This window comes from Dendropsophus ebraccatus, chromosome 9, assembly GCF_027789765.1.
Source record: "Dendropsophus ebraccatus isolate aDenEbr1 chromosome 9, aDenEbr1.pat, whole genome shotgun sequence".
Lineage (NCBI taxonomy): Eukaryota > Metazoa > Chordata > Amphibia > Anura > Hylidae > Dendropsophus > Dendropsophus ebraccatus.
The window spans coordinates 25,644,792-25,716,880 of record NC_091462.1 but is presented as its reverse complement, the minus strand read 5'-3'; the positions used below and the strand labels follow the sequence as shown (position 1 = coordinate 25,716,880).

Sequence of the window (72,089 nt, the reverse complement as noted above, 5' to 3'; positions counted from 1 at the left end):
GGCAGGGAAGGCAGTTGCTATCGGGCCCTGCGCTGCCCTGCGCTGCCCCGCCTGGCCTCTCGTAGCTACGCCCCTGACAGTAAAGCACCCTGTCAGAGATGCAGAAGGGAGCGTCTGCAATCCCCTCTCAAGCACCTCCGCACCTCCCCTGACACAGACTCAGAGAGTCCTGCACCAGTGTCCCTCTCTCCAAAAGTGGGAACAATCCCAGGTCAATTCCACTAAGCCCCGCCCCCCGTCGTGGAAAGCCCCACCCCCAGCGCCCACCGCGGGTGGGATATTAGCTCATGGCAGAGTGCACAGAGCCTGAGGAGGAGAGACACAGCAGGAAGGATGGTAACTATTACTGCCAGCTGGAGGTCACCAGCTTCCCTGGCATCCTGTATAATGGGGTCACTCAGCTTTCCCAGCATCCTGTATAATGGAGGTCACTCAGCTTTCCCAGCATCTAGTATAGTAGTCAGTATAATAGAGGTCACCCAGCTTTCCCAGCATCTAGTATAGTAGTCAGTATAATGGAGGTCACCCAGCAACTTGTATAATGGGGTCATCCAGCTTCCCTAGCATCTTGTATAGTAGTCAGTAAAATGGACTCAGAGCGGCCCCTAAACCCTTCCCCAACACACACACTGTCTTAAAGCAGCCCACACCCGCAGGTGTCTCAGAGCTGCTCCAACCAGCAGGGACTCCGAGCGGCCTGCTACCCCTCAGCCCTCCACCCCAGGGCACAGCGTCTCAGAGCTGCCGAAGGCGGGGGGACAGCTCCATATTGCTGGGACAGTTAATATGTTGGGGGGCCCCATACACTTTTTTGCTATGGGGCCCCATGAATCCTAGTTACGCCCCTGATCTGAGCGGATCACTAGTCGCAGCCCAGATATAGTCACAGATATTATGGTGTCTCTATTGAGGCTGAAGCTGCTGGCCATACACATACAAGGAGAAAAGTTTACTTATAGCACTTTGAACTTGGTGTTGTTGTGGCTATTATCTGCACTGGAATGACTTGTCCTTGGCTCAGGACTGCAGACTCACAGAGCCTTTTGTTTCTTATCACCTAGCCAGTCAGCCAATATATCATTCAGCTGTTATTACCACATCGCTCCTTTCTATCTGAATATTCCCAGAATTCTGTGATCTCATGGTGACCCCCTAAAAATTACAAATGTTTATGTGCTCTCAATGGTGATCACCATCTTAGCCAGCATAACTTCCTATATGATGAAGCTGCATGGACTTTCCCATACTAGCTCTTCACAAAACCATTTGCAATCCGCTGCGGATCCCTGCCCAGTACACTCAACGGGCAGACTAACTCACAGTGGGATGGATATCCTGCTGCAAGTATGTCAGCAGCCCACACCGTTAACCCCCCGCTCCCGCTTGCTTCAGGGCTCCCAGCACGTCCCGCTCGGCCAATCAGTGCGCTGCCCCAACGGCCGTGATTATTACAAAAATATACCTTACCTCTCCGTCTATGGGATCCCGGGTGGAGTGTACACACATAGTATACACTCCGGCCGGAATCCCTAGCGGCGCCACAAACAACTGACATGTCAGTTTTCTGCGGCTGCTATTCAGTGAATAGTGGCCGCAGAAAACCCTGTCAGTGCACACTACTGAGCGAGCGGCTCCACTCGCTCCATAGTGTGCTGTGGAGAGTTATGATGCGGCTGTACCAGCTGGGATGATCTTTTCAGAGAACGGCTTTTCCGTGACCCGGCCGGTTCACGTAAAGGCCAGTCTCTTACACTGTGGGAACATAGCCTTAGGCTGTGTTCACACACAGTATTTTTGCTAGGAGTGAATTGAAAACACAGCAAGGCTATGTTCACACACTGTTGAAATTTAGTGGGTGGCCGTCATTTTATGACAAATAATGGCCGTTATTTCATAACAACGGCCGATGTTTAAAATAACACCAATTATTTGCCATTAAATGACGGCCATTCACTATGAACATAGCCTATCTGTGTTTTCAATTCATTCCTGGTTTTGGTTGCAATATGAGGACCAAAATACTGAGCAAAAATACTGTGTGTGAACATACCCTTTTACAGATACTGATTATAAAATATGTGTCATACAGTTATAATAGATCTGATGAAAGCTAAGTCTCCCTGACTGTACACTTATCGTCCCTTAAAGGGGCATACCACTCAAACATAACTTTTGATATGTTGCTGCCCTTTGTGAGACTAATAATTCCTTCCATAATTGTTGTTATCTATTCAGTCTTCTTCCCCCCGTTCTGAGTTGCTGCTTTCTGCTGAAGACACAAAAATCTGTGTGCGAGCTTTTCTCTCTGTCTCCCCCTCCTCCTCACCCCTTCTGAGACACCTGATGTAAACAAGTCCCTGACTGGCTTTATCTGCAACTTTGTGCCTTCTTTGTAATGCTGGGAGGGTTAATCTGAGGTTAAGTTGCTAATGAACTCACTATGATTAATCCTCCCAGCATTAGAAAGAAGCTACAATGTTGCAGATAAAGTCTGCGGCTGATCAGTCCCTAATACAGTAATGATATTCATGGACATAGCTGAGCTGGGATAAAACAGATGACAATGCAGAGATAGTGGTGGTGAGTGTTTATTAAGAATTTTAGGATTTAAGGGGAAAGGGTACTTAAAAACCTTTTGTATAGTGCTGCCCTTATACAAACCATACCTTATATAACGGCAGTACTATATATAAAAAAAAATGTTAAGTGCCCCCTTTGGGTTCGCTTAGGTGAACATGATAAAAATGTTTAATGTCGTAGATTTTGATGGGGGAAAAAAAATCTGATTTTAAATTTAATTAAATTGATTTTAAGAGACAGGAAGTAATTCTTGCAAAATACACTTAACAATGCAAACAATTCCAGGAAGGTTAGAGAAGTGATTCACCATGTTTCTGATAATTCAGTAATGTTAAGAAAATCAAATGTTCTGGTCTGGGACCCCTCCCCTACATTTCTGCTGGAAAACATTTGTTTCTACAAAATCAGGGGCTTCTTATTAATCATTCAAAGTGCGGCCATTACTTAGTGGACTGGAATGTTCTAAACCTCGTTGTTCATTTTCTTTTTTGCATTAATCATTTAAAATATTATATTTTTTTTAATTATCTGATGAGATATTAAAGGGGTAGCTGTAACTAGGGTTATGCTTCCTTATATGTGCACTAGAGATGAGCAAAATGACAGTAATAACAAAGCAAAAACGTCTTGTTATCTCTGCAATCGGCTCATCAGTCGGCTGCCTTCTAACTCACTGCCACTCTGTGCTGCTCCTCCATAGGTGCTTGGAAAAGATGGATCCAGTCCTGGGTAACCCTCTTTAAAGAGACAGAATGATGTATAACTAACATTGTTCTGTGCAGCTGATTCGGTAATAGCCCCTGAATACGACTCTGAGCATGGAAAACTAGCCCTCTTCATTATGTGCATGTTCTCAGTAGTCCTGGATATTCATGAGCAGCAGCACACTCAGCCCAACGGCTGCTGATTTAAAGTTGTCTATCTATACTAGACTATATAAGCAGACAGCTGTTAATCAACATCTGGAGGACAGAGAGAGTGGTGCAGCCCAAAGCCCATTCTCCTGCATATTAGGAGAACGGCTGAATAGAATGATGTCAGTAATACACCGATCTGTTCAGCGTTTCTTTCACTAGTTTATGCTGCCCTCCTTTAAAGGGGTGCTGGGGTTATTTTTATTGTATGGCCGGGGAAGGGACGGAAATAGAGGCTGACGGACCCTTACCTCCCCGGTTCCAGCGCCGCCTCGTTCTCCCGTCCCCTCCCGTTCTCGCCGTTCCCTAATCTAAAGGCCCTATTCCACCAACAGATCTGACGACAGATTATCTGCCAAAGATTTGAAGCCAAACCCAGGAACAGACTACAAACAGGGAACAGGTCATAAAGGAAAGACTGGATTTCTCCTCTTTTCAAATCCACTCCTGGGTTTGGCTTCAAATCTTTGGAAGATAATCTGTCGTCAGATCTGTTGGTGGAATAGGGCAGCTCAGCCATTTAGCGGCCGAGGCAGGACCCTGCTACGAACGCTGAATTGCTGAGCTGCCTTGAGACGTCACGTCTCAAGCCGCAGCTAAGACCAGGAAGCAGCAGGGGGACGGCGCGATACGGGACCCAACGCTGGAACCGGGGAGGTAAGGGTAAGGGCAGCCTCTATTTCCACCCCTTCTCCGGCCATACAATAAAAATAACCCCCGCCCGGAGTATCTCTTTAAGGCAGCATTAAACCTTAAAAAGAGAAACACCTGTACTTCCTGTACATGTAGTTTTACTACTTAGTTTCGTTTACTGAAAACCATGCTTGTTAAGGAATGATTATCATGGTGCAGGGCGGGTCCTTCATATCAAAACAGATAACAAGAAAATACCACGGATCAGTATCTGCTTTTAGCTAGTGGAGAAAATATAAGTGATGTCTTCCCTTTAAGGGTTTTTCCAAGTTGTAAAAGAACTTGGCTTAAAGGCGGAAATATGATAAAATAGGAAAAGAAGCATTACTCGCTTGACAAATCCCCTGGCGCCCCAGTTTTTCCCTCTGCTTTCTGTATACTTGATGTGTCCACATACCCTCATGACCACTGCAGACAGTCACTGGCCTCAGAGGTCACATTTCCTCCGTTGTAGCCAAGTCTTTTTAAACTAAAAAAAGGGGGAAAAAATTGCCACAACTTTTAATAATAACAATCAACCCAAAAATACATTGATTTCAAATGTCTAAAACCAGTAGATTTAGTAATTGTGTTTTACGCTTTTTGACTGTTTTATGCCTATCTATTGGTTGTTAATTCTAGTCGCAGACAAGGACCCTTTAACCGTAGTGCTGTGTAGCATTACTTACAGAAGAACGTGAAGAACGTGTCACATGAAACGCTCATCTCCGCACAGTTCCATGTATGAATAAAACATTGTTATTACCTGTTGGTGAGTGCCATAATTCCTTCTTCTTTGCCATTGATGGAACTTCTGTCATGTCGTGCTGAAACCGCAGCTGCAGGACAATAAGTTGGGCTCCTGTCTGAGGTTGCTTAGATCCTGCATGTTTAGAAGAGGTTTGTGCTGACTGTCTGTTTGAACTGTATTGACTATACATTTGTAAAAAAAAAAAAAAACTATACTCACCTGCTGCAGGCTGCAGTGCTGCCCTCCTCCTTCTTCATGTATCTTCCTGCTCTGACATCATTTCTAAGCAGCAGTGTTGGGGGGGAGAGAGCGGCCTCTTGTGGCCAGAGATATAATACTGTCTCCAGTTAAAAGTGTGATTGGCGGCTCTCGGCCTGGTCAAACACAGCGCCTGATTTACAGCACATACATTTAAAGGGCTGGCAAGCAGCGCATCCGGAATTCCAGACACTTTCTGAATAATCTAGAGCTGTCCAAAATTCTGGATGCACCTAAAGGGTTCTATGGGGTATCCATGACGGAACTCTGGACAAATATAGGACATCTCGTATATTTTCCGGACCAGTTGTCTGGCACGGACATCATTCAGGAAAAATCCTGATAGGTGTCCATGCCCAATAGAACCCTGTGGGTCAGGAAATCTATCCGGATTTCTTCATAAATTTTCCGGATGTGTGCATGGGGCCTATGGGTTTGAGCAAGTTATATTTATAACAATTCTTGGAACGGTGCAGCAAAAGTGATGGTGCAGCAGAAATGTTCATAGTATAAGTAACACACAGTAAAAAATGGGGAACATCACAGATACTGTAGGATAAGAAACAAAATATTTCCATACACTATGATTTCCAATATCACTTGTGTTCTTAGAATATTATGGATCAAAGTTATCAGCAGCCTGTGGTCAGAGGAAGCTGATGTCCATGAGTATCCAGGCCCTGCCCTGCCAGTCTCTCTTGTGGCCAGAGGCAGCGTTGCACCTCCAGCCACAAGACCCCCCCCCCCACCATGCATGTACTTACCTGGCCCGGGTCAGTTCCCCAATGTTGTATGATGCATGAGGGACGTCGCTTCTGCGCCGGGAAGCTGGTAGAATGAAGGAATGCTGGGGGACTGTGCTGGGCCAAGTGAGTATGGGAGGTGGGGGAACTGGGGGCGTACAGGATTCATAGGGCCCCTTACAGCTTTTTGCTATGGGGCCCTATAAATCTTGCAGTGTCCCAGAATATGCAGACTACTACTCCTATTATGCTCATTTCTATTGCTATGTCAATGCCTGTTCTGGTAGTTGTTTGCACTGCAACTGCTGCTAGTATTCCCCTGGTATTCTCTGGTTATGTGTATTCTCATGCATATTCTTATATATTCCTGTGTATTATTACATTGTACAGTGGTATGCAAGGCTGCTGATCACGTGACCGTGTAACCATGGTTCCTCCAATGGCCGACTAGCTCTGGCCAGGGGCAACCATGTGACCTCCCACTTTCTCCTAACAAGTTAGTCTTCCCCCTGCTTCCAAGCAAGGAGGATGTGTGTCGTCCCTCTCCTACCTCAGAGGAGTTGGACATGTCGCAGCTCCCACTTCACCACTAGAAGTGTGGATCAGGTGCTCTGCTGTATTCCAGTCTTCGGCTGTATCTGCCTGCTCAAGTGTTCGGAGTTCCTTCTCTCTCATCTGGGTGTCATTCCGTTGTTTCTCATCCTCATTTCAAGTATTCACAGCAAGTATTATTCTCAAGCTAATCCACCCAGCAACGCTATTTCTCTCATACTCCTACTCCCATCATCCGGCACGTATTCTCACAGCCTATGCAGCACCACTCCTGCTTTATTTGTCAAAGCCTGCTATATACCCGGTTGCATCCGGACAGAACTGTTGCTACTGGTTACCTCAGACTTGAGCTGTTTGGGGCAGCTTCCTCCGCCGGTGGTGGTGGCTGGGTTTTGGTGTGGCATTTTTGGGTCTGGTCCTGTGGCATGGGGGTTGCAGGGCCGTTCCATGGCCTCCCTTCCCTGACTGTGCACGCCTGCGGGGGTGGTGGTCGCTGACTGGCACAGTGTGGACTTAGTGTAGGGACCCATGTGTATCAGATACCTGCACGAGGTACATGGGGCAGTATGGCTTGATCAATTCACATACAGAATTCTGATGTTTTTTATGCAGCCGAGAGGTACTAGTATCAGCCATAGGTGTGAGGTGCAGCACTCTTTTTCTTCCCTGAACCTCATCTATAATAAAACCGCTGTTACTGAACCCCGGCATTGGTGTCCACTAACTGGTGCCCTGACTAAGTGCAGCGAAGAATCGCATGCCCATCATCACCCGCAGATTCCACAGACCGGCCCTACAGCTGTGCTGCCCTCAGGCCTATACCGTGACAAGTATAACCCCTGCAGCTGCCCCGGTTATTGCCCGCTCATAACAACAGCACTGCGGAAGTGGCCCCCAGGGGCCAGGGCATCGCAATCTTACCTATGTCCCTGCCAACACAGAGAAAGAATGTCCTGCTTCCTTCAACTTATAGATAAAGTCTGTGAGTTCTGCTTCCCATTGTCCTCATGGAGAAGGCCTGTGAGCCCTTCTTCCTCCATCTACATTAGACAGCTTGTGAGTCCTTCTACCTCCATCTACATTAGAAAGCCTGTGAGTCCTAGGGCCCCCACCAATCTTAAAGGGGTTGTCCCATCTGATCTACCCCTTATCAGATCGGCCCTGCTGTGTCTCCATCTGATATTACACGTGTCTACAGAGACAATCCAAGCCCTGGAGACATGTAGGATGTAAGGGAGACATGGCAAAAGTAAAAACATACTTACCAGTTCTTACCATACCTCATATCTCTTGCATTTCCCATCACCTAACAAAAGTTTAGCTAATGGGAATATATCTTTATTGGAGAAGTCCCGTGAAAATTTTTATTAAAGTATTGTATTGCCCCCCAAAAGTTATACAAATTAACAATATAAACTTATTACAGGAAATGCTTATAAAGTGCTTTTTTCCCTGCACTTACTGCTGCATCAAGGCTTCACTTCCTGGATAACATGGTGATGTCACTTCCTGGATAACATGGTGATGTCACTTCCTGGATAACATGGTGATGTCACTTCCTGGATAACATGGTGATGTCACGACCCGACTCCCAGAGCTGTGCGGGCTGTGGCTGCTGGAGAAGATGATGGCAGGGGGACACTGAGGGACACAGGACACTGGAGGGACACTGAGCATCCCCCTGCCATCATCCTCTCCAGCAGCCACAGCCCGCACAGCTCTGGGAGTCGGGTCGTGACATCACCATGTTATCCAGGAAGTGACATCACCATGTTATCCAGGAAGTGACATCACCATGTTATCCAGGAAGTGACATCACCATGTTATGCAGGAAGTGACATCACCATGTTATCCAGGAAGTGACATCACCATGTTATCCAGGAAGTGACATCACCATGTTATCCAGGAAGTGAATCCTTGATGCAGTAGTAAGTCCAGGGAAAAAAGCACTTTATCAGCATTTCCCGTAATAAGTGTATATTGGGGATTTGTATAACTTTTAGGGGGCAATGCAATACTTTAATCCAGCCCTAACCTTCATATATGTTCACTTATTTTCATGTAGCCCCTAAATCAGGGGTAGGGAACCTTGGCTCTCCAGCTTAAGCTTTGGCTGTCCAGGCATGATGGGAGTTGTAGTTTTGTAACAGCTGGAGAGCCAAGGTTTCCTAACGCTGGTATAAGTGGAAGGATAACCCACCACAATATGAGCTATAGAGGCCAGACACACACGCTCAGGTATCACTGTACTAGACACATCGGAGAGGTCTCTGGATGCTGACAGAGTAGAGGAGACGTATCAGTCATCGAGCGTCTGGATATCTATGTGCTCGGTTTATATGACAAATATACAATTCTCTTTTTACTGGAAATCCTACAGAGAGCTGTGGTTTGTTGAGCTCCTCTATATTTGGATAAGCTTTGCTTAGTAATGTCCTTTTATAACTAACTTCTCATCTGGATGAGGCAGAAAACCGATTTTAATTGGAACCATCTTGCCGGAATCCTTCCCGTTCGTCTATTTATATTAAGGCAAATGATGAAATTCAGTTTTTTTTCTGCTTGGTCGTGTTGTACTGTCCGGGGTCTTTGTCTTCATAGATATTTTCCAGCTTGTTGTCATCCATCACCATAGAAATGGGGGGGGGGATAATAAAGTGTTGGTTGTTGGTTGCAGAATGTATAAATATCATATGAATACATTTTTAATCAATTTTATTTGGAGCAATTCCTTAGCCTGAATTTTATTATTGCTTCCTCTACAAATGGGAATAAATGTGATAATAAATCCGGCAGACGCTGTAATTACGATACAGATGGCTTATATCCTGTGAATGGATCGCTCAATATCCTGAGGTAGAGATAATTTTCCCTCTGTCTCCCGCTCTTCCCCCCTCTCTTCTGAGATGGCTGATGTAAACAAGTCCCTATCTGCAACTTTGTAGCAACTTTGTAACAATGCACTAGTTATTATCTATTCAGTTTCCTTCTCCCAGTTCTGACCTGCTGCTTTCTGTCGATGACACAAAAACTGTGTGTGAGCTTTTCTCTGTGTCTCTCCCTCCTCTTTCTCCCTTCTGATGATGCAAACAAGTCCCTAGCTGCAACCTTGTAATAACTTTGTAATGCTTGTCAATTACAGTGAGTTCATCAGCAACATGACCTCAGATTAAGGCTGCATTGACACGCCCATAAATTTTGCGGACGGGAATGGCTTTCCTAGATTGTTTCCCCGCTAGGCATGATGTAACAACATCATGCCAGCAGCAGGTAAAACGTTTAAATCACAGTGCTGCAGAGATTCAAACAGTTTCCCTGCTGTCGGCAAGATGTTGATACATGACGCCAGGTGGAGAAACAATCCAGGAAAGCCATTCCCCGTCCATAGGTCAGAATTTACTGATGTGTGAATGCAGCATAACCCACTAAGCATTACAAAGTTGCAGATAAAACCAGCCAGGAACTTGTTTACATCAGCCATCTCGGAAGGGAGGGGGGAGGAGGGAGAGAACAGCTCACACACAGATTTTTGTGTCTTCAGCTGAAAGCAGCAACTCAGAAGTGGGGGAAGGAGACTGAATAGATAATCACAAGTATGAAAGGAACTGTTAGTCTTGCCATGGGCAGCAACATATGAAAACATATATTTGAGTCAAATACCTCTTACAGTTTCTTACTCTGGGGTTACAATCTGGAACAGGATCTATTGGTCACTATATGGGGAAATTTAAAACTAAAACACTTTATGGAGGCATGTTTCATATTGGAAGATATGTTATCTATAGACACTGTGTATGTTCCATTTTATGATACGTGGCCAATATATATAACAATATGACAATATGCAGATTAGCAGCTATGGTGTATTGGAGACGTTCCCTAGCCCTTCAGTGCATTGTTACACCTATCTGGCTGCTGTGGAGAAAACACCCCCCTATCAGTATTCACAAATGTCTTCAGCAGTAACATCACTGTATAGAACTCCAAGTTCTAAGGGAACACCCCCAGTGCTCATTATTACTAATGAAAGTGGAAGCAATCGGCACCTGTTTCTTCATGTGCATTGGCCCACTCTATAGACTGGAGGCCAACCCAATGTAATGATATTCCCCTTCCCTCAGTGACGCACCTCAATTAGAATCCCATCTGGCTGTGTCACCCAGGGGAGGGGGTATCATTACAATGGGGGCACCGGGCCCACCTCCAGTACATAGATTGGGCACATAAAGAAACCATCGCCAATCATGGGAACCGAGCAGGATTTTGAAGAATAAACCATGCTACTGGGATCCCCTCTACAGTGCCGACCAGGCAGTTGGGGGAAAAAATTCATTACCTAACTGGTACATTCATGGTAAAGTGTACCTGTCATTATAAAAAAAAAAAAAGTCAAAAGTTTTGATCGGTCCGGGTCTCAGTGTTCAGACCCCTACTGATCGTGAGAACAAGTGAAGAGAGGACACTACCTGCTCTGTGTCAGTGAAAGAGTCGGACTACATTAGGAGGCAAATTCATCATGTCACACAGAGCCGGGAGATCACCGTGCCTAGTGCGTTTTTTTCCTGGCTCATCCTCATTATTGGTCTGGTCTGAGCACTTATATTGGAAACAGCACAACTGATCGAAAAATGATGCGATCAGGGTCACCAGCGCTATCACAGCCTACCACCAGGTTAAGCCCCTATTAGGCTGGGTCCACACTACGTTTTTGCAATCCCTTTTTTTCATCCGTTTTTTTGCAAAAAAAACGGATGGAAAAATCGGATGCATGTGTGTGCATCCATTATGATTTTTTTTAACGGACACAAAAATGAGGTCGACTATGTTTTTGTGTACATTGTGATCCGTTTTAATCTACTTATTATAATGGAATTCAATGGAAAAATGGATCAAAACGGATGCACACACACATTTTTGCAAAAAAAAACGGGTGAAAAAAACGTAGCGTGAACCCAGCCTTACACCGGGCAACTGAGAGGAGTCAGCGCTCGTTTGCTCTTTGTTCCCCACTCGCTGCCGCCGCTATTACGCGCATAGGCAGCGAGCTGCGGGGGGGCTGCCTTGGTGATCGCTAGATTGTCCGGGCAGCCATTAGCAGATAGCGGAGGTCTGCTGCCGCCGCTCCTATTCCGCAGAGCAATGGCAACAGATCGCTATAAAATCAGACGTTTGTCTTATAACATGTTAAAAGACAAATGACTGCAACGATCAGCCGTTCAAGTCGGCTGATCATTGCCTTCTATTATGGTGCGTTTACACGAAACGATAATTGGCCCGATCGTACGATTAACGATGTCGGAGTAACAAATTTTTTTTTCATAGCGATTTGCGTTTATACGGTATCGTACGGAAATTCGTTTTGCGATCGCTTAAGCCTATCTCACACATTGGTTAAATCGGCGAACGACTGTTCACACGGAACGATCTGCGAATTTTTTGCGAACGACGAACGACGATTTGATAACATGTCGAAAGATCAAAATGAACGATTTCTCGTTCGTCGTTTGATCGTTCGCTGCGTTTACACGTACGATTATCGTTCGAATTCGATCGTTATCGCGCAAATTCGCACGATAATCGTTACGTGTAAATGCACCATAATAGCAAGAAGATTATCGGCCGTTACCGTTTCGTGTAATAGGGCCTTTAGTACTGTGATAGCTTCCCTTTAAGGACATTTATTAACTGAAACCTTTTATCTTCCTATTCACATTTCCCAGTTTACTGCCCTTATAGTATGAATCCTGCCCCCTGCTGTGTTATATTGTTGTGTCTATCTCCAGCTTTCTCCAGGGGATTTCTAGATAGAAAAAAAAAGAAACTTTTCTGAACTCCCCCAAGAGATTAGAGGGCAGCAAGCTAGGTTGAAATATCCACATAGCAACTGATGACGCGTTTCTGCAGCCAATCAGAAAATTCCCTGCGCAGCCTGGTTGTCAGAGCCGGGTAAGGGGAGTGGGCGGGGCCTCAGACTCTACTTCCAAAGTGCAGGAGGAGGCGGAGGGGGAGGGTGTTGTCTGTTGTTGTGAGTGGTGCGCACGGTCGGGTGGGTTTATTATGGGAGCCGGGTGGGTGCAGCAGCTGCTGTGCCTGGTGCTGACAGTGTGCACGGCGGTGCCAGCCTCTGCCTCGTCCCTGACTCAAGGTAAGAACATTAGAACATCTGCCATGTCTCTGTAACTTCTATGCTGCTTCCACTTTCTCTTTCCAGTTTTCCCTTCTTCTCCTGGAAGTTGCTGCTCTTTGTGTGTTTGTGCTCCAGGATACAAATGTAGCAGAGTGGAGTTTGTCTTCTGGCAGTGTATCTTATTTTTTAAACCAGTGCATTCCCTATGAGTTACACAACACCCTCAGCTCTGCTACATCTGCCCCCTATCATGCTTATTCTAGTCAAGAATCCGGAAGGAATGTCACATATTTTTTTTTTTTTTTTTAAACCAAGGTCAGAGGTTATGCATGTGAAGGGTTAACATGGTTCAGTGCCGGAATCCTCGATATCTTATTATTTATGTCACATAGAATGTAAAAAGCTGCAATGTTTATATTTATGTGTCTATTTTGTTGTGTTGCGCCATCCTGCGATTTTTACCCCTCTATCTATTGTGAAATCTGCCAGGTCGGACAGCTGAGTCATGCCTCAGATCAAAATAACGTTCCCCACCCCCTGTTCTGTTTATACGTAACTAAGTTGCCGGTTTATCAGAATTGCCGGACCATTGGAATGACATAGCAATATACAATACGTACAATGTATATGTCATTCCAGTTGTTCAGCTGAGAGGTTCCAGTCGGTTGCAATGACATGTATACATGCTATACAAATGCCTATATACTAACAACAGCGGCCGGACAAAAAAGTCCTCATGTTAAAGCATTGTATAGGTCCCAGGCTAGAGTCTATAGTTACACCACCCCAACCAGCGTCACTGTCTGTGATGTACGATATGGTAATTGCCCCCTAGTTTCCAGACCACTGGATTCTGGATTAATGGAATTTACTTGGTCTTTTGGGGCCAATGTAAAGCTTATGTTCTGCATTGTTCTCTAAAGTTGATAGCATGGAAGAAACTTTTGCGCCTTTTTTTCACCTCTGTCTCTGTTACACTTTTTCCCTATGGTATCCGATGCATCTTACCTGCACTTTTCTTGCACTCTTGGGTTTTTATGCTACCAAATGAGTCAAACTTAAAAAGTGTGCAACAATGAACACATCTAAGAAGCCGCAGCTCTAAAACCACATCCCTTTAGAAGGGCATTCTCAGCACAACCAACATAACTAAGTAGCATAGTCAAGCAAAATATTTTTGCAAATCCATTCATTCCCACTGTTGACAGCTCTTTGTCTAGGTTACTGACCACCACTCTGCTCTAAAAGCAGTGGTCTGGCTGGTATATACATAGCTATAATGTACATATTTATATGTGATATACAGTATATATATGCACTGTATCTCTATACAGCTAAGATAATATATATATATATATATATATATATATATATATATATATATATATATATATTAACGCTGCTTTAAGAGCAGAGTGGTGGTCAGTAATTTAGACAAAGAGCTTTTTAACAATGGGAGGGAAAGAGCAGCTTAAAAATATTTAAAGGGGTAGTTCACAAAAAGTTTTCTTTCAAATCAACTGACAGAAAGTGCCAGAGATTTGTAATTTACTTCTATAAAAAAATCTCAAATCTTCCAGTACTTATCAGTTGCTGTATGTTTTGCAGGAAGTGGTGTATTCTTTCCAGTCTGACACAGTGCTCTCTGCTGCCACCTCTGTCCAGAGCAGGAGAGGTTTTCTATGGGGATTTGCTACTTCTCTGGACAGTTCCTGACATGGACAGAGGTGGCAGCAGAGAGCACTGTGTCAGACTGGAAGGAATACACCACTTCCTGCAGGACATACAGCAGCTGATCAGTACAGGAAGACTTGAGATTTTTTTTCATAGAAGTAAATTACAAATCTCTGGAACCAGTTGATTTGACAGATTTTTTTTTTTTTTTTTGTGAACCACGCTTTTAATTTGATTAACCCTACAAGTATAACTATATTGGTTGAGATGAGAATACACCTTTAGGCTATGTTCACATGCTGTAAGAGATCGGCCGTTTCGTGACCCGTACGGTCTCAGTACCGGCCGGATGATCTTTCGCGCCGCAGAGTTCTGATGCCGGTGCATCCGTGTGCGCCCCCATCAGAATTCCCCACTGCACATTATGGAGCGTGGTCGGAGCCACTCGCTCCACAGTGTGCACTGACAGGGTTTTATGTGGCCGCTATTCACTGAATAGCGGCCACAGAAAGCTGACATGTCAGTTGTTTGCGGCGCCGCTAGGGATCCCGGCCGGGGCTTATACCATGTGTATACGCTCCGTCCGGGATCCCTTAGACGGCAAGGTAACGTATATTTTGGTAATAATCACGGCCATTGTTTTACGAAAATATATGTTGTATGAACATAGCCTTAAGGCTAAAACAAGTAAAATACCTGGCATGGTAAAAGGTTGCAAAAAAAGAAATGCAGCATATATATGTAAAACGTGAAGGCCAGAAAAAAGAATAAAATGCTCTAAAATCTTTAGTGGTGTAGGCGGCAGTAGTTGTGCCAAATGGAGTTTCTGATTTATTTGAATGATAGGCAGCAACATAATAAAAAAATTAAAAAAAAGAACCTATAGGGCTATAAATATAAGAATTTTGATACTCCTCCCTTTAGTCCTCACTGCACCCAGCACTGCTGCTCTCATCCTCCCTGCCAGCTTTGTTTACATGGCTGCGGCATTGTGCCTGTATACCCAGACACCTGGCAGCAGTGGTATATAGGTCAGAAGCCTCATTGTGATATACGGGTACTGCAGCTGGTTAGGGGGACCGATAACCCCTTTCTGTGTAGCTGTAGACCCCAACTTTACATTTTAAAAGCCGTTCCTGGTCGTTCTCATGATAGGATCGTCCTGGCATCACAGCAGTGCCCAGATGGATCAGCCAAACGGTGATGCCCATAGGGATGAACTGTTTCCCAGCAGGACTTAAAGGAGAAGTCCAGCAAAATTTTTTATTAAAGTATTATATTGCTCCCCAAAAGTTATATAAATCACCAATATACACTTATTACGGGAAATGCTTATATAGCACTTTTTTTTCCCTGTACTTACTACTGCATCAAGGCTTCACTTCCTGGATAACATGGTGATGTCACTTCCTGGATAACATGGTGATGTCACTTCCTGGATAACATGGTGATGTCACTTCCTGGATAACATGGTTATGTCACTTCCTGGATAACATGGTGATGTCACTTCCTGGATAAAATGGTGATGTCACTACCCGACTCCCAGAGCTGTGCGGGCTGTGGCTGCTGGAGAGGATGATGGCAGGGGGATACTGAGGGACACAGGGCACTGGAGGGACACTGAGCATCCCCCTGCCATTATCCTCTCCAGCAGCCATAGCCCGCACAGCTCTGGGAGTCGGGTCGTGACATCAACATTTTATCCAGGAAGTGAAGCCTTGATGCTGTAGTAAGTGCAGGGAAAACAGCACTTTATAAGCATTTCCCGTAATAAGTGTATATTGGGGATTTGTATAACTTTTGGGGGGTAATACAATACTTTAATAATTTTCACTGGACTTCTCCTTTAAAGGAGTAAAGTTTCTCCTTAAAGGAGTGGCATGTGAAGTATTATAGGCCATGCTGTGCTCCACTTGAAATGTAGCTTTTCTCCAAAAGGAAGAGAGCTTTCTGGTGTCACCATTTGAGGCATCATCCCTTTAAGTCAATGCCTGGCACTTTAAAGCATACCTGTCACCAAAAGAAAACTTTAGACATGTCTTTCTAGGCCAGGGTTAGGGAACCTTGCCTCTCCAGCTGTTGCAAAACTACAATTCCCATCATGATGATGGAGGTTGTAGCTTTGGCTGTCCAGGCATGATGGGAGTTGTAGTTTTGCAACAGCTGGAGAGGCAAGGTTCCCTAACCCTGGCCTAAGGGATACATAAACCCAACATACTGGCCCTGGGCTTACACACCCACAACACCTCCACCACCACCCTTCTGGCCAGGGCTGCTTCTTGTTCAGACTCGCCATGTCTTGTACAGTAGTGGATGAGGGAGGAAGGTCACTGCAGGCAGCATATGTGCTATGCCTGCCATGTCATCTCTTATACATATTATACAGTATATATACAATGGAGGAGATTTATCAAACATGGTGTAAAGTGAAACTGGCTCAGTTGCCCCTAGCAACCAATCAGATTCCACCTTTCATTCCTCACAGACTTTTTGGAAAATGAAAGGTGGAATCTGATTGGTTGCTAGGGGCAACTGAGCCAGTTTCACTTTACACCATGTTTGATAAATCTCCCCCAATGTGTCCAGAATTTGAAGAAGTTAACCTATAAATTTGAAGAAGTTAAGGATATAAAGTCTTCTGTCTTTACTTCTGTATGTTTAGACCGGATTTTCACCTTAAAGAGGAAATCCCGTTTTGCCATGTTGACCGATCAGGGTTGAGTCCCTTTCATTAAGTAATTGGAGTCTTAAAGGGATTATCCAGCGAAAATCTTTTACTTTTAAATCAACTAGTGTCAGAAAGTTATATAGATTTGTAATTTACTTCTAATAAAAAACCTCAGTTCTTCCCATACTTATTAGCTGCTGTATGTCCTGCAGGAAATGTTTTATTTTCAGTCTGACACCGTGCTCTCTGCTGGCATTTCACAGGATAGGGAAAAGTATAAGATTTCGGGGGTCAAACCTTTATGCCCCCCCCCCCCCCCAGTTGATCTCTGCATTGCGCCCCTGGCTTCTGTGTTATGAATAGAGCCGCACGTCCTGTACCCCCTGCTCTATTCATAATACAGAATTCAGGGCCCAATACAGAGTTCATTGGGTGGTACAGAGGTTGGACCCCCCGCGTGGATAGGGGAAAAGTTGTTTTTCCTGGAATATCCCTTTAAGGCTGGGTTTGTATTGAGCTTTTCCGGTCCGTTTAACATATCCATTTTAAATGGTTACTTTTATCCTACACAAAAAACGAAGTCAACCATGTTTTTGTGTATGCTAAAAAAATGCATCCATTTATTTTTTTTTTTTTTTTTTTTTTTAAAGGGAATTCAATGTAAAAATCGATCCAAATGGATTTCACACAATTGCATCAGTTTTTTTTATCCATTTTTTTTTTCATACAACGTATACGTTAAACTGACTGCAAAATCGCAGTATGAACCTGGCCTTATTCAGATTTTCCATCTTGTTTGTTATGTGTATTAATCCCTCCTTGTTATTTCCCTCCATAGCTCACACCTTTGAAATCCTCCATGTTCAGTCCGGTAAGTGCCTTACAGCGGAGAATGATCGCCTCTCAGTCGGAATCTGTGCAAAGACTAATAACTCAGTCTGGACCTGGGGGTCCGGCCATCGCCTTTTCAGCCTGGGAACCCAGAAGTGCCTTGGAGTTGACGTAGCTAAACCTCAGGATGCCCTGAAGTTGGTCGCCTGTGACTCCCCCCTGATGCTGTGGTGGCGCTGTGAGGGTCGTGGTGTGTCCGGCGCCTCCGGATATGGACTAAGTGTAAAGGATGGAACTGTAACGGTAACCATGAAGAGCAAGGACGAATGGAGACAGAACGGCAAGTCGGAAGCAATATGTGATATCCCGTACCATGGTAGGTGGGAATGTTTGATAAGTTATTATTTTGACTGATAAGTAGCTTCACATTTGGAGCAGGCTGGGAAAACATGGCTGCTTTCTTTCAAAAACAGTTATAGGTTAAAGGGGTTATTCAGCGAAAATCTTTTTCTTTCAAATCAACTCACTTCAGAAAGTTAAATAGATTTCTAATTTACTTCTATTTAAAAATCTCAAGTCTTTCAGTACTTATCAGCTGCTGTATGTCCTGCAGGAAGTGGTGATTCTTTCCAGTCTGACTCAGTGCTCTCTGCTGCCACCTCTGTCCATGTCAGGAACTGTCCAGAGCAGGAAAGGCTTTCCATGGGGTTTTGGTACTGATCTGGACAGTTCCTGACATAGACAGAGGTGGCAGCAGAGAGCACTGTGTCAGACTGGAAGGAAAACAACATTTCCAGCAGGACTTACAGCAGCTTATAAGTATGGGAAGGCTTCAGATTTTTAAATAGAAGTAAATTACAAATCTATACAACTTTCTGAAACCAGTTGATTTGAAAGAAGCAAATTTTTGCTGGATAACCCCTTTAAAGGAATAGGGCTGATATGCAGTACTACATATAACCTGTGGACAGGTGTGGTGCTGTTTTTGAAAGAAAGCTGACCTTTTCTTTTATTTGAGCTTTCCCTTTAAGTGAAATTGATTTGAAGATAAGTTATCAAGACTGACTCAATGATACAATCTTGACATCCGCTGCTATCATTCTGTTCTTTTTAATTGAATATGACTCCATTACTGGTCGGATCTGAGGTTGGATTATACCAGTCTGTCTGTCCAGGTTTCCATAGCGAAAATTGGATTCGGTGCCTGGGTTTTTCTCCGTGCCCTTTTGGTATTGGCAGCCAAGTGCTTCTGTATAGTCCTGAATCATTGGTCCTGGTTATTGTCACAATATCAAGCTCCATCTCTCCTGATTTATGGCAGATACAGTTCAAGCGCCTCTGTGATTTAAAGGGGTAGTTCACCCCCCCCCCCCCCAAATTCTTTCAAGTCAACTGGTGCAAGAGATTTTATAATTTACTTCTATTGAAAAACTGCAAGTCTTCCAGTACTTATCAGCTACTGTATATCCTGCAGGAAGTGGTATACTTTCCAGTCTTGAAAGCAGGAGAGGTATTCTAGGGGTATTTGCTACTGCTCTGGACAATTCTTGACATAAACAGAGGTGTCAGCAGAGAGCACTGTGTCAGAATAAAAAGAATACACCATTTCCTGCTGGACGTACAGCAGCTGATAAGTATGGGAAAGACTTGATATTTTTTTCAGATGTAAATAACAAATCTCTGGTACTTTCTGGCAATAGTTGATTTCAAATACTTCTTTTTTTTTTTTTTTTTTTTTTTTTTTTTTTTTTTTTTAGAAAACTTTTGACATGTGAAAGGTTTTGATCAGAGTCTGGGTGTTCAGACCCCTATGGATCATTAGAACAAGTTGGGACAAGCACTTCACTCATGATATGTAGGGAAATGGGTGTCATGCTGAGCACTCCCTCTGCCCTCCAGCTGCTCATTGACACCTGTCTGCCTATACACAGTATCAATAGACAACGGCCAATCAGTATCTGGTGGGCAATGGGAGCTCGTGCTCATGAATATCCAGGATTACTGAGCACACACAGATAATGAAGAGGACTAGTGTGCAGTGTTTAGAGTCCTTGTTATTCAGGAGGATATCTCTGAATCAGTAAGTAATACATCATTCTGTTCAGCTTCTCTGCCACTAGTTTATACTACCCTTAGGTAGGACCACCTAATCCTACAGACAATCTCTTTAGGTAGATATTATTTTAAAGGTGACTTAACCTGATATCATCCTTTCATCTTTACTGCATTTTGCTGCCAGATTCACCACACATGATTTGGATATTTTCTTCCTTGCAGTTCTATCAGTACGTTACTACCTGAGACATCTTCAGACTGTACAGAGTGATCTTATTTGCTTGCAGGGTGTTTTTATTTCCTGCTCCCTAGATCAGGAGTCAGATTGCCTTGAAGTCTCTCTCCTTCTGGGTGTGTTTCATTGGCTCCTGTGCATTGTCCCCGGTGCGCTCTTTATGACAGAAGTTGTTTTGTGAGCTTTTCACGCTTGTGGTTTAACCTGCTATGAGCTGTTTTTCACCAGTGCACTATAAGCACAAGCCGGCTGCAGCCAGATCTACTTATGTACATGGAGCTTGAAGTTTTATTCATGTAGCTCTGTTTTGGCTATTGTTTTTGGGTATTATAATTACACTGTACACTATATGGCCTATATAACCTGACAACTGTACTCTCTGGGTAGATAGTTATGGCAATGCCAAATGATGAGATTCTTTTTTTTGTTTATGGTGTCGCAGTTCACCAACAATATTATTTTATTTTTAATTTTTTTTATTATCGCCCTTGCTGGCTGTGTGAGGGATTTTTTTTTACTGCAGGATGACTTGTAGTTTTTAGTTGGTTACATATGAGTTTAGATTGATTTCTATTCTTTATTTTTCTGCAAGGCAGGTGAACAACAACACGGCAGTTCTGTTTTTTTAATCTTGTTTACTTCTTGGGATAAAAAAATCTGCTAAATTTTATAGTGTGGTATTATTTAATACTATTATTATTGCCATGTCTATTAATAAAATAAAATGTTAAATATATATTTATAATGTATTTTGGTGCCCTAGAGAAAAAAAAAAGTTAAAGGGGCTAAGGGCCCTATTCCACCGGACGATGATCGTTCAGATTATCGTTAAATCGTTCGAATCTAAACAATAATCGTTCGGTTGAAATGCAATTAACGATCGAACGAGAAATCGTTGATAGCTTTATAAGACCTGGATCTATTTTTATCGTTGCTCGTTTGCAAAACGTTCGCATTGAATAAGATGCCGTTCGCAGTAGATACGAACGCAATAGCGAAGAAAAAACGATCGCACATATGATCATAAGTAACGATTATCGTTTCGTGGAAATGAGTGAATGTTTTCAGGTCTTTCGCAATAGCAGTCATTTGAGATCGTTAATCGTTAACGATTATGCAAACGATAATCGTCCGGTGAAATAGGGCCCTAAGACATGTGCACGCTAAAGAGCCAGGGCTATAATGTGATTTTTTTTTTTTTTGCATTTTGCATACCCATAAAATATGGTTTGCATTAATGATATAAAAACGAGATGCAAACACAACAACCACTGATGTTAAATAAGCTATGAGCCTATACTGGGAATGAGGAACCTGTAAATGTGCCCTTTTCACCTTTTTACCACTTTACAATATAAGGGTGGGTTCACACTATGGAATTCTCGCGGACAATGTCCGCGGAATTCCGTCAGCTGTCCGCCCGCACATCTGGGCGCCTTTCCGCCGGCCCCATAGACACCATTCTATGGGCCGCGCGTATTCCGCTATACGCTGAAAGAAGTGACATGTCACTACTTTCAGCGAATTGCGGAATACACCGGCCCATAGAATGGTGTCTATGGAGCCGGCGGAAAAGCGCATGCCCGTGCGGGCGGACAGCTGACGGAATTCCGCGGACATTGTCCGCGAGAATTCCGTAGTGTGAACCCGCCCTAATTTTGCATGCTGTTAGGAAGTTTACAAAAATAGAACTGTTTTTGCAAAATAAGTCATCAAAGTATCTGGGCTGCCGGGGGATGGGGGGCATCTCTCTATAACGACGCCCCCCCCCCCACAAGCAATCCACACCATGCATTCTACGCAACTGTGTGAATACCTCAATGCTTTCTGCCACCTCTAAAGATAAAAAGAAGAAATTGCATTTCACATGCCCTGCTTTTGCATGACAACATACTTTTAACCATTTTCCGAACCATGGGCATATTACCATTAATGAAGCATCGTGACTAGGGCGGGACACCTCTGCAGTCACTGACTGACTGACAGTACTTTTCTATGGGTCGTGACGTACCAGGAAGCCCGGATTAAATAAAGTCCAACAGCTGTCGGAGAGGTGGTGGTGGGGCACTACAGGGGGCACAGGGATGGGTAGGTATACTTTCTTTATTATGGTGCCACACCAACTGCCTGAAGTGGATTTTTAGGTGTGTACGGACTTTTCCTTTAAGCCTTATAATGCTGTATTTACTTTATTAGCCGCAATAGGGGTGCTTGGTTCCTTTGAGACAAAAGTAGTGCTGCTTCTGGTAGAAAGTAGCCATGTTTTTCTATGCCTGAATAACCCCTTTAAATATGAAGTATCTAATCTGCTAGCTGCTATAGTAGACCTTCTGTACAGCTTTAAGTTACATTATAAATAGAGATGAGCGAACCTGGAGCATGCTCGATCGATCTGAACCCGAACTTTCGGCATTTGATTAGCGGTGGCTACTGAAGTTGGATAAAGCCCTAAGGCTATGGTGGAAATCATGGATATAGTCATTGGGTGTATCCATGTTTTCCAGACAACCTTAGAGCTTTATGCAAGTTCAGCAGCCCCAGCTAATCAAATACCGAACGTTCGGGTTCGGATGAACCCCGATTCGCTCATCTCTAATTATAAAGATTGTGCATTACTTGGAGGGCAAGAACCTTGAGATTTTCTTACTGACCCTCTTGATGCATTGCGTGCTTGAGATGAAGTCTAAACCTGCCGAAAGCTTCAGCGATATTGAGCAACTATTGGTAGCTCATATATAACTCAGCATTTTGGCACTTGCTCCATCTTTTCTATGTTTGCAGAAGAGGCGCTGTTATGGTTGAATTACGGGACAAAAGTGAGGTGTGTGTCTGTGTGTGTAGCTTCCATAACGCTGCAATAACCCCCCTTACAGCTTTCCTGTCACGCCACTCTAACCTACTTCAGTTTTCATGGCATTCTATCATTAGTTACAAGCCATTAAAGTTACTGCGTGCCTGTAGTTATACAAGAAAAAAAATTCACAATAGCTTACGGTAGTGTATGTAATATTTTTGTTTCTTAGAGCCCTATGACATGGCGCAATAATCGGACGAATCGGGCCCTTATCTCCCCGTGTAATAGAGACAACGATGAGCCGATGAAAAGATCATTGGTTTAGGTTTGGATCTAAAATTGTCGGACACCGACCGCACATCACTACGTGTAATAGCGATGTGCGGCTGATGATTGCCCAAACACCTGATGGCTTACCTCTCCCCGCTCCTGGTCTTCTCCCTCCACAACTTCCCAGTCCCGGCAGTAGCAGCGTGTGAGCGGCCTGTCAGCTGACAGGCCGCTTAAACGCTGCGGCTGCCGGGAACGTAAAGCTGTGGAGCACAGGAGAGAAGACCAGGAGCGGGGAGAGGTAAGGTATCAGGTGTTTGGGCAAGGCCTGCATGGACATCGCTAACGATGTCCATGCAGCCCTTACTGCCCGATTATCGGGCCGTCTAATAGGTCCAGTAAATGAGCACCGATCTAGCACATCAGCGCTGGTTTACTAAAATGATCAGGCCATGTAATAGTACCCTTAGTTGCTTTCTGTAAATGTATATGTTCTATCTTCATATTTCACTGAAATACAGATTTAAAGATTTCAGCTGCATCCCCCTCCTCTCCCCCAGTATATACAAGTGGGCCAGCACTCCAAAAGCTGGGATACTGTTTTTTTCTTTCTTTCTTTCTTTTCTTTTTTTTTTTTTTTTTTAAATAAACCTCACAACTCAGAATCACAGAACGCTGCTAGTGATTATTGAAATAGTGATGGACAGCAATATTTTGTGTAAATGGTATAATGATAAATGGTATAACCATTATTTGGCATATGGAAGGAGTGAATAAATGGTAAACTAAAGTTGATTGAAACTGAGACAAGGCAATTTTTATAGATTTGTAATTTACTTCTATTTAAAAATCTCCAGTCTTCCAGTACGTATCAGCTGCTGTATGTCCTGCAGGAAGTGATGTATTCTTTCCAGTCTGACACAGCGCTCTCTGCTGCCACCTCTGTCCATGTGAACTGTCCAGAGCAGCAGCAAATCTCCATAAAAAACCTTTCCTGCTCTGGACAGTTCCTGTCATAGACAGAGGTGGCAGCAGAGAGCACTGTCAGACTGGAAAGAATACCCCACTTTCCCTTTTAAAACATATTTTACAACATTTCATGTATTTCAACTCTTTGAAAAAAAAAAAAAACTTTTCATGAATCCCAGTACTAACTATTACAATGTTACACCTTGTCGTCGCTCCCAGCTGTTCTACAGTAATATAGGATCTGCTCCAGGCCATGTTGGTACATGGATTGATTTTCCTCATTTCAGGTTATGTTTTCTACACAAATCCTTTTCTCTAGAAACTTGTAAATCAGGAACTTCAGTCTATCAGCTCCCGTGCCCCCTCTCCATTGTAAAAACATCTCTGCCCCATCCCCAACCCCCATTCTGCCTGTTCCAGTATGATCTACAAGAAGGCTGGGCCCTAAGGATTCCTATTCCTACGCATAAGAAATAAGTTCTTCTGCCATTCAACTCTTTGTGCATCCCATGAGTATGTATAAAACTGTGTAACTCCTAGTGAGGGTATACTAGGCTGGGCTGCCCATGGTGAGGGTATACTAAGCCGGGCTGCCCATGGTGAGTATATACTAAGCTGGGCTGCCCATGGTGAGTATATACTAAGCTTACATTTCACTCTGCAAAAGTATTCTATAGTCACATATTAGTATGCAAGGCTATAGGGCTTTCAAACGGATACAGACACCTTTTGAGCTGAAAGTTTGTATTGTTAGTTTGTTTCCTGAATACAGAATTAAGCGATTTTTCAAAATGATCTTTATTAAAAATTTACTACCCCGTTTAAACACAATGATTATTTGCTATGGCAAGAGGCCGAGAATTACATATAAAATTCTATTACAACCCAAATTTAAGGGAGGCATTACTCTTCCAGACCTTAAAGGGGAAGTCCGGCGTCGGACATTTTTCTCAAAAGAGCCAGGGAGGAGGTGGCTGAACATAACAACATGCACTTACTTTCCCGGCTCTAGCGCAGGGGTCCGCTGTCCCCTCCTCCGGTCCCCCGGCCACTTCCTGTTCTAACGGGGGACCTGGGTCGTGATGTGTCAGACCTGCTCAGCCAGTCAGCGGCTGAAGTGCGGTCCAGCCTCAGCTGCTGACTGGTTGAGCGGGATTGACACGCCACGACCCAGGTCTCCGCTCAAACCAGGAGCCGGAGTGGTGGAAAGCAGACCCCTGCACTGGAGCCGGGAAGTGGCTGCATTTCCATTGCTTACGGGATTGTCTCCAAATTAAATAATTTTGGCGTTGAATACATGGGGGCTCACAGTTCACTGCTAACCATCCTTGGAGGTCAGTTCAACAGGTTGTAGATAAAGAGAAAATCAGATAAAAGGCATTATGAACTGGAGCATAGATAGGACATGTAGGCTGCATACAAGTATAGGAGAGAAACTAAACATTGACGTTTAATAAGTACAAAGCAAGATTAAAAAATTGTATGCATGCCCTTTAGTAATAACCAGGGCCGGCGTCAGCACCCGGCTAAGTAGGGCAAATGCCGGGGCCCCCAGCTCCTCTAGGGGCCCACTCCCGTTTGTTACTACATTTTTTTTGTTAGTAAAAAAGAAAAAAAAGTGTAGTAACAAAGAGGACTGGGCCCCTAGAGGCCGCATGTGACAGTTAGGGGCCCGCCGATCCATACTGGGGCCCCCGAGCACCTGTCTTCCATCACAAATCTTCCCTACAGCCGAGTAGGAAAGAGGACCTGTGAGTCTGAAGGACCTTTGATGATGTCACGGGTCATGTGATCGGACACATGACCTGAGGGCAGCAGGTAGGCTCTGCAAACTAAGTGTCCTGTATGTGCTGGTTCTTCTACTTGTTTTGTGTATAGAGGTCCTGCTGTAATATATCTATATCTATTACAGCAGGATATATATATATATATATATATATATATATATATATTACAGCAGGACCTCTATACACAAAACAACTAGATATCTGTATCTATCTATCTATCTATCTATCTATCTCCTATCTATCTATCTATCTATCTATCTCCTATCTATCTATCTATCTATCTCCTATCTATCTATCTATCTATTTCCCTATCTCCTATCTATCATATGAACATGGTGAGACCTCTAGTTCTCCTATATTCAGGCCCTGCAGTGATATACAGTGTGTGTGTGTATATATATATATATATATATATATATATATATATATATATATTCACTGTATATCACTGCAGGACCTGTATATAGGAGAACTAGAGGTCTCACCATGTTCATATTATAAATATATATATATATAATGCTGGTGCTGCTAGTTCTCTAGTATACAGCTCCTGCTCTGTGTGTATGTATATACACACACACACACACAAACACACACAGAAGGAGCTGTATACTAGAGAACTAGCAGCACCAGCATGATATATATATATATTCCTGTCACTGTGTCTGACTCCTCCAGAGTCCTAACTACTGCAGAGATCAGGAGATACAGGAGGAGAAAGATATGCAGCAGCCGCATGTTTTTTCTGCTGCAAATCTTTCCTCGCCTGTCTCTCCATGATTTGCTCCTCAAAGGGGCCCGCCGAGGCTCTGTCGCCCAAGGGCCCACAAAAAGCTGGAGCCGGCCCTGGTAATAACAGCCATCTAAGGATTGGTAGGGGCTTTAACTCCTAGCAGACCCCCCCCCCCCCCCCACAACCATCATAAACTGGGCAATTAAAGGCCACATTAAAGCCCCTATTACACGGGGTGACTAGAGGAGCATATGAGCGCTGTCAGCGCTCATTTGCTCCTCGTTCCCAGCTCGCCGCTGCCACCAATACACACGGCGGCAGCGAGCGGGTAAGTACAGAGGGAACCGCGAGGGGAGCTGCCTGGGTGATCACTAGATTGTCCGGGCAGCCCATAAAGGATAGCGGCGGACTGCTGATGCCACTCCTATTGCGCGGACCGACGGCAGCAGATCGCTACTATCACAGTTTTTTGTCTTTCAACATGTTGAAAGACAAACGACTGCAACGATCAGCCGATATCGTTCATGACGGCTGATTGCTGCCTTCTATTACTTTGCCTTCTACGATTTTAGTCCGTAACGGCTGATAATCATTCCATGTTATAGGGCCTTAAGCCTCCTCAAAATTCATTGTGTCTAGCTGTACTAACAATTCACATCGCGGCCCCATCTCCTGTTTGTGCACATGTGCTGGGCATTAAAGCTAGCTCTCTAAATTAAAAAAAAAAAAAAAACAGGCAAAGAGAGCATCAATGTTTAGATGAAACGACACCCTGGTTATGCTTTTTGTTTGTTTGTTTACAAGTGGAATCTGGCAAATTATAATATTGGCATAATATCCTCTTGTAGTTTCTTTTCCAAAAAGTGTGTACAAAGTTTCCAGGACTTTTTAATGTAATATATATACTCCTTCAAACATTTTATGCATAACAATAAATAAAACTTACCAACATTGAGTACAGTACAGTACAAAGCACAGTAGCTCAGCCTAGTAATAGAGAGGCAATTCCCTAGGTGTAATAGAGTTTCCAGGACATTTAAGGGTGTGTTTACAAGGTTAGTAAAATCCATGTGTACAAACCACCAGGAAAAACAGCTTGCAAATCAGCGTGGTTTTTATAGGTGGTTTATACCAGCTATTTTTTTTATTCATTTTTTTTATTGTATTTTTCTTCTGTGGAGGGGAAAGGCTATGTGGCATTTTTGATGCTTGCTCAGTGCCCCCCATTTATGCTCATATAGGGATTAGGCCAACCATTATGATTCTGGACATCAATTTTTATCTTTTTTTTTATTTTTATTTTAGTTCTGTGGTTCTTTCTAGCACCAAGATATAAGCTATCTGCAAATGAGTGCCCAAGGGGTGTTCCTCACCACACCAAGAGCCCTGTAAAGTCCAGCTCATGTTCTCTATATATACTGGATTTAAGTTGGACAGCCTTTGGCTGTCTAGGCATGATGGGTATTGTAGTATTGCAACAGCTGGAGGGCCGAAGGTTCCCCGTCCCTGGTTTATATCATTGGTGCGGATTTTCTTTTCTGTTCAGTAAATGTACATGTTTTAATAATTTTTGTGTTTCTTTTGTCTTTTTAGTTGTTTATACAACAGGTGGAAATTCTAATGGAAGACCCTGTGAGTTTCCTTTCCTTTATGAGGGGAAGTGGTATCATGACTGTATCTACAACGCTGCCGAAAATAAGGAATGGTGTGCGACGTCTCAAAACATTGACGACAGTGCTCTTATAGGGGACTGCCTAAAGCCAGGTTAGATATGTCTGTCTTTGGATATATATATATATATATATATATATATATATATATGTATATATAATATTATATTAGAGAGTTGTTTTTACTGTATATATTACAGACCCAGGTTATAGTCTGTAGACTCGGATCAAAGTTTCTCCTGTACCTTGCCCACAGATTCCTCTCCGCCTGTGTCAGGGATGGTAGCACTCCAGGAACTAAACAGAGTGTGTGTGACATGTGAGGAGATAGGAGTGTGGGCACATTTTCCATCAAGTCATCATTGTTTCTTAATGGGGGATAAGAGTGATATTGATAGGGGGCTGACCTCTGGGAACCCACACAATCTCCAGAATGGGCCCCCGACTCATTTGTTTGAAATAGAGCAGCTGTTTGGCAGGTGTGCCGCCGCTATTTTCATTGGCTATGGAGCTGCTAGAAAGAGCAAGTACAAAGCTTGGATATCTGTGGCAGCGTCCATAAGTGGTGGTATTCAGAGGAGTGGTGGGCAGGGGCAGTGGTGCAGAGTGTGTGTGCAGGGAAGTGGTGTGAGGGTGGAGTGGGCAGGGTAAAGGTGTGGGGGAATGCAGGGGAGTAGTGCGAGGTGTGCAGGGGAGTGGTGCAAGGGCGGGGTGTGCAGGGGAGTGGTGCGAAGGGTGGTGCAAGGGCGGGGTTTGCGGGGAAGTGGTGTGAGGGCGGAGTGGGCAGAGGAAAGGTGCGGGGGGGTGTGCAGGGAAGTGGGGCAAGGGTGGGGTGTGCAGGGGGGGTGCGAGGGCGGGGTTTGCAGGGGGTGGTGCGAGGGTGGGATGTGCAGGGGAGTGGTGCGGGGATGTGTGCAGGGTAGTGGTGAAGGATATGGATGCGGAGGAGTGGTGCCGGGGGTGTGGAGAGGAATGGTGTGCGGGGGAATGGAACACTTTAATGGTATGTTCCTATGGGGGAGAAAAATTGCATGGTTTTCACCTCCCATGTACTTCAATGGGGACATGTGACATGTTACTCTTTCATTGTAGATCCTCCTGGCAGCTCACATTGAAAGTAATAGGAGCTGATTAACAAGCTGTTTTAAAGGCTATTTTTGGAGGTTTATACTTTCCATATGAACATACCCTTAAGGCCATCTTAGACGGCCCAATCCACATGGTAAGCAATCCTCAATCTGCTAGATAGCGTCTTGCTTACCGCACCTATTACACGGTTCTATAATCGCACAGCCCTTGCCTTAAAGGGGTACTCCAGTGTCAGTATATAGAAATAGGGTGTTTCCTAGTTTGAATCTGTGAGTTGTTAGTCCACGACTAAGTCTTTACCTTTGACTCCCTATATGAATGATCCAGTAATAAATGTAGTGTATGAAAGTGTGGGATGAACATCTATATGTTTCCTATCTTCCTATATCCCTGCTGTAGTGAGCGGCTGTGGTGGCACCTGGAATCAGAGTTCAGACCTCCAGCAATGTTACCAGTTCAATACAAACGCTGTCCTGAAGTGGAAGGAAGCCTATCTGTCATGTCAGAGCCAGGGTGCCGATTTATTGAGCATATCCAGTCCAGAGGAGTTGCAGTACATCATCGGTGAGTAGTAAATTGTCTGACCTATTGTTGCTTTATCTATCCTTTGTCCGGGACTAGAGCTGCCAGTGCTTACAGTAACAGTCCCAGTAGGACTTAAGCATACCATTTTGTATGACCCATTGTGATTGCCTTAGGCGGCTCATTCACAGATAGAAAAGATTTTTAAAGAGATTATCCAAGATCGGAAAACACATCTGCTTCTGGAAAACTCAGCTCCATCCCTGTCCTCAGGTTATGTGTGGTATTACAGTTTGGCTTCATTAACTGTGGGAGTAAGCTGCTAAACCACAACTAAAGACTGGTTGTGTTTCTGAAGGAAGGCAGCCATGGTTTTTTGTTAGCCTGGAGAACCCCTTTAGGGTAGCTTCACACGTACCGTATCACTGCGTTTTTACCGCTGCGTTTTTGGTGCGATCATGTGAAAATCAAAACGCCTCAAAAATGCAGCGATAAAAACGCAGCGATACGGTACGTGTGAAGGCACCCTTAAGGTGTTTAAAGGTGGACATTTCAGCGGTATATAGAGAGTCCCAGTAACCAAAGTAGTGAAAACTTCCCCAAAAGTCCCCATTGTTTGATGATGAATCAGTCCCATATAACATTCACTTTTACAGCTCCCACTTCAGTCATGTGAGCGTTCCCGAGACCGCTGCCAACTATAATAGATAGTTATTACTACAGGCAGGCATCCTCCCCCAACTCCGCTCCTCGATAAGATTTATGGACAAAGCTGAACAAAGGTGAATTTATAGAGAACCTGCTGACTTCTCGGACATGTCTGTTATACTGAATACTCCTGTGCTCTATAGAAGGAGCAGCTTTTCTTAAAACACTGACTTGTGGCGTCCGGCCCTCTGTTATTCCTCCTGAAAATGAGGAAATTGACAACTGAGGGTTATGAGTCCTTACGTCAGTAAGAACTGTCCCCTGCTGTCTGACTGTGCTAGCATAGACTGGACAGTGCTAAAGTCGTGACACATCCCTTTTATAGAGAAATGGTAACGCCCAGTTGTCAGTTTATTTCTACCTATCCAGGAGGAATAACAGAGGATTAATTGAAGGCATTGTTGTTCTATACAAAGTATTTATTAAGAAGGATGTGTCAGGAGGACTGGCAAATCCTGACTAGGGTTCAGTAATGACAGAGATGTCAGCAGAGAGCACTGTGTCAAACTGAAAGGAATACACCACTTCCTGAAGGACATACAGCAGCTGATAAGTACTGGAAGACTGGAGATTTTTAATTAGAAGTACAATACAAATCCAAATAAGTTTCTGAAACCGATTGATTTCCCACAAAGGGATTTTCGCTGGACAGCCCCTTTAAGTTAGGTTTTACACAGGAGTTTTTAGTGAGTGTTGGTTTGATGATGGTTCAAGTCATCACAAACGCAGTCAGGCGGCACTTGCAGCAGTAATACAGATGCGAAAATGCGGCTGTGTTCTGTTTTCGTGAGACTGGTCTAAGGCCATAGACTGGGCTTGTCCAGTGCTGTCACTGGCCGCATCAGTGGTTGTCTATTTATGCAGTCACGTGAAATTCCATATGTTTTATTGGAATTTCAGCAAGTAATGTTATTCTAAAGAATGTGGAAAACATATCGGGGGATATTTATCAGACTGGTATAAAGTAGAACAGGCCCAGTTGCCCCTAGCAACCAATCAGATTCCACATTTCATTTCTCACAGACTCTTTGGAAAATGAAAGGAGGAATCTGATTGGTTGCTAGGGGCAACTGGGCCTGTTCTACTTTACACCAGTTTGATAAATCCCCCCCAATATGTTGTAATTTAGGACCCACAGTCACATGGTTGAGAAAAGAATGATTTCTATATCTGAGGGTTGGGTGATGTAGGTGGATGGAGGAAAGAAAGAAAAAAAAATGAAATTTATACACTTTTAGGAATATTCGGCCAACCATTATCTCTCCCGACTCCGCAATACACTGTCCTTCCTTGTAGATATTGTTGGCCGGGCTTACTTATTGGTGCCATCTGCAGTTATAACACAACAAGTGTGAACAGGGTAAACTCTTATGAAGCCACTGGAACAGGAAAAAAACAGACGTGTTTGCTGGAACTTGCCAGTATGTGGTTAATAAGCAACTGCAGAATCTTACCCACACAGTCCAGTGTTTGCTATTGTCTGTATGAGTCATTCTCCGAGCTCCTTAAAGTAAAGAACATTCAGCAATGTGGGATAGGAGTATAATAGTAGTATAGTAAGTGTATAGTAAAATTCTATGAAAACTGGTCTATGGCAAATCCACTCTCACAGGATGCAAAAACTGGAAAAACTGGTGTTGGCTGCATTTTAGACATTGTAAAAGGAGTCGTGAAAGGAAGGATTGGACACCACTTAACATTTCATCATAGTGGGAGAGGTTAAATGGGTTCCACAGGGTGGCAGCCAACTACTAGAACCCGCACCGATCAAGAGAATGGAGGTCAGTGGTCATGTAAAGCTATAAGCGGTCAGGGTCTGGGTGTCCTTACCCCCCACTCATCATTGGATAAGAACCTGGAGAATTGTCCAGTTAAACACAGGAAGACCAGCTCTTGATAAACATCTGGGGGGGGGGGGGGAATTTATGAAGACCGCTGGTCTTATATTAGCCCCCCCCCCCCCCTTCCCCTTTCCCCCAACAGGATTCACTAAGAGGCGCACACCTCTTAGTGAATTCGGCCGGCCAGGGCCTGAACCAGCAGGTGTAGATTTGGATCATGAATCATGATAAATGAGGCGTTGATGGAGGCCATGCCTCCTCCCCGTCTTGTCACGCCGCCCCAAGCTCCCCCAGCCCGGCCATCGGGCGAGCAGGGCATACGGCAGGCGTACGCCAGGGAGAAGGGGTGAACGCCTAGGGTGTATGTTTCATTAATGCCCCCCCAATCTTAAGCCTAACCTTGAGACATGTCAAAAGTTTAAAGTGACAGTGGCCATTTAAAGGAGAACTCTGGTAAAATCTAAAAATCCGGTGCCAGCAGGGAGTGAGGGAAACATAATAAAGAATCTATACTTGGCCGTCCCCGTAGCGCAGTGCCATCAGTCAAAGAACCCCACTGGCCTCTGTCAGCTCGTGCTCCTGCCACGTCATGAATGCCTGCTCAGCCAGCCAGTGAATGGGAAGGGACACCGCTGCGGTCACTGACTTGCTCAGCGACTACTTCCTACCAGGACGTGATGATGCAGGTAACCGTGATAAACTGAAGCCCGGCAGCTGTTAGGAAGCAGGTGACACTTCCCTATAGGGGCACGGAGACAGGTAAGTATAGATTCATTATTATGTTCCCCTCAACCCCCTGCCTGCACCAGATTTTTAGAATTCCCCAGCATTCTCCTTTTAAAGGGGTTATCCAGAGCTACAAAAACATGGCCACTTTCTTCCAGAGACAGACCCACTCTTGTCTCCAGCTTGGGCGGGGTTTTGCTGCTCAGTTCCATTGAAGTGAATGAAGCTTAATTGCAAACCACACCTAAACTGCAGACAAGAGTCGTGTTGTCTCTGGAAGAAAGTGGCCATGTTTTTGTAACGCTGGATAACCCCTTTATGGGTGCCTTCACACGTACCGTATCACTGCGTTTTTGGTGTGATTTATTTTATTTTTTTTACATGCGCGTTCTGATTTTCACATGATTTTCATGTGAAAATCAAAAATCGCATGTAAAAATCGCACCAAAAATGCAGCGATAAAAACGCAGCGATACGGTACGTGTAAAGCTACTCTAAGGCAAGATTCACTCCACCAACCATGCCCGATCTTCTGCGTGCTGAACATCAGGTGCACTCGACTGACTCCTTTGACCTTTATAGGGACTGTTGGGTTTCTGCCATCCAACCTGTTCTATTGTGTCCAGAGTATATGGTGGAATTTGCAGTGGAAGCGTCTACTGGAACCTCTGATGCAGACGTGAATGTAGCTGAAGATGAACGGCTGTCTCTGGCTCTTCTATTAATCTGTGGAGAGGGACAGAGGATATTTACTGTCCCTGATAATATAGAGAGGAACTTTAGAATCTGCTTAGACAGTCACTGGTATTTAGCAGCAATTCTGTACATATAATCGTTGCCCTTTTCCTTTTTTACAGTCTGTGCTTTCATTCAGTTTATTATCGTTATTGCACAATCGCCATATTGCACATACATTGTAGCAAACCTGGTGCTCTGTAATCTGCTTTTTCTGTCCTTTCCTCCTTCTTACTGGTTCCTCCCCTCTCTAGTCTTTCTTGCATCTGCAGTTATCAGGACTCTCCTTAGACAGTGAATATTGGGACTTTAGTGTGTCTGTACGGCGAGTCCCAGAGTTTGGACGCCATATATTTATCTGCCACTGTGCCCCTCTTTTTGACAGTGGTAGTTTTACAACAGCTGGAGGGCCCCATGTGTGATCCTTGTGCCTTAGCATCTTTAAAGGGAACCAATCACCATGAAAATGCTACCTAAGCTATCACCATCATGGTATAGAGCAGGAAGATCTGAGCAGATTGATATATATCTTTTATAAGAAAAAAATCTGTATAACTTGTAAATTATTGATTGAAATCTCTGATGTTTCCATGCTAAAGTGTCCAGTCCATTGAGTGACACCGCCCACTGGACTCCTTAACTCAGAAAATGATCAGGGATTTTAGTCAACATGTTGCAAGTTATACTGAATCTTTTTCCACAAAGTTATATATCAATCTGCTCCGTTCTTCCTGCTCTATAACATCATGGCGATAGATTAGATAGCATTGTACTGGTGCCCGGTTCCCTTCAAATGGAGCAGTAGTACGCATTGTTGTGATTGGTGGGGGTCCCAGTGGTTGGACGTCCACATATTAAACATTTAATTGGGAAATACTTAACGAGATACAGTTGTATACATCACCAATTGACGGCCATTACAAAAGCATACCCCACAGCTTACTTTTCGTTATGGAGGAGCCATTGTTTGGAATGATCTCCTGAAACTCCATAAGAAGAATAAGTGTTTTTCTATGACCAAAATAGAAAAAGAAAATGAAAGCGGTTCCCATGGCCCTGGTCACACTGTATTCTTTACACTCCGGGCTGATTTCACAGAAATCCCCCATGAGTCAAATTCATGGGAATTCGCTTGACGTTCTGTAAATGTGAATAGGACAATTTCACAGAAATCCTTTTTGCTTGTGACTTTTAGTATAAAGGATCAGACTTGTCTGTACATAAGTAGCAGGGATGTTGATGTGTCAGGAAAATATGCTGTCTTATTTAAAGGGGTTTTCCAGGCAGGAATGTTTTTGTTTTTTTTGTGAATGCCACCTCATACAGAAACTAAAAAGAAAAAAAAAAAAAAGCTATACTCTCCTCCCCTCGTTTTTGAACGGTCAAGCTTAAAAATTTTTGTTCTAAAAAAAAAAAAAAACACACACACTTCTCTAGTTCTGATCTATGATTTATTTTTCTGTCTTACAGTAATTGATCTTATGTGTTAATATATGGTTACATTTTAGTGTTATGTAAAAAAAATAAAATAAAATAAAATGTTTATTTTTCAGAAATGGAAGATCTCCCAGATTCCATATGGATTGGCCTTAATCGCTTGGAGAGCAGTGCTGGCTGGCAGTGGTCAGACAATAGCCCCTTGAATTTTATCAATTGGGATAAAGGTACATGAACAAAGGGGATGCGACCAAATAGGCTCCCCATGCAAACGGTCTGCTCTGTTATCTTTTTGACCCATCCCCCACCTTGTGTTGATCCGTTAATGGACTTCCTGTTTTTGTTGTACACTCTAGCTTGGAAATCAGCCAACTTTATCTCCCACCACAATGTCTCGACTATAACCCCGCCCGCTACATCCATAGGAGTCTACCACATAGAGGGAGAAAGAGTTGGCTAAATCCCCAAGTAGAGCATACAGTAGGAACAGGAGGTTGGTTACAGGATGTGAAGACTACAGAAGACAGCAGAAGGAAAGCAATAAAATAAAATAAATTTATTTCTGAATATAAGTTTATTAGAGCGATGAAAAAGGATTTTCTCTTCAGAAAACCCCTTTAAGTGTTACATAGACCCAAGATTAAAAGAGTTATCCAGCGCTACAAAAACATGGCCACTTTTCCCACTACTGTTGTCTCCAGGTCAGGTGCGGTTTGCAATTAAGCTCCATTTACTTCAATGGAACTGAGTTTCAAAACCCCACCCAAACTGGAGACAACAGTAGGGGGAAAGTGGCCATGTTTTTGTAGCGCTGGATAACCCCTTTAATACCATTTGCAATAGCCAACTTTTACTATAAAGGTGTATTGGCAACTCTATACTGTCTATTCTGTCTAATTTGTATACTGTTCCTCTGACACACTAGTGCTATATACATACTGTAGCTGCATCCATTGACCCCTTTTTTTTTTTTTTTTTTTTTATTCCAGGAATCCCTGCATTTTCCTTGATCGATGGTTCAAGTTGTGGAAAGTTGAATGTAAACTCTGGTCAGTTTGAGATCTTCCCATGTGATGCTGCACTCCCGTATGTCTGCAAGAAGAGCGGCAACGATACCAAAGCTGAGCCCGTGGGTAAGTTTGGACAAAATTATTTTTCACTTTTTATTGATCCCCCAACTGGGGGCTCTCCAGCTGTTGCAAAACTACAACTCCCGACGGCATGCTGGGAGTTGTAGTCCTGCAACAGCTGGACAGCCTGGGTTGGGGATTGCTGTTTTAGATTGGGAAACATTTTTTTTATAATTCCCTCTGATTCTTCGGCAGATTATTGGCATTACTCGGAGACTGAGTGCGCTGCAAACTGGACGGCATACAATGGATTTTGTTATGTGCTCCAGGAGCCGATGACCTGGCAGGAAGCTGAACTTTCCTGCAAGAAGGAGAATGCAAGTTCAATAAGTCTTCACTCTTTGGCCGATGTCGAACTTGTGGTGACAAAGTTTCAAAGAGGTATGTCATAGAGATGGAAGGTGTCATCTGCATAGTATAGTCTACAAGGAATGGCTCCCTGACTGTTTTTTTGCTTTAATGGGATTTATTCACTCTCCTCACATATCGGCTTTAGGAAATACTTGTGTTTTTCCATTAAAGAACCAGTCTGGAACTTTTCCTACAGTTCTTGGTTGTTCCTCCTGGAAATGTGTGAATAGTTAGGGCTGATTATCGTGCGAAAATTACACTAATCGTTCAGTGTAATTGCACATTGTTCATTGTTTTGCTGGGATCAGAAGGAATAAACGATAATAGTAATCACAGTAACGATCGTAGTAACGAACGACCAAGGTTCTGTGTAATATGGGGAACGATTTCAGGTTAACGATAAACAATCTCGTTTGCGATTGTTTATCGTTAGTCGATAATCGTTAAAAATCGCTCCGTGTTATAAGACCATTAGACAGGCATTACCATTCACCTGACACTGCACTACTGATTGGACACATCCACTTTCTGTTGATATGGACTGGTTATGCCCAGTTCTGTATGTCATTATACATTTCCAGTAGGAAGAACAAGAGGTTTAATGGAGAATACAAATATCTACAAGAACAGATTGCTGTGTTTTAATAGCCATTCCACCTTAAAAAAAAAAAAAAAAAAGCTAAATTAGTTAAAGGGGTATTCTCATCTGGGACATGTATTGCATATTGACATGATTTAGAACAATACAGTTGTTTTCTTGCAAAAACAGCACCACACCTATCCACAGGTTGCGTGTGGTCTTAGAACTCAAATTAATTTACTTCAGTTAAACTGAGCTACAATATCGTACACATACTGAGCCCAAGAGTGGTGCTGTTTCTGGAAGAAACCAGATATGTTTTCTAAACTTGAATAACCCTTTTAAAAGAGAAGTCCGGCGATTTCCTAAAATGCGTCAGCCAGCAGGGGCAGTAGGAACTTACCTCTCCCCCTGCCTGCGTTGAGTGGCAAGACCGGCCTCGGGACCCCTGCCAGGCTCTGGGATCTCCGGTGCTGACATGTCACGACCCTGCTCATGGACTGGCTAGGGGTGGAGGGATGCCATGCCAGTCCTTCAGCTGAGACAGGCCTCCCCCCCCCCCCCAAGTCATGACGTCATCACAACTCGGGGAGGAATTGCCTTCTGGCAGGGGTCCCGAAGCCGGTCTTGTAATCAATTTTCCCCTTGCCCCTGCTGGCAGCCGCATTTTAAAAAATCATCAGACTTCCCCTTTAAAGTCTGACCAATGCAGGTCCTATCTATGTCGAATTTGAGAGTTTCCCGACCCCTCCAGCTTGATCACAGCTTTCAAGATGTTCTCCCTTCTGACAAAGTTATCCCCTCCACAGGATAGGGAACATCTAGCTGATGGCCTCAAGTACAGTATTCGGCTTCCGAAGAGAATAAATGGAATGGAGTGACGGCACACATGCCCACCCCACCAATCCTTTCAAACAGGAGACTGGGGTCCTAAGGTCGTGTGTGTGTGTGTGTGTGTGAGGTCCCCCACACACGATCATCTAGGTACCCCCGTCCTGTGGATAGGGGATAACTTATTAAATGAGAAATCTCCTTTAAGTTCAATGATTGGAACATTTAGGGTATAAACACACACACCGTATACGCAGCGTATTTACTGCTGCGATACGGAGCAAATACGCAGCAGATTAGATCTAAATAACTGAACACAGCATCAAATCTGCACCATCAAATCTGCTGCAGATCTGCTGCATATCTGCTGCGTTTACGTGTGTGTGTTTGTTTGTACCCTTAAGGCTAGGTTCACATCACAATTTTGCTGTCCGTTTAATGTATCTATTCTATAAGGGAAAAAACGGATAGTAAAAATGGATGCTGTCGTATGCCGTGAGACTGACTGTAAAATCGGGATGTGAACCTAGCTTAAGATTCTTCCGTTTGTGTTTGTCGTGTTTTTTGTTTTTTTTGTTTTTTTTAAATAAGTTTTATGGAAGTGTTTTTGTATTTCTTTCCTTTTCAGAAACTGAAAGTATCTGGTCAGGATTCCACAACCAGTTAGTTCCACCATTTTTTAAGTGGTCTGATGGAACAGAAGCCCAATTCACCTACTGGGATCAGAATGAACCGTTACCTCCATTCAATGTGACTCCAAACTGCGTGTCCTTTTCAGGACAGGTACATCTCTCTTTTTATTATACTTGCAATACATAGCTGTGACAGATGGGTAAGACAGTGAAGTCCGCTCTCCCTAACAGACTTCCTCACAATGCCCATTGGCTTCCATGTAATTACGCATGTGTATATTATATGTATGCATAACATGGTGGACTGCACATTGGATGCTTGTGGCATCTGGTGTTCTCATCCTTTCCCATCTTAATTAGTGCCGGATCGCCAGATATATACTGTATGAACCTGCCTTATATTTTCATAAGGATCCACTTCAGCTTAAAATACTCCTTTTTTTTTTTTTTTTTTAAGCGGTTTGTATCATCTGCCTAAAAAGTACTTTACTGTTCTTAATCCTTTTTTTTTTTTTTTTTTAATTACTGTGTGAGTTTTTAATTAAAAGAAAGTTTACTCTCCTCTCCACCAGACTGGCCGCTGGCAAGTGAGAAATTGTTCAAAGACGTTAACGTCCATCTGCAGGAAGCCTGGTGTAATAAAGAACGCCACCAGCTCTGACTCCGGATGTCCTCAAGATAAGGTGCAATGCTTTACCCTCCCACTATTAACTATTAAAAGTATCTTCTACACACAGAAGCAAAATTTAAATAAATCCCAGCCAGAAACTTGTGTGTTATTGTCCCTCTGTATATTCTCCCTCTCTTTGTGGTGTGTTACATTATATAGCACTCCCTGCTAGGCAGGGTTCTCCCCCTTCTACCGGCCTGATCGAGGCCTAACCCCTCAGTCAGTAAGAGTCACCGAGAGGGCTCACGTCATCTTACCTAGAGAATCTATGGTCCTTCAGCCTCCCTGATTTGAAAGTAACATGAACATATTCATTTTACTCCATAGAACTGGAGAAAACATGGAGAATACTGCTATCTTTTTAACACGACTGAAGTTTCCTATGAGGCGCGATGCAACCTCACCATTACAAGCCGGTAACATTTGTTTTTTTTCATCACTTTGTCTTATTGATCACGGTTGATTATAAGTTTTTGATGCCAGTGTTTTATCCTAAAATCAGGTTTGAGCAGGAATTCCTAAACTCCTTAATGAGAAAGCAGAGTAATATTGAAGGGAAATATTTCTGGACAAGTTTACGGGATGTAAATGGTACGGGAGATTACTATTGGGAGAGTGAGAACGGGATGAAAGACCCCACCTATTCCAACTGGAACACCCATCAGCCAGGTAAGGCTCAGACTTATATGTACACTTTCCATCCAGATTTAGGCAATGTTCACACAGCGTGAAAGTACGATGGCAACAACGGCCGTACTTTGTACGCCTAGGCACACTCCATTTTCTTCTATGGGAAGAACTGACTTGTCAGTTTTCTGCGTCCGCTTGCTTCACAGTGTGCTATGGAGAGTTCTAAATGCGGGCGCACACTGATGCGCCCGCATTACAACTCTACGGCCATAAAGATCATCCGGCCGGTACTGCAGTACCGGGCGGGATGATCTTTACAGAGACCGGCCGCTCCGTGACCCGGCCGGGTCACGGAACGGCCGGTCCCTTACGCCATGTGAACATGGCCTTAGGTGGATAATCTGCAGTGTGGTGTTGTATGTGTGTTTTTATTATTTTATTTATTCATTTGTTTTTGTTTTTTTAGTCTTTATTTATTTTAATTCTATATTGTTTTTGTTGTTGTTATTATTAGTGTTGTTATTATTTATTCTATTTATATATACTTCTATTTTATTTATTAAAAATTTTTCATTTTAACTTATTTTACTTTAGTTTTTATTTTTATTCTATTTTAATTCTGTATTTTTATTATTTAATTATTATTATTAATTCTATTTAATTTACTCCTATTTTAACTTATTTAGTTTAGTTTCTCATATAAATCCATCCATCCTTAGCCATTAGAGACTTTGTCACTTTCTCTGGTTCAGGGTAATGAATACTCCAGAACGCACCCGATTTGCAACTTTTATTACGTCTTAATACATATCGGCTGTTAATGTGTTTTGCAGCGTTAGCCGGAGGATGTGTAGCTATGGCCACGGGATCATCTCTTGGAAAATGGGAGGTGAAAGACTGCAAAACATTCAAAGCTTTATCGATCTGCAAAAACAGGATTGGAGCAGCAGAAAAGGAAGAGCCCCCCAAACCCCCTCCCACTACATGTCCTGATGGATGGAAGCCTGGGACAGACCTGTACTGCTACAAGGTAGGAAACTTCTTATAATCTGAATTATGTGATTACAAAATTATAGAAATTTTTAAATGTTTTTATATCGTTTCTGTCAAACCCACCAATTTTTGCAATCGTCTACCGTGTAATGTGTATGGGGGCATCCCAACATGTTCTCTCATAGAGGTATCTGGCAATAGCTTATTAGCATCTCCCCATTGAAAAAGATGGAAGCTGTGATCAGCCTACAGGCTTATGGTAGAGCCGACCGAAATGTCTATCAGGAGAACCAGTATTCCTCTGACTTTGATCCTTGTTTGGTGTCACTGTCAGCTGTGGGGAAGTCAACATCTCTGAAGCTGCCATCCCTGACACGGTCAGCAGAATACACGTACCACTAAGGGCCCTATCACATGAGGCGATAATCGGCCTGTGAGCTGACAGGCCGTTGCTGCCAGGACTGGTAAGCTGCGGAGCACAGGAGAGAAGACTGGGAGCAGGGAGAGGTAAGGTATCAGGTGTTTGGGCAAGGGCTGCATGGACATCATTGGCGATGTCCATGCAGCCCTTGCTGCCCAATTATCGGGCCATCTAATTGGCCCAGTAAACGAGCGCTGATATAGCAGATTGGCGCTTGTTTACTTAAATGATCGGGCCCCAGTCAGCCTGTATAATAGGACCCTAACAGTGCCCGTATCCTGTGAGCATAGATGACAGGTTTGGTGGCATGGCGGTAAAAGGCATTGCCACTGACCCCCATACCAAAGACTTATATACTTCTATATTTTCATTCTGAAAAAAACAAAAATCTCCACAATTCCAACAATCTTTTTTGGGGAAAATATTTATTTCATGAACTTTTTTGTATATCTTTTTATTGTAGCTGTTTCATAAAGAGAGACTTCTGAAGCAAAGAACATGGGAAGAAGCTGAAGGGATTTGTGAAGAATTTGGTGGCCATCTTGTCAGTTTCTCACACATGCAAGATATGAACAACTTGTATTCGTTCCTAAAATCTTCATTGGGGTACGTCCATATTTTACCCAAAAAACATATTTGTCTGTTTACAAAAGGGGGAGATCTTTTTATTATAGTTTTTCTCAATTCTACACCTGTTTTTGCTAAAAATGCTGAACAAATACTATGTGTGAACCCAAGAACGTCACCCACTGTGACGTCTTCTGGTCCCCACTCCTCATTCTTACTTCTAAGATGGACAGCCACTCAGCTTATCACTGACATGTGGCTGCGAACAGTAGTTGGCTGAGCGCACCATCACACTGAGACGTGTCTGTCTCAGAAGTAGGAAGCAAAGTGACGAGTGGGGGACCAAAAGATGTCACAGCAGGAGCTGCAGGGGACCCAGTTAAAGGAGAAGTCCAGTGAAAATTTTTGTTAAAGTGTTGTATTGCCCCCCAAAGTTATACAAATTCCCAATATACACTTATTACGGGAGATGCTTATAAAGTGCTTTTTCCTTACACTTACTACTGCATCAAGGCTTCACTTCCTGGATAAAATGGTGATGTCACTTCCTTGATAACATGGTGATGTCACTTCCTGGATAAAATGGTGATGTCACGACCCGACTCCCAGAGCTGTGCGGGTTGTGGCTGCTGGAGAGGATGATGGCAGAGGGATGCTCAGTGTCCCTCTAGTGCCCTGTGTCTCTCAGTGTCCCCCTGCCATCATCCTCTCCAGCAGCCACAGCCCACAGAGCTCTGGGAGTCGGGTCGTGACATCACCATTTTATCCAGGAAGTGACATCACCATGTTATCCAGGAAGTGAAGCCTTGATGCAGTAGTAAGTGCAGGGAAAAAGCACTTTATAAGCATTTCCAGTAATAAGTGTATATTGGTGATTTGTATAACTTTTGGGGGCAATACAATACTTTAATAAAAATTTTCACCGGACTTTTCCTTTAAGGTAAATTTTGCATTTTTTTATAGCAGTCCCAGCAACACATAAAAAAATTGATATGCCCAGAATGCCCCTGTAAAGCAGTTGTCCTATCAGGATACTCTGTTTATGATGTCCTAAACATAAAAGTCTCCTATAGAAATCCCCCTTTTTATAAGCCAGGACAGAGCGCAGCCAATAAGTAGCAGATCTCCCACTGTCATTTAGTCTGCCATTGCCTACAAGGCTGTTATATAATACTGTTGTTCTAATGTGTTCTCAGTCATCTGTTTTCCTATAGCCAGACCACTAATGCATGTAAAATTGGATTTTCTGTAATGAACTGCATAGAAAAACCACAGTGTTACCGATAGCAACTACTCAAATTTCAAAAATGTTTCCATTTCTTATTCTAAGATTTTCAAACATTCTAATCAGTTAACACAATCGATACAACTATTAGTAGTGTAAGATGTATCAAAGCGGTAATTTGCGGACATTTTTCTTTTAGCAGGACTAGTAATACACGATGGGTCTGGCTGGGTTTAAATAAAAGAAATCTGGGAAACTGGGAATGGAGCGATGGCCATCCAGTAAGTTTATTTCTCAAGCATCATTATATGTCAGAATATGATTCTCTTATGTGATGGAACCAAATTTAACCCATAGTCTGTGGATTGCAACTATGAAATCCCCTCCTTTCTGAGGCCCAGTACACATAAATAGTAGTTTCATGATGATTTTTTTTTCCCCTTTCCTAGCGTATGATCACTCTACCATTGCTTTATGGGGTGTGAGGACACAGGATTTGGCGCTCTCAGAGCAGCATTGTAAAGCATAGGCAGTATTATAATAGGTCCGTTTTGGGCGGTAGTCAGGGGCCCTTGGCCACCCAAACAGATGTATTCTTTCAGTGGTGTTTTGTCTCCTGGCTGCAGTTCTGCCATAATTTGCAAAAAAGTACATCTTTTTTACCACAATTTTGCACAAATCAGGGCAAAACTGTAGCCAGGAGACAATTCAGTAACATTAAAGAACATACCAAAGGACCTTAAAAGGGGACCTGTCACCCCGGCTGCTGGGATGAAGCCCGCTCAAACCCCCCAAGTGGAGCCCCTTATACTTACCCCTTCCTTGAAGTCCCAGAACCGGTCCCACCGCCGAGGAATCCCCTTCGGAAGCCTTGTGCGCTCTCACCAGAGATGAGTCTGACACCCATAGAGAATGACTCCTCCAGTCATTCTCTATGGGCATTGGACTCGTCTCTGGTGAGCGCGCGCACGGCTTCTGACTGGGATTTCTTGGCGGCGGGACCGGGACTTCTTGAGGGGGATAAGTATAATGGGCTCCACCGGGGGGGGGGGGGGTCAGGCAGGCTTCACCCTGGCAGCCGGGGAGACAGGTCCCCTTTAACATGTGACAATGTTGTCACCACAGGTCCTGTACAGTCTTCACTATGGAGGAGGAATACTAAAGTTATAGTTACAGTGGGGTGGGGCGGAGGGCCTAGGCTTGGTGAACAGCCTGGGGCCTATGGTAAAGTTAATCCACCCCTGAGCATACGGGATGAATAGTGCAGTACCAATCCACTAATAGGCTCATACTTATCATTATTATTATTATTTTATAAGCTAAGCAGTAACTGGTCTGAGAATAAATTGCAGGTTAGTATTGCACATGGGTTAGTGGCTGAAACATGATACATCGTTCCCTGCAGTCCTGTAAGTTATTGTTGGAACCTTCTGTCTTCTAGGCACACGTCCCATAATAACAAAGTGTAAGGAAAAAGATCATTCTGTAATGTAGTATTCAGAGCTGCTCAAGTTTATTCTGTGCATTGGATGTGATCTGTGACTTTTCGTGAATGTGTTTTGACCGTGTGATATCTGTCTTCTAAAGATTTCCTCTACCGTGCTGAGTGAGTTTCAGGAAGACGACTATACTCTCCGGGACTGTGCTGCATTTGAGGTGGGTTGTCATACGTGAAGAGCTTATTTGTAGGCTGCAGACATTGACTCCGTACTCCCTGAATTTGTAAAGTGCTGCAGAATCTGTTGGCGCTGTATAAATAAAAATATTATTATTATTGACCCTATTCTGGTGGATTAGATAGTTAGTCCAAGGACTAACATGTACGTTTGAAGAACATTCAATTATCTTTGTGCCGTTTAAAGAGGAGCTATTATATAAAAAAAACTGTGGTTGGAGATATGGGATGTGAGGCATTTATGTTATTTATCAGTGTACAAGTACGCTGGTCTAACGTAAAGACCCTGCCCCCATCTCGCATTGGATTTACCAAAAGGTACACGCGGCAACCAGTGTGTACTTCAGGAAAAAGGCGCTGAATTTTTCTGAATTACTTCAGGCACAGGTTTGATAAATTCCTCTCAATGTTCCTATTATATAGTATATTATTTATAGCTAGATATACTATAGATTTTTTATTTTTTTTTGCAAAACTATTTAACTTGGTAGGTCCTAAGAGTAAGTAAGTAACTTAATGACGCCTACACCTATTCGATTAATTTTTCACAATGCCTTTGCTTTGATATGTTTCGTCTATTTATTGTTGTTTTTTTCCGCTTTAACAATATAGATTAATCTACCAAAACGAACGTACTGGATGGGAATTATGGATATAAACTATCCTGAAACAAATTTCAGATTGAAACCCTTCCATTGTGATGCTCGGCTGGAGTGGGTGTGCCAGATCCCTAAAGGTGAGCGTCTCGTTTAATTATTTTCCTCCTAGCAATATCGTATTCTTTTTCTTTTTCTTTATTTTTGAAGAGTGGAACACAATTCTTAGGGACAATTTCTCTGTCTAGAGTCCAAGTATTTGGATCTCAAAAAACAGTACCTTGGTTAACTGGAGAGACCTCCTCTAGGGTTCAGTGAAAAGAATTAAAGCGCATTCTGTCTGCAAATTAACGTTTCTTACCCTCCTTTGCCTAAGAGCACCACATTGTGGTGGCCATAGAGCTAAAGTGGCTTAGGGCCGTATTACAAGGAACGATTATCGCTCGCAAAATCCTTAGATCATTCGGATTTGAATGATAATCGTTTCCTGTAATAGCAGACAACGATTAAACGACCAACGAGAAATCGGTGGTCGTTTGACAGAATTCTGACCTATTTTTATCGTTTGATCGTTCGCAAACTGTTCGCACATCGTTCGGTGTAATAAGAAGTCATAGCTGAAACGTACCGCAGGAACGATCATGAGTAACGATCATTGTTCCATGTAATTGGGTGAACTATTTTGGGTCGTTTACCAGAGCGGTCGTTTGAGATTGTGTAATAGTACCCTTAGAGTCTATGGATTCGTTCACACTTGGCTTTTTGCCCCCTAAATGCAAAATTAGGCAAATAATCTTCCTTGTAAATTTATACCATTTTGTTGTACAGTCTGTGAAACTCCTTCACATAGCTGGCTGTGCAGAGGCTTTTGACATAGACGAAACAGCACACTACTCATGGCTGTGCCAGCTTCCTCTGTTTTCCCAGTCAGACCTCTAAAGCCCCTATTCCACGGGGCGATGCAGAGGAGCAAATGAGTGCTGCCAGCGCTTGTTTGCTCCTCGTTCCCCCCTCGCTGCCGCAGCTATTCCGCATGTCAGCAGCGAGAAGGTGAGTATGGGAGGGGCCTCGGGGAGCTGGGGGGCCCCGGGTGATTGCTAGATTGTCCAGGCAGCTCATTGAGGATAGTGGCGATCTGGAGCATGGAGCAACAGCTGCAGATCGCAGCTATCACAGTCGCTTGTTTTTCAACATGTTTGAAAAAAAAGCGACGCAACGGAACGATCATTGGCCGCAGTGGCCGATAATCGTTCCCTGGAATAGGGCCTTAAGTGTCAGTAGCTGTGAGCCAAACACGCGTTCAACCAACATCTTTTTATCAGAATTACAGCATAAAAAAATCAGGTGCTTTTAAAGGTAAAGAAGAGAACAGAGCAGCTAGAGACTTGTAGTAGCAGCTTATGATCAGGGAGAAAAGAGTTGGGTCCTGAACTTGAGCTTTCCTATTCTTACTAACATCCCCATAAAGATTTGACAGATTTGAGATTCAGACAGTCCCAGCAGAATTGGCGTGTTCAGCTGCCTTTTGTCTACTGTGTATCGGGGCTGTAAGAAATAGTACAAGTGAGGGGGTTTTACATGGCAGATCAAAGACTGGTGAGGGGAGAAAGCTTCCAAGTAATCAGGGAGGGAAGATCACACAACCTAAACTTTGAGGGGGAAATCGCACATTACCAAGCATCAATGTTATTTAGCATGATGGAGAAGAGATTCTTCACGGTGTGTAGAAGGATTGCTAGGACAGTGTCTGACTGTTACTGTTCAAAGATACATTCACAAATCTGCTTCTTATTTCTATAATACGGGCAATAACTCAGCTAGAAAGTGCTAAATACCTAATTTATTATACAAGACCCTTTTATATTATTTATATTTTTTCATGTCTTATTTTATACTTTTTGTTTTACATTTTCTAGGCACACAGCCAAAAACCCCTGATTGGTACCAACCAGGTAATCTAATCCAATTTTAATCCTAAATTTATTACCTATACTGGCTAGCATTATGGCAATCAGTAAAGTTTCTTTATTTCCCTGCTTGCTTTCTTTTATATATTTTTTTTTTTATTTATTTTTTTTATTCACTTTGTAACTGTTGTAGATTGGAGACAAAAAATGGGTCCCGCGGTTGTGATCGAAGGTAGTGAATACTGGTTTATGTCGAATCCTAAACTTGGCTACAAGGAAGCTGCCCTCTATTGTGCCAGTAATGGCAGCGAATTGGCAACTATAGATACTCTAAGTGCCATGCAAAGCATACAAGATCACCTGAAAAAAATGTCACCATCTTCGGTAAATATTTTGGTTAGAATTTTGTGATTAAGGCCCCGATTCATCAAAGGGTGTAAAATATAGACTGGTTTTAAAGTGCCCACAGCAACCAATCACAGCTTCTCGATCATGTTACCAGAGTTGGAAGCTGAGCTGTGATTGGTCACTGTGGGCAGTTTACACCTGTGTATATTGTATTTTGATAAATCTGCCCCTTAGTGTTTTCTGTTGCTTCTCATTGTAGATTTTATCAGCAGGTTAGAAGTATAAAGCCTGCTGAAATGTCCCTATAGCGCACAGGGCACTGAGGATGAAGGTTCATCCTCATCGCAGTTTTCATGCTATTAGCAGTTTAATACATATGCGAATTAGGCATTTTAGCGCACTGGTGCCTCCCCAGTGCACCGATCCGTCATGGCTGGCCGCTCTGATGATGATCACTAGAAGGGGTGGCACATTGATCCACTGGAAAGAAAGTCCCGCCCCAGTGCACCAAAATGCCTAATTAGCACATGGATTCAACTCTTGGCACAGAAATGGCACAGAGGATGAAGGTAAGAAATTTAACATCATCCTCAGTGACCCGTTCTCTATAGGGAGATATCAGCAGGTTCTAGATACTTCTAACCTTGAGGATAGTTTCCTTTTGAAACATCAAAGCAAATTTTTCATGTTTTTTAGGTTTCAACCACCACCAAAATGTTCATCTATAGTTAATGACTTTTTATTATTTAGAGTGGTTACTTACCAAGACTAAATTCCTTCTTTTTTTTCACAGGTGCAGGCATTACTTCAGAATTGGTGGATTAAGTCATCCGACTTCAGAGGTTACCACCCGTAAGTGCAACTTTCTTACTAATAATTCTGTTGTTCAAACGTAGAAGCCTTGCCTATAATACCCTATACGCAACTGGATCTCCTTGATGGGGGGGAACTACTTCTCATCTCCAGGACTTCATCAGTGCTATTGCCATCTACAGATGGATATCGGGCTTGGCCAATAAATAAAGATGTGCACGTTTACAGTAGGTTTGGCTGAACCTGGTCGCTACCAATAATCCTAGTCCTTTTGCAAGGCTTGTTAAAGGGTTGGACATTTTGCTTACAGGGCTGCTACCTCCAGTAGGTGGCACTAGGGGGAGAGTTTTCTTGCTAATTTGCATACTCCTTCCCATTGAGTTTGGCTGGTAAGACTCCACACTGTAGACTATAGACTTAGATGTAAGGTGGTTTTCCTGGATCAAAACTGTCTGGTGAAAAACGGTCCATTCATTTTCCCAAAGCATTTCTTGATTTATTATAAATGAGACTCTTTTTCTATTCCATTTGACATTTTAGGTTTGTGCTTTATCGAGCGATGGGCTCCGGTGCCAGAGACTGCCAGAGTATTTCGGGTTTGAGCTACTTTCCTGGTAAGAAAAAGTTTTAAATCGCCCATCTACAACTTTTTGATATACTGTACTACTGTACCAAGCCAATCTGTATGCCGCTCCTATATAGGTCATTAGAAGCTGTATATATCTATATACAGACTGAGCCTGTATAGGGTGAGTTTTAGGGTAAGGCTATATGTGGTCAAAGCTGCAGCACAAAATTGTGCAACCATTTGGCTGCCGCATGTAGCTGACCGCTTGTGTAGCCTCAGCGCTACAAGTATGTGTACTGGGGAACACAGGAGCTGTGCTCAGTACTAAAGAGATGGTACACCATATTGGTATTACCGTTTTCCATTTGGGAACATACAGCTTTTTAGCTATAATTTGTTTGAAAACCTGCCAGTAGGTGTTGACTTTTTCTGCAGCACCACCACAGGCCAAGTTCAGCATTACACAATTTGTAAAAGTAGACAAGTATGTTCGGAAAGCACAATCTGGGGTTTTAGTTTCTTTATTTTTTTCCCCCCTCCATTTATGTCCCTGTTATAACTTTCCAAAATCTAAATCAACAGTAGATATGAAGCAAGTTTGCAATTTTCATGTTTTTCTTTTTAGTTATCCTGCTGTAAAACATAGCTATACTTACTTGTATCCAGGTCCAGTCTCCTGAAGACAGTTTTTTAGTCTTCTGTTCGTTGAAGAAAAAAAAAAAAGAGACTAAATACATGAGGTCACGGCTCAGTGTGTCCATCGGTCACATGACTGTCTTCTCTGTGAGCGCAGATGATTCTGTGTTTACTCTTCTTTTTTTTTTTTTTTAACCGGTACAAGACCAAAAAGCTTCAGGAGACTGGACCTGGACACAAGTAAGTATAGCTTTGTTTTAAAGCATGATAATTAAAAAAAAAATTAAATTGCATATCACATCTACTATTTATTTTAGATTTTGAAGGTTATAATGACAGGTACCCTTTAAGTTTTTAAAGGGTTTTCCACTAAAAATATATGGATGGCCTCAGGGTAGGTAATCAATATCTGATTGGTCAGGTGTCAACACTCTGCACCACCAGCGATCATCTGTTCTGCAAAGCTCAGCCTCAAAGATTGGCATGTCAGACGCCAGTCTCAATAGACCCCCCCATCCTTCCCCCCCCCCCCCCCAGTGTCTGGAGCCATCTGTTATTAGCTGTGTTCACAGTGTGGTTCCGGGACCATGGATGCATCTTGTCCTAAGGATAACCATTTTAATATTCTCTTTTAACTGATTCAATCTTTGCATCCCACAGACCAATTTAAGCCCATAAATTGCAACGAGAAGCTCCCGTTTATATGTAGGAATCAAAACATTTCTCTACTCGAAATAGTACCGACCAAAGTAACCAACACCACCGGAAGCTGTCCCCCACAGATGACGTTATTCGGAAACAAGGTACACGAGAAATTAAAGAGGGATCCTGAAATCCTCTTCATCTGGTGCTGGTGAGGGTGGCAGGCTTAATCTCCCACCTGCTATATTTGTTACGTGAACTAATTGTTTTTTGTTTTTTTTTCTTATATTTAGTGCTTTTTAAAAGTCCCTGATAAAAACGTGACATTCTTAGAAGCGTCTTCATACTGCGCTACATTTGGGGGCACTCTTCCTACAATTTCCAACCAACATGAGCAAGGTGAGAAGTGAGCGCAAGTGAGTGAAATGTACTGATGCCAGTGAATGATGATCCTGTATACGGCCTAAAATATGTCCCAAATTAAAATAGATTGCAGAATAGAGTAAAAAAAAAAAAAAATCATAGAATATGCCCAAATGCAATCCAAAGGCTCAAACATTCAAAACTTTTAGAAATTTTGGGGGCCTGAAAAATGGCCAGATATTAGGGGCTCAGAATTAGTGCGAAAATAACGCTGCAATAATAGCTTCAGGCGTAAAGAGTCCACTTTCCAGATTTACCAATACTTAGACTAAGCCTAACCTTTAGACTAAGCTTAGACCACCTGTTAGTTGGTTTAGTTGTCATTGTTGGGCACATGTAGTCGCACAACTTGGTTAAAGCTTTAGTTACACTCCCATTGTATAGCCAGTTTTTTTTTTTTTTACCAGTTATACCAAAAATGTAATCTTTTTGCAAATAGTAAATCTGACCTATTATATAATGGGCCCATCAGTGATCTGCGGAGTAAGCGCCGTATTACACGGGACCATTATCCTTCGAAAAATCGTTAGATCGTTTGGATTTAAATGATCGTTCCGTGTAATAGCAGACAATAATCAAACGACCAACGAGAAATCGTTTGTCGTTTGATAGAATTCGAACCTATTTTATCGTTTGATCGTTCGCAAATCTTTCAGTGTAATAAGTCATACCGGAAAGGTACGCAATAGCGACGACAAAACGACCTCAAGAAGGATCATAAGTAACGATCATCGTTCCGTGTAATTGGGCGAATGATTTCGGGTTGTTTGCCATAGTGGTCGTTTAAGATCATTTATCGTTAATCGTTAGCCGTCAAACAATTGCTTGGTGTAGTAGTACCCTGACCGGCCAACAAGTGTTTATTCTTAGTAGAGTCTACTAACTTTTTTTCATTCTGCAACCCTCATTCTGAATTGGAAAAAAAAACTACTAGGAATTTCCCCAAATAAAAGGTTTGTTTGTTTTTCCCTTTGACTGTGTAATTCTTAATGTATACATGGATTCTTTTGATTCTGGTCTAAAAGTGGGCAGTCCTGCTTAGTGTTTATCAGTCCTATATATGGAGCTGTACACAGATAAGGCTGGGTTCACACTGCGTTTTTGCAATCCATTTTTTTTTTCATCAGTTTTATAAAAAAAAAAAAAAAAAAAAAAAAAAAAAGAGGATGAAAAACAGATGCATTTGTGTGCATTCGTTTCCATCTGTTTTTCCATTGTCTTCCATTATAAAAAAAAAAGGGATGAAAAATTCTTTTTTTTTTTTTTTTTTTTTTTTTGCGTACACAAAAACACTAAAAAACTGTTTTGATCTCGTTATTTTCATAGTGGAAGACAGTGGAAAACGGATCAAAACAGATGCACACAAATGCATCTGTTTTTCATCCAGTTTTGCATAAAACGGATGAAAAAAATGAATTGCAAAAAAGGCAGTGTGAACCCAGCCTTACTGTCGGTCACAGACCATGTGACTATATGGTCAATATGAGTAGAGATTTATATGAATAAATGAATGATTATTCTGCAACTTCTTCCCCAAAACTATATATCAATTTCTCAGCTCCTTTTGCTCTATAACATGTTGCCTTCTTACTGGACTGTATTCTACAATGTGTCAGATCTTTATTTTTGTATTTTTATTTTTTTAGATTTTATCACCTACTTGAGTTCAAACCTACAAAAAAAATTCTGGATTGGTCTCAGACTTGCCTTGAATGCTTACAAGAACACTTGGGTGGACGACACTGATGTCACATATGTAAACTTCCATCCAATATTGCAAGGAAGACTGAAGAGGTTTCATTATGATGTAAGGGCTGGGATTGGAGGTGAAATGTTTGCAAGATTTTTTTTTTTTTTTTTTATCTCTCCTTACCTATTATTATTTTTCTCAGCCTTCCAACCCGGAGAAAAATCAGCAGTGTGTGTTTTTCCTGAATGACCCCAAATCACCATTTGTTGGAGCGTGGGACTTCACGGCTTGTTCAGATAAGCAATATGTGTCGCTTTGCCAAAGAAATGCAGGTATAGAACTTTTGCCTCCCCCCCCCCCCCAAAAAAAAAAAACAAAAACCAAACCAAACAAAACAACAACAACCATAACAGCATGTGACTAGAAGAACATTTTATATTCTGAGTTCTCACTTTATGATCAGTGAGCAGGGTTATTGTCACACTTGGTTTCTTAACCCCTTCATGTCAGTAATACGCACATATACATTCCTACTGCACAGGAATGTACATGTACTGTATGTCCCTGCATGTCAGAAGGGTTTGATGTGTGCAGGACCGCTGCAGTGAGAGCGGTCCCGTACACATCAGTATTTCGGGAGCCGAGGGCAATGACAGACAGCTGCCTGCCATTAACCCCTTAAACGTTGCGATCTGTAGCGTTTAAGGCACTCAGTGACAGGACAAGCTCCTGTCACTGAGTGATTGGGACCCCAGCAGCGATCGATTGTACCGACGGGCAGGGTTAATCTACTTACCTCCGTCCTGTCGGACCGGTCATCTATGGATAGAGTCTGCTCTCAGGCAGGCTCTACGCATAGATTCTATGCTCTGGCACTGCACAGCATAAATCAGTATATGCAATATAATGATTGCATGTTTTACTGTAAAATGTGTTTGTTTGTTTTTAACTGTGTAGTTTAAAGTTTATAAAAGTATTAAAAAACTACTTACACCCCCCCCCCCTCACAATAAAAGTTTATTTTACCTTCTTGCCCATTATAAAAATAAATAAATAAACATATCTTAGCGTGCGGAATTGTCCGATCTATTAATTTATAACATTATTGTTCCCGCACAGTGAATGCCGTAAACGAAAAAAAAACAGGTTTTCTGATTTTTTTTTAAAAAAAATTTATTTCAAATCAACTGGTGCCAGAGATTTTTAATTTACTTCTATAAAAAATCCAGTACTTATCATCTGCTGTTTGTCTTGCAGGAAGTGGTGTATTCTCTTCAGTGCTCTCTGCTGCCACCTCTGTCCATGTCAGGAACTGTCCAGAGCAGGAAAGCTTTTCTATGCGGATTTGCCACTGGACAGTTCCTCACATGGACAGAGGCGGAAGCAGAGAGCATTGGATAGAATACACCACTTCCTGCAGGACATACAGCAACTGAAAAGTACTGGAATACTGTCATTCTGACATTGCTACACAGGTGTAAAGGGTAAATTTAGCGGTTTTTATTTTATATCATACGTCATTGTGCTTGTTCAAGTAAAAAGTCATCTTTTATTAACAGCAGATTGTGTTAATTGGGCGGGGCCTTGCGGCATTAGCGCCACTTAGCCCCGCCCACAACGCTGCGGTTGGCCCCACCTCCTCGTCGGCCATTGGAACAGGCTGGCCGAAAGGTCTAAACCCAACCCCCTTTACGTCGGCCAACCAATGGACGTCAAGGGGGCGAGCCCACGCCCACTTAATACAATCTGCAGTTGATAAAAGGACACTTTTTACTTGAACAAGCACCATGACGTATGATATGAAATAAGGTATGAAAAACGCTAAATTTACCCTTTACACCTGTGTAGAGATGTCAGAATGCACAAAGGGGGTGACAGTGTCACTTTAAGGCTAATCTAGTGAGCATGCCACCTTTTGGAGACTGCAGTTTACTGCCTGAGGCAAGTTACTCATCTTGCCTCTTGGTAGATACTATGTCAGCCTATGTTAGAGGACCATGGTGTGTACAGTATTTTAACAGACATAGGGTCCACAATCTATTGTTTTTAGTGCATTTTTAAGCTGATTCTTAGCTTGAAGCTGTAAATATAAACGTATTGTAAGGTTTATTGTGTTTGCAAAAATAAAAATTGAATAAATTTGAAATCTTTTTCAGATACGGGCGGAACTGCAGAGACTGTGAAACCAGAAGACTTAGAGTACGAAGGACGGAAGTATAAATTAATTCAAAAAAACATGACCTGGTACGAAGCTTTGTCTGAATGTAACAACAACAGCATGAAGCTGGTCAGTATAACTGATCAGTACCAGCTCTCCTTCATCTCAATCAGTGTTAGCCAAGTGGGTCAGCCCATGTGGATAGGACTCTCTACCCAGGATGTAAGTTTTTTTTATTTGACTTTTTTTTTTTTTATATATATTTTGTATGTCATATTCCTGTTTTGTAACTAATACTAATAAAGTGGCTTATGTATTGCAATCTACCAGGATGGCATACACTACAGATGGCAGGACGGCAGCTTGGTGACTTTGAATAGATGGTCAGAAGAAAGTCAAGAGGAGGATTGTACATATGTTTCTTTAGATGGGACGTGGAAAACAGAGAGCTGTGACGTGCAGCTGCCCGGGGCAATATGTCATGCTCCAGCAGGTACGGTTCTGACTTGTTTCTTGTAGTGGCAGATGCCTACCTGATTACGATAGAGTGAGACACCAAAGAGGCTAGTTTGGGGGAGGCAAAAAAGGGGTCCTATTTCATATATATCTATATCTTAAAGTGACTGTATCATCAGGCCCAGGCTGAAGCACTGGGAGGAAACTCCCACTGGGGGTTGGTCGGCCCGCCTCTAGTGCTTCAGTTCGGGCCTGATGGTACAGTCACTTTAAATGCCCTTATGGGACAATGGGTATTTCCCTGAGCTCCCACAATGCTCAGGGTTGCTCACAATGTGCATACTGTTGGGGACATTTATCAAACATGGTGTAAAGTGGAACTGGCTCAGTCGCCCCTAGCAACCAATCAGATTCCACCTTTCATTTTCCAAAGAGTCTGTGAGGAAAGAAAAGTGGAATCTGGTTGGTTGCTAGGGGCAACTGGGCCTGTTCTACTCTGCACCAGTTTGATAAATCTCCCCCTATATGTCTCACCTTCACATAATTACAGTCGCGGTTGACCTTCCACAAGGACAATTTTTCCGTATCTTACTAGTACAAAGCAGATTGCAGCAGCACTGTAGACGGTTAGTAGCCACACCTAATATCTCTTGATAAATCACAGGGCCCCACGGTTTGTTATCCACACTATACACCCATCTCCTCTCGGAGACCATGGCTGCCATCCTCTGCCGGTGTAAGGGGCCGATTCCACGGAGTGATAATCGGCCGAATTGGCCCGATTCGGCCGATTATCGCTACGTGGAATAGAGACAACGATTAGCCAATGATTGTGTCATCGGCTGATTGTTTAGGTTGAAGCCAAAAATCATCGGCCACCCACCGCACATTGCTGCGTCGAATAGCGATGCGCATCGGGCGACCGGCGATCTCACAAGCACCATACATTACCTAAGCATGTTGCAGGTCTTCGCCTGCGCTCCTTCTTCCTCCCTGTCCCGCCGCGGCCAGTGATTGGTTGAGCGGTCTGTCAGATCAGACAGGCCACTCTGAAGCTTCTGCTGCGCATTGGACCGGGAGGAAGAAGGAGTGCAGGAGAAGACCTGCAACATGTGTAGGTAATGTATGTTGTTTAAACAAGGGCTGCAAGGACATCGGTAATGATGTAACCACAGAGTGAAAGCATACTATGTCCATATATCTCACAGTATCCGTAATGCTTGCTGTATATCTTGTAATCTTACCGGTCCGGCGCAGCAGTTCGTAAGCAATTTGCTGGCGATAATGTAATCTTACCGGTCTGATGTAATAATTCGTGGGCGAGTTACTGATGATCGGAGCGCTCCTGGACGTGCTGGGGGGGTCTCTAGCAGTCAGGCTCCCAATGAATCTCACTTGCACATGCACATCGTTGTGCCGTGGCCACGGCTCGTAGAATCACAGGTGAAAGAGGGGAGGAAACCCGCAATCAGAACAAGCTGTGAGCAGCACGCAAAAGTGAACACTGGAACTAAATGGATAAAAGGTATAGTAGTCCTGGAAATAATTATAAAGTGCTTGATATTCGCCCACAAATTATTACATCAGACCGGTAAGATTATCGCCAGCAAATTGCTTACGAACTGCTGCACCGGACCAGTAAGATTACAAGATGTACAGCAAGCATTACGGATACTGTGAGATAAACGGACATAATAGACTTTTAGCTATTGGTACACTGCCATGGACATCTCCTTATTGCCTATATAAGATCCGATTAAATATTTTTATATTGTTTGTATATTTGTATTTATTTTATATTGATATCTATTTTTACACATGAGGTTTATGAATACAGATTTTAGATATTGTCAGAAATAAATCAACATAGTATGCTTTCACTCTGAGGTTCTCTCTCCATTTCCTTATCTGTTTCTTTCCATTACCTGGTGTGAACAGGGACACACCGCTGAGAGTTACCCAGTGACTGCAGCAGTAATTCTGTGGTGGTACCTACCTATCTATTTTTCTGCAAGTTCTAACAGTGTTGGACAATGACAACTGAGAAAAGATTATGAGGTTACATCTCCATATGTCACCGGCTGCCAATAACCAATTGATACAATTACACATAATTCACCAATTCTATGTACGGAATGTATACGCTGTAGGGCAGTGCACGCCGCCTTTCTCCGCTTGATGTGGTTTTGGCCACTAATACATGCCTTTTGGCTGGGGGGGAAGTAATTCTTTCTCTTCCTTACTTGGATATACATGTCTTGTTGAGCTTAGGGAGATACGCCTGCTGACTGAGGAGCGTTGGTAGCCTCAAACTTGCCTATTCTTATGGGAAACATTGTTTCTGGCACCCAAACCCATAACTGATCATTTTAAAAAATTTCAAGTCTGACGGTACTTATCAGTTGCTGCAGGAAGGGGTGTATTCTTTCCAGTCTGGAGAGGTTTTCTATGGAGATTTGCTACTGCTCATGGACAGAGGTGGCATCAGAGAGCAATTGTGTCAGACTGAAAAGAATACTCCACTTCCTGCAGGACATATATTTGCTGATAAGTACTGGAAGACTTGAGATTTTTTAATAGAAGTAAATTACAAATCTCTGGCATCAGTTGATTTTGAAAGAATTTTTTTTTTTTTTTGAGATTTTGAAAATGGTAAGGAATCGTAAATGGTGTATTAGAAACTTGCAAAACTGGACTATGATATATACATCTACACTTAGGAGGAAATTTATAAAAGGGTGTAAATATACACCTGGTGTAAACTGCCCAAAGCAACCAATCACAGCTTATCTTATATTTTACCAGAGCTGAAAGCTGAGCTGCGATTGGTTGCTGTGGGCAGTTTACACCCTTTCATAAATCTCCCCCTTAGTGTCACTCTAACACCCTTAGACATATCACAAGGTTTGATCTGTTGGGGTCTGAGTGTTCTTACCCCAACATCTTATAAAACAGGGAGAGAAGTGCTTAGCTGAGAGATTCTCCTGCCTTGTTTCGCCATTGGTGATGGAGTGATCACCCAAACCCTAACCGATCAATACTTATCACATGGCAGAGACATTGTAATAGTTCTGCAGATAGGTAGTGTTTTCTCTTATTGCATACTAATGCTTATTATTTTCTTCATTAACTTTTTTTTTTTTTTTTTTTTTTTTTTTTTTTTTTACAGAAAAGCCTGCAGATAAGACGCCAGACGCCAACCACACCGAGTGCCCTCACAGGCTGGGGGACAATGTATGGATTCCATTCAGAAATAGCTGCTATACTTTTCTTTTAACACATAAAAGATGGATGTCAATTGGGTCAAGATACATCTGCCACACTGTCCGTACGTATCCTTCCTTTTATTGATCTGTTATGGTGTAGTTATTGTGGTGGCTATTGTAAGCTTACCGATTGCACTTGTCTTGTAGACCCGGATGCCTACGTCCTGAGCATCAGAGATGAGGAGGAAAATGCATTTGTCACTAGTCTCCTCCAGCCATATGTTGATCTGGCCAAATGGGTTTGGCTGGGACTTCTATATGAAAGCAGCGGTAAGTCCTGATCATTTGACACAACAGTCATTGATAAGATCTTGATTATGGGTAGAAACACACACACACCGGGTCCGCAGCGGATTTAACGCTGCTAATTCGTAGCAAAATCCGCTGCGGAACTGTTGCCTGACATTTTCAATAGGATTTCATACTTGCAGCGGGATTGACATCCTGCTGAGAGTATGTAAGAGACAGCCCCGGTAACCCCCCACCGGACGGTACATACATTACCTGCTCTGCGCTCCAGCTTGCTTCGGGGGCTCCCAGCTGAATGTCCTGCTCAGTTAAACAGTGTGCTGCCCCCTTGCAGCCACTGATTGGCTGAGTGGGACATTTAGACGCACCGTCCGGTGGGGGTTAACGGGGCTGTCCCTTACATACTCTCAGCGGGATGTCAATCCTGCTGCGGGTATTGAATCACATCGAAAATGACAGGCAAGTTACCCGCAGCGGATTTCGCTACGAATTCCCAGCGTTAAATCCGCTGCGGACCCGGTGTGTGTTTCTTCCCGATATTTATTCCATATATCGTAACTCGTTTCGGCCTGTATGCTGCTATTCTAAAATACCCACTCACAGTATTACCCCTACAAACACTTCAGGGGCAAAAACTGCAACAACATTAACCCTTTCAGAAGCCTTACTGACCACACGGTAGGTTCATACATTAACACATATAGTCAACAGTAACATACCGTATATATCAACAATACCTGATATAAATGGTTATCACAGTCATCGACTGGCTTCGGCATCGCTCGCACTGTACACCCCCCTGTAAGTCCAAATTCAGATTCCGCCTTCAGCAAGACAGAAGAAGTAGTTCGCATAGCAAGTAGTGTTCTGGGGTGCTCAATGTGGGAGGAAGATGCATCATCTTGCCCAATACATTACCAGTCCAGGTTCCCTGTGTTCTGCACCCTGACCGATCAAAACCTTTAATTTGTCAAGAGACAAAAACTTCTTTTTACAAAGATCTTCATCTCAAATCTGGGAAGGTGGAGCCCAAGTGTGCATTGGCCATTTATGTAGACTAGGGGTTAGCATTGACAATGCAGCGAAAGCTTCCCAACAGCATATAAAATCATGTGAATGAGAATATTCTATTTGCCTGCAGACACCACGAGGTGGAGCTTGCTGCATACTTTTCCCATTATCTTATATCTATCATTAAAAAAAAACCATATACAGTGGTACCTTGGTTTAAGAGTAATTTGGTTTAAGAGCGTTTTGCAAAAAGAGCTCACAGTTTCTGTCACTGTTCTTATGGGAAAATTTGCTTTGGTTTAAGAGTGGGTTTGGATTACAAGCACAGTCCCTGAACGAATTATGCTTGTAATCCAAGACACCACTGTATGCGTGTATGTAATCCTACTGACCGTCAGAATGTAGTAAGTCATTTAATAAAGAAAGTCCTAACCGAAACCGCCATTCCTTCCCCAGCCAATGGTTTTCGCTGGCACGACGAGACCTTCGTACAATACTCCAACTGGAGAGAGGGACGACCAAACGTGACAAATGACAGCTTTTATGCAGCGATGAGACTCGATGGCTTTTGGGATATTTATCCTAATCCTAGGGATTTTCAGCTCTTATACCTTCAACAACACTCTATTGTGGCCTGCAAAATAGAGAAAGGTAACAATATGTGATACGTATATAGGGTGAGCCTGGTACTACTGGAAATGTACTGGACATATGAACTATGCAGGTACTACCGTGCCGTGTGATAGAATTACAGAGGGGAAATAGAGGTTGGGGGGGGTTATTGTATTGTATTGCCCCCCCCCCCCCAAACAAAAAAAGTTATACAAATCCCCATTATACACTTATTATGGGAAATGCACTTACTACTGCATCAAGGCTTCACTTCCTGGATAAAATGGTGATGTCACTTCCTGGATAACATGGTGATGTCACGCCCCGACTCCCAGAGCTGTGCGGGCTGTGGCTGCTGGAGAGGATGATGGCAGAGGGATGCTCAGTGTCCCTCCAGTGCCCTGTGTCCCTCTGCCATCATCCTCTCCAGCAGCCACAGCCCGCACAGCTCTGGGAGTCGGGGCGTGACATCACCATGTTATCCAGGAAGTGACATCACCATGTTATCCAGGAAGTGACATCACCATGTTATCCAGGAAGTGACATCACCATGTTATCCAGGAAGTGACATCACCATGTTATCCAGGAAGTGACATCACCATGTTATCCAGGAAGTGAAGCCTTGATGCAGTAATAAGTGCAGGAAAAAAAGCACTTTATAAGCATTTCCCGTAATAAGTGTATATTGGAGATTTGTATAACTTTTTTGGGGCAATACAGTGTACAAATCTATATATTTTACAGTATATATGCACTATATCTCATATACATTTACTATATGTACTGTATAATCAGCCAGACCACTGCTTTTAGAGCAGAGTGGTGGTCGGTAATGTAGACAACGAGCTGTTAACTTTTGGAGGGAAAGAGCAGCATATCAGGAGATGGAGGCAAGTTTAATAAGTGAATGTATTTACATAAATACTCAACTTAGGAGCCCTACAAGGTTAAAGGGAAGGGCTGGCCCCGATGTGATGGCAGTGTAGTGTTGGTGAGTGTCCCCTGTTGTGTGTTACTCTTGTTTTGGCCATCAGTGCTGTAGATTTGTCACAATCTTGCCCAACACATTGGATCCAAGTGCCAAGTGTCAAAGAGAGGCATTTGTGCCGCACTTCGGCACGGCCCACCACCTTCCTCCTTCCTGTTTGCGTACATATTTCTTTCGGCCCGGCTTCCTGCTTCCTTCTGACATTATATTCTGACGTGCATGCACCATTGCTGTGAAGGGCCGTGCGCGCCAACATCACAGTTTGCACCTGCACCTTGGATCAGTCTGGTCCGTGCACTCCTGTAGTGTGGAGGAGCGGCGCAGGCAGTTCTGGGCACAGGAGCGTGTGGACCCATTGATCCAGGGTGCAGGTGCAAACCGTGCAGACTGCATGCACCAGAAGATGATGTCAGAAGGAAGCAGGGGGCCTCGCTGAAAGAAATTTGCACGCAAACAGGAAGGAGGAAGTAGTGATGAAGCATGCCGAAGTGCGGCACAACGCCTCTGTTCCACACATTGATCCAATGTGTTGGGCAAGAATATGCCAAATCTACAGCACCGTTGGCCAAAACAAAGGTAACAGAAACAACAGGGGGCACTCACCAACACTGCCAGCACCTCTGGACCAGTCCAGGTGCTGACAGATTCCCTTTAAGGCTGCGTTTTTGCAGTCCGTTTAACGTATCCATTTTTACATGGTTACTTCTAACAAACACAAAAAAACGTGGTCAACACATGTTTTTTTTTTTTTTTTTTTTTTTTTTTATATTGATAGACAATTGCATCTGTTTTTTTGTTCATAAGACATAATCGTTAAATGGACTGCAAAAACTCTTTTTGTTGAGACAAGAATAACCCTTTAAGTGTTCTTTATAGTACCATTTTGTAGACTACCAGGTGTTTGTATTTTGACCTGCAACAAACTCTAAGTAACATGTAATATATTTTCTACCCAGATTCTAAACAAGATTACATTTCACCCATGCCAACCATTATACCCTACTCCAACTCCTCATACTTTGTTCTGAAAAAGAAGCTCACCTGGTTTGAAGCAGTGAAGGAATGCAAGGAGAAGGACGCTCACCTGGCCAGTGCACACAGCGACCACCAGCACTTGTTCCTGGAGCATATTGTCAGGCAGGATGGGTTTGAGGCATGGATTGGACTGTGGAACAGTGACGTAAGTGTCCACATGATATCATGGTAACTTTTTCAGAAAATGAGGCCAAATGCAGCAGGTTTACACAGGTATATTATCTATGCTATGCTTCCAGAAACAGTGCCACCCTTCTTCAGGTTGTGTTTGGTATTACAGCTCGGCTCCATTCACTTCAATGGAAATGAGCTGCAATATCACACCAAGAATTAGGTCAAGAATGGATCGGTTTCTGGAAGAAAGGAGCAGTGTTCTAATCCTGGATAACTGGTTTTAGGTTATTGGGAATTTCTGCAAATGTGCACCTACCAGGGAAGGCTCAATCTTCAACTCCTTCTCCTCAAAATGCTGTGACTTTTAAAACATCTAGAATTCTCACTATGAAAACATTTGGCTTCTAGGGTACCAGTAAGGAGTGGTCAGATGGCACCGAAGTAGACTATATACCGTATTACTTTGAAAAGAAACTCGCTCTCGGAAACTGCGCATATCTCAATCGTAAAGGAGAATGGAACGTGAAGAATTGTAGCGAGCCTCTAAATGGTGCAATATGTTATAAACCTACAAGTAAGTTGTATAGAAGGTGAAAATCTCCTACACCTGGTATTCATAAGAATCTCCAGGAAAGTTGTATCTTCTGGAATTGTTTGGCCACTGAGTTGGTATTGGTTTATTCAAAAATGTGTGCCTGGCCCCTACTGGTCATGTTAGGGGAAATTGTGCACAGTGTAGTGTCCTCCAGTGGTCAGATTACGCTAAACATTAGTTGTGGTTTTTTTTTGGGGGGGGGGGGGAGGGGGGTTCGCAAGATTTCAAGGTTCAGCGAATACCAATAGTATATGGCAGATGATACAGGGGGAGAGAGAGGATACCAATAGTATATGACAGACGATACAGAGGGAGAGGACACCAATAGTATATGACAGATTATACAGGGGGAGAGAGGATACCAATAGTATATGACAGATGATACAGAGGGAGAGGATAGCAATAGTATATGACAGATGATACAGGGGGAGAGAGGACACCAATAGTATATGACAGATTATACAGGGGAAGAGAGGATACCAATAGTATATGACAGATTATACAGGGGGAGAGAGGATACCAATAGTATATGACAGATTATACAGGGGGAGAGAGGATACCAATAGTATATGACAGATGATACCGGGGAGAGATGATACTAATAGTATATGACAGATGATACAGGGGGAGAGAGGATACCAATAGTATATGACAGATGATACAAGGGGAGAGGATAGCAATAGTATATGACAGATGATACAGGGGAGAGATGATACTAATAGTATATGACAGATGAGGATACCAATAGTATATGGTAGATGATACAAGGAGAGAGGATACCAATAGTACATGACAGATGATACAGGGGAGGAGGATAGCAATAGTATATGGCAGATGATACAGGGGGAGAGAGGGCACCAATAGTATATGCCAGATGATACAAGGGGAGAGAGGATACCAATAGTATATGGCAGATACAGGGGGAGAGAGGACACCAATAGTATATGACAGATGATACAGAATGAGAGAGGATACCAATAGTATGTGACAGATGATACAGGGGGAGAGATGATACTAATAGTATATGACAGATGAGGATACCAATAGTATATGACAGATGATACAGAGGGAGAGGATAGCAATAGTATATGGCAGATGATACAGGGGGAGAGAGGACATCTATAGTATATGACAGATGATACAGAAGGAGAGAGGATACCAATAGTATATGACAGATGATACAGGGAGAAGGAGGATAGCAATAGTATATGAGAGATGATACAGGGGGAGATGATACCAATAGTATATGACAGATGATACAAGAGAAGAGAGGGTGCCAACGTTCTATAAATATAAATAATAATAGGCTCATAAGGGGAGATTTATCAAACATGGTGTAAAGTGAAACTGGCTCAGTTGCCCCTAGCAACCAATCAGATTCCACCTTTAGGGTACAAACCCACACACCGTATACGCAGCAGAAACGCAGCAAATACGCAGCAGATGTGATGGTTAAGATTTGATGCTGTGTTCAGTTATTTAGATCTAATCTGCTGCGTATTTGTTGCGTATTTGCTGCGTATTTGCTGCGTATCGCAGTAGTAAATACGCTGCGTATACGGTGTGTGGGTTTGTACCCTTAATTTTCCAGAGAGTCTGCGAGGAATGAGAAGTGGAATCTGATTGGTTGCTAGGGGCGACTGAGCCAGTTTCACTTTACACCATGTTTGATAAATCTCCCCCATAGTGTTTTATATGTTTTTTGTTTTTTTTCTTAATGTGAATCCTTTGTCTTCCAGAGCAGTTAAAGCTTACTAGCGAAGAAGAGCTCTGCCCCAAAACACCAGGCACAGGGCACTGGGTTCGTCACAAGGATTTCTGCTACGGTTTTGATGTAAAAATTTACAACTACAACGTGTATAATAATACGGAGGCCAGTAAAGTGTGTCAGACTGTGGGTACGTCATCATTGTTACATCTATCTATCTATCTATCTATCTATCTATCTATCTATCTATCATATAAGACAACTATAATGGGAAGACCTCCACCTTTCTCCCATTAGTTTGGCATAGGTGTGCATTTTATACTATATGGCTAGGCTTTTATTCGGTGTCCTTCTATTCCAGATCCTACAGCTATGTTGCTGACCATAAATGACGAAGAGGAGAATGACTTTGTGAGCAGAGCTCTGACCAGTGATCCCTATGTTACCAGCAGGATTTGGCTTGGAGTAAATTCTACCTCGACTGGTAAGATTTATAAAGCAGACCGACCTGATGATAGAAGCTGTCATGGCATCTCATTGTATCTACAGGCCTCAATGGCTTTTTCCTATATATTGGTGTTAATACACTTCATTTCCCCTGTCCCCTCTCCTAGGGAGTGACAGGGGATTCACATACAGAGCCATAATTTAGTGTATAGTGTTGCCACCCTGCTTTATCTCGGCCTCTAGCTGCACAATAGAGATGTAATGAACTCATCATGTCCCGGCCTATACGGTAAAGTGATCTGTAGGAAACATCACTTTTTTGTGGGCAGTATAGAAACTGCTGTATTTTAAGATTTTATATATTTTTTTTATTCTAGTAGTCACATAAAAAATCACTTTTTAAAAAATGTTTGCAATAAAATATTACCTTGTGGTGTGACCCATGTTACAGTATAAAATCAATCTCTACCTTTGCACATACCAAATATATACTTATTGACCATTGACAGTATAAAGAATGGAAGTTAAAGGGGTTGTTAACCATTTTTTTTTTCTTTCAAATAAACTGTTGCCACCCAAATGTGCCAGAGATTTGTAATTTACTTTTATTAAAGAAATCTCCAGTCTTCCAATACTTATCAGATGCTGTATGTCAGTCACAGTGCTCTCTGCTGCCACCTCTGTCCATGTCAGGAACTGTCCGGAACAGTAGTAAATCCTTTCCTGCTCTCCATACTGGAAAGAATACCCCTTCCTGCAGCACACAGCAGCTGATAAGTACTGAAAGACTTGAGATTTTTTAATAAAAGTAAATTACAAATCTCTGGCACTGTGTCACGTAAATTACAAATCTCCCGGCTCTGTGTCACATGATAAGTCGGCCTCTATTGTAAGTCCGACTGATCACGTGACACAGAGCCAGGAGAGGAAGCACTGCAGCGTGTCTTCTCCCAGCTGTAACTCCTGATCAGTATGGATCTGAACACTCAGAGACCTGCTGTGATCAGGAGATATATCTGGGGAAAAAGAGTGGCAGCAGTGCGCTCCACTATCCAGCTGGCCTCTGGTTCCGACAATGTAGCCTCTTAGATTTACTCTGTCTGAATGATCCATTACGGAGATTACGGCCGGGGAGTGAATAACATGATTGTTGCACTCTCTCTCTCCCTGGCTATATCTCCTGATCACAGCAGGTCTTAGCTGAGATCCGCTGTGATCTCTAACTTTTGTCAAGTCTGATGAAAAGTCAAAAGTTATTTTTCATGACAGCCGCAAAGCTGTCGGCAGGCGTCACCCCGGCACGGGGGGTGACAGGTTCCCTTTAAGCCATAAGCTCTTCTGGGGCAGGGAATATATTGGGGCAGAATAGGATTGATGGAGTTTAATGTGTCTTTCCCTCCCTCAGGTCAGAAGTCGGTGTGGCTGGATGGCTCCCCTGTGCAGTATACAAACTGGGGGCCTCCAAAGAATCAACAGATGGGCCCTTGTGTCGTGTTGTTGCCCCAAACAGGAACATGGAGTAAAGTACCCTGTGCACCAGGCCAAGGGAGAGTCGTCTGTAAATCACCAATAAGTGAGTTCTCCTCACTAATTTTTTTTTTTAGAAACATTGGAGGAGATTTATCAAACATGGTGTAAAGTGAAACTGGCTCAGTTGCCCCTAGCAACCAATCAGATTCCATCTTTTATTTTCCAAAGAGACTGAGAGGAATGAAAGGTGCAATCTGATTGGTTGCTAGGGGCAACTGAGCCATGTTTGATAAATCTCCCCCATTATTTTCTTTGCACTTTGTAGGGGGCTTTCCCCTTTTTGTTCTAGGAAAGGCTTTAATCTTTCTGTGTAAATGGACCCTTAGATTTATGAATAGAGTCTGCTCTAAGGCAGGCTATATGCGTAGATCGCCAATAACACTGATCTATGCTATACTATGGCATAGCATAGAACATTACATGCAATCTAATGATTGCATGTTTTACTGTGAAAAAAGTGTTTTAAAAACTTTACTACACTTTTTTTTTTTAAGTATTAAAAAGAAAACCTTATACCTACCCCCCCCCCCCCCCCCCCCCCCATAAAAGTTTAATATACCCCCTTGGCCATTATAAAAATAAAAATATTATTGTTATTATAATAATCTCGCACGGTGAACAGCGTAAACAAAAAAAACAAAACACCAGGATTGCTAATTTTTTTAAATTTATATATCAGAAATTTTTTTTATAAAAAGCGATCAAAATTTTTATGTTACGTCAATATGACATTAATAAAAACTAGAAATCATGGTGCAAAAAAATGACACCCCAACCAGCCCTGTAGGTGGAAAAAAAAAGCTGTTAGAAGGTGGGGAGGAACATTGCATTAATTACTCATCAGCTGCTGCATGTCCTGCAAGAAGTGGTGTATTCTTTCCAATCTGACACAGTGCTCTCTGCTGCCACCTCTGTCCATGTCAGGAACTGTCAAGAACAGAAGAGGTTTTCTGTGGGGATTTGCTACTGCTCTGGACAGTTCCTGACATGGACAGAGGTGGCAGCAGAGAGCACTGTGTCAGAGTGTAAAGAATACACCACTTCCTGCAGGACATACAGGAGCTGATAAGTCATGGAAAATTTATTTATTTTTAAATAGATATAATTTACAGCTTTGTATAACTTTCTGACACCAGCTGAGCAGAAAAGATCTTGCCTTTCTCCACCACCTCCCTCTGACCAATCTTTTTGTCATACAACAATTATAAAGAGATTGGTATTAAAAATTACGATTGATCACCATAGAAAAACCTAACAAGTACCCAACCCAGCAAATCCCACAGTGTTTCTTCATTAACCTCTGTATTTTTCCTGTTTCCATCTTGTCCCAGGGTCCAGCGGAGTAGGAGCGGCAATCGCCTTTGCAGTGTCGGTGATTCTCGTCCTCCTCATCGGGTCACTCGTCTATCTCTATAGAAAGAGAAATCCCTTCTTCTCTTCGGTTCGGTATCAGCGCGCAGAGGATCAGATGGAGTCCATGATTGATTATTCTTAGGACTGTTGGAAACCTTTTTACTTGCATTTTTATTTTGCACAAATGGAATTTTTTTATTGCTGCGTTTTACTGTTGTTTTATTTTAGTCCGTTCTCCAACAGATTTTTTTTTTTTGGTTGTTTATTTGTTGTGAAAGACTACTATGACAGGGAAAACCGGCGTGTTGGAATTTTTTGGATACTTGAGAAATTTTTATTTTTTTTCTTTTTCTCCAAGCCAAATTTAAATTTTATGGTTGTTGATAGAATTACTATTTGGGGGAAACTACCGAATTTGTATGGTACAGTTGGTCACAAATTTAAGCGAAGTGGAGTTATGGAGACCTGGTCCTCTTTACTATAAGCCATAACGTGCCCTCAGGAACCGAATATCTGCACTTCATCTTTTCAAAGTCTGCTTAGTGATTTACAAGAGCAGCTATATGTACTCCAGAGCTGATCTTCATATTCCTAAAATAAAAAGCTGCACCCTTATCTATTGGGATGGTATGGCAGCCGAGGGAAGGTATAGGTGTTAGCAATGCGTATTCCGCAGCTTTCTTCTACACACTCTCTTTCTACTGAATTGAATGGAACTGAATTGTAATACTTCACACAACCTAAAGACAGGGGTGGTGCTGTTTTTAAAAGAAAATAGCTGTGTTTTTTTTACTTCTAATCCTAGATAATCCCTTTAACAGAGTAATCTGGGAATAGAGAGCCATAACAGCATTCCTTCAGGAACTGCGCCACTCTTGTCATCAGTTTGTATTGCAGCCCAGTTCCATCTACGTTAATAAATTAGGAGATGTTTTTGGAAGAATGCGGATTAATTTTTTTTTTTTTTTAATTAATCCTGGGTAACTTTTTCCAATACAATTAGATTCCACTTCATCCCCTTTTAGTTTTCCACAGTTCTTCAATTACATTTGGTAGCTCCGCCCCTGAGGAATAACCCCTGCTCCAACCAGTAAAATACTTTAGGAATGAAGTGCAGATATTCTAGTTACTATATCTTTGTTAGTAAAATTCCCTTAATCCAATGTGATAATCCGCCATTTGTTTTCAACTGCAGTATAAAATAGAATTGTACAAAAGCAGAAGACCGGCCTAAGAGGAGCAGAAGACCGGCCTAAGAGGAGGAGCCAATGGCAAATTGCTCTGAACAAAAAAGATATTGTTGAATTAATGGAATTTTACCTCTGTGTGTGTGTGTGTATATATAGTAGGTTGTGCGTCTCTGGATTTGAAAAAATTTTTATGCATAGTTTTGTTTTGTTTTTTCCTAATGCTACTGTAACAACAATTTTTTTTTTTTTTTTTTTGTGTAAATCTGAATATTTATTAGTAGCACAGAGTAGGAGGAAACCTAGTGACATTTTGGGAATGATGGAGTTTAGCCTTATAATATTGCTAACAAAAGTTTTAGAAGGTTTTTTATTAAATTTAACCAGTTGTATGTAAGTAAGACAGACGTGTAATATTTAAAGAGTGCCTGGATTTTAAAAGGATACGTGGGCTAATAAAGAACTTGTCAGGTGATTTCCTCTGACCTATCTGAGAGCAGGATAGGATAGAGGGAGAAGATAAGCTCTGTAATATATAGGGTTATATTATTTGGGATTTCAGTAAATTTTGACTGGACTCCTTGGAGTGAGAGCAAGAGTCCTGCTGACCATGCCCACCTAGTGATTGACAGCCTCTTTACATAGACTGATACAATAAAGCTGTCACTCTGTGGGTGGGGTCAGCAGGACTCTCTGTCTCTACTAGGAGTCCTGTCAGGATTTACTCGGCTTTTTATTCCTGCTCCAAATCATGTGAGTGTACCCAGATTCTCCATCTATCATATCCTGCTCTCATATTAAATAGCAGAAATTACCTTTTAATATTGGGAAATTTGATGTTTAGCTGGGAATTGGTTAGACCACCTGGAACGCACACCATTGTCTTGTAATATCAGATTGGATACCAGGAGCCTAAAATATTACTGTTCACAGATCAAAGTGTCTCCATGGTAACAGACTACAAGCCAAGTGTAGTCTGACCCTGCCATCATTGTCTATTTCCTACTTCTTAATAATGTACATTCAGTAGGTTAACAGGGTGAAGCATTGTGATAGACAATAATATAGGGTCTGACTACAAGAGTTTGTTTGTAGTCTGTTACCGTGGAGACACATAGGTCTGTGTAGGAGCTATAGACACCACTGTAAGAGCATCTTAAGACAATTTGCACTCCTGCTCCAATTTTAGGTGCACTGGGGCAATATAAACAATGGTTACAGAGGTGAACATAGCCTTTATTTCTTTCTCATTTGTAAATATAAATTATTTATTGCACAGTACAACTACTAATACCCAGCTACAGCACAAATAAAACAAAGGTTCTAAAGTTGCTGTAAACATACATAGCAGATACAGAGTGTGATGTGTATGTCGAATAACAGGGGTTATTAAAGGAGTTATATGATGATAGAGATGATTTCTTTTTTTATTTTCAGAAACAGCGCCACTGTAGTTTATTTGGTTGTCCGTGGTACTGCATCTCAACCACACAAACTTTTTAACAAATACCAGACACGGCCCATTGAACAGAGTGGTGCAGTTATTGGAAAAATATAAAACTCTAATCTCGTACATCCCCTTTAAGTGTTAATGGCCAATTCTAATGCCTATATCTTTTATAGAAGAAAGAGAGGGGGCTCCTGCTGGTGGTTAGCTATAAGACCCCCATTATGCCTTGAATTTATTAATGCACAAAACGTGGACAGCCATATCTTACTTACATTTGCACTATGCAAAACTCACCTTCTACTTTCCTCTTCTACATCTAATACTTTTTGTAGATCTGGATGTAATGCTAAGGGCTCCTATAAACGGGCAGCATAATAAAGCACATGTAAATCACTCCAATAAAACAAACCAGGAAAAGCACTTCGGCCTGTATGCTAATAAAAAGGTATTTGTTTTGTGTTACTTTCAATAGATTTTTTTTCAGTTTGTGTTATGAAACTGATCGGGGCTACGGGAATTCTAAGTATTAAGGGGGACGTTTATCTGTGGGCAGGACTTAGGCGCTGATTCAGGACTTATACCTGTCCCTTTAATAAATTTTTGACATGTCCTAGGCACAGGGGTCAAACTCAGGCCCTCCAGCTGTTATAAAACTACAATTCCCATCATGCTTGGACAGCCAAAGCTTTAGCTTTGGCTGTCCAAGCATGATGGGAATTGTAGTTTTGCAACAGCTGGAGGGCCTGAGTTTGACCCCTGTGAGACATGTAAAAAGTTTTGATCAGTCAGGGTCTTCACACTCCAACCAATCTTTACAATGAGTAGGCCGAGCACATTGAGACCATGTTGGTGGTACAGAGCTGGGGCAAACACGTTTCACATACAATTCTCCTGACTCCTATGTCACAATGAGTCTAAACACATAGGGGGAGATTTATCAAACATGGTGTAAAGTGAAACTGGCTCAGTCGCCCCTAGCAACCAATCAGATTCCACCTTTCATTCCCCACAGACTCTTTGGAAAATAAAAGATGGAATCTGATTGGTTGCTAGGGGCAACTGAGCCAGTTTCACTTTACACCATGGTTGATAAATCTCCCCCATGACCCAACTGATCAAAACTTTTGATCTGTCTCTACATTGGAAGTTTTTTTTATTTTATTTTTATTCTTATTATTCCCTGTGCCTATTTATTATATACTAGTTAAAGTGGTTATCCATATCCTCAGAATAGGCCATCTATATTAATTCGGTGGGGTCC

General features: G+C 42.6%; 1 protein-coding gene across 2 annotated transcripts; it reads left to right on the top strand.

The window, feature by feature from the left end:
• Positions 1 to 12,468: 12,468 nt before the first annotated feature.
• LY75 (lymphocyte antigen 75) lies at positions 12,469 to 71,290 on the top strand. Of its 2 annotated transcripts, none has more exons than XM_069982780.1 (35): positions 12,469 to 12,615; positions 17,778 to 18,146; positions 28,207 to 28,377; positions 29,772 to 29,936; positions 35,458 to 35,568; positions 36,331 to 36,474; positions 36,667 to 36,852; positions 38,862 to 39,016; positions 39,438 to 39,548; positions 39,863 to 39,951; positions 40,038 to 40,204; positions 40,999 to 41,195; positions 42,043 to 42,185; positions 43,574 to 43,652; positions 44,959 to 45,027; positions 45,659 to 45,782; positions 47,559 to 47,594; positions 47,743 to 47,933; positions 48,691 to 48,749; positions 49,251 to 49,324; positions 50,575 to 50,717; positions 50,850 to 50,955; positions 52,626 to 52,786; positions 52,872 to 53,001; positions 54,826 to 55,049; positions 55,158 to 55,320; positions 58,453 to 58,611; positions 58,697 to 58,819; positions 60,266 to 60,460; positions 62,366 to 62,589; positions 62,967 to 63,132; positions 64,893 to 65,051; positions 65,223 to 65,345; positions 66,714 to 66,881; positions 68,170 to 71,290. In XM_069982780.1, the coding sequence occupies exons 1-35, from the start codon at positions 12,528 to 12,530 to the stop codon at positions 68,331 to 68,333; spliced, it is 5,136 nt and encodes a 1,711-aa protein (XP_069838881.1). In that variant the 5' UTR covers positions 12,469 to 12,527; the 3' UTR covers positions 68,334 to 71,290. The 2 variants fall into 2 exon arrangements, with proteins under 2 accessions (XP_069838881.1, XP_069838880.1); XM_069982779.1 differs by having other exon boundaries at positions 43,571 to 43,652.
• The last annotated feature ends 799 nt before the right edge of the window (positions 71,291 to 72,089 follow it).

Coding starts and splice junctions, on each gene's coding strand:
- LY75 (XM_069982779.1), top strand. CDS start 12,528: ATGGGAGCCGGGTGGGTGCAGCAGCTGCTGTGCCTGGTGCTGACAGTG. Junction 58,612..58,696: donor ATACATCTGCCACACTGTCC/GTACGTATCCTT, acceptor CTTGTCTTGTAG/ACCCGGATGCCTACGTCCTG. Junction 63,133..64,892: donor AATATGTTATAAACCTACAA/GTAAGTTGTATA, acceptor TTTGTCTTCCAG/AGCAGTTAAAGCTTACTAGC.